At 44.3% G+C, this 56,623-nt stretch overlaps 1 protein-coding gene and 1 long non-coding RNA gene across 6 annotated transcripts; both read left to right on the plus strand.

The window, feature by feature from the left end:
* Positions 1 to 21,750: 21,750 nt before the first annotated feature.
* On the plus strand, positions 21,751 to 30,514 carry LOC118377567 (zinc finger and BTB domain-containing protein 18-like). Of its 2 annotated transcripts, none has more exons than XM_035764505.2 (2): positions 21,751 to 22,354; positions 27,886 to 30,514. In XM_035764505.2, the coding sequence occupies exon 2, from the start codon at positions 27,900 to 27,902 to the stop codon at positions 29,511 to 29,513; it is 1,614 nt and encodes a 537-aa protein (XP_035620398.1). In that variant the 5' UTR covers positions 21,751 to 22,354; positions 27,886 to 27,899; the 3' UTR covers positions 29,514 to 30,514. The 2 variants fall into 2 exon arrangements, with proteins under 2 accessions (XP_035620398.1, XP_035620397.1); XM_035764504.2 differs by lacking the exon at positions 21,751 to 22,354 and adding an exon at positions 25,036 to 25,217.
* A 15-nt stretch (positions 30,515 to 30,529) lies between these two features.
* LOC127909446 (uncharacterized) lies at positions 30,530 to 32,959 on the plus strand. Of its 4 annotated transcripts, none has more exons than XR_008071132.1 (2): positions 30,530 to 31,272; positions 31,314 to 32,959. It is a non-coding gene; the product is annotated as an uncharacterized LOC127909446 (long non-coding RNA). The 4 variants fall into 4 exon arrangements; XR_008071136.1 differs by having other exon boundaries at positions 31,355 to 32,959; XR_008071135.1 differs by having other exon boundaries at positions 30,530 to 31,231.
* The last annotated feature ends 23,664 nt before the right edge of the window (positions 32,960 to 56,623 follow it).

A 56,623-nucleotide genomic window follows, 5' to 3' on the forward strand; every position in this document is an offset into this window, starting at 1 on the left:
GTTATGGTATGGGCAGGCATAAACTACGGACAACGAACACAATTGCATTTTATCGAAGGCAATTTGAATGCACAGAGATACTATGACAAGATCCAGTTCTTCCATGACCTGCATACTCACCAGACATGTCACCCATTCAGCATGTTTGGGATGCTCTGTGTACGACAGTGTGTTCCAGTTCCCGCCAATATCCAGCGACTCCACAAAGCCATTGAAGAGGAATGGGATAACATTCCACAGACCACAATCAACAGCCTGATCAACTCTATGTGAAGGAGATGTGTCGCCAGATACTGACTGGTTTTCTGATCCACGCACCTACTTTTTTTAGGCATCTGTAACCAACAGATGCATATCTGTATTCCCAGTCATGTGAAATCCATAGATTTGGCCTAATGAATTTCTTTCAATTGACTGATTTCCTTAAATGAACTGTAAGACTGTAAAATCTTTGAAAAAATTGCATGTTGCGTTGAACTGAGTGTGTATGAACTGTGTATGAACTATATAATATATATGGGTAAAGCAGGGATTTGGTTCTGTCCATTTCTGCCAATTCAAGTACACAAGAACTACTAAACGGAGAGGACATCATGTGTGCTTACTGACTGTATCAAATCTAGTTTCCTCAATATTACAAAAGCTGTGCCACAGGGGTCGATTTTGGGTCTTGTTCTCTTCACTATTTACAGTTGGAGTCGGAAGTTTACATACACTTAGGTTGGAGTCATTAATACTAGTTTTTCAACCACTCCACAAATTTCTTGTTAATTAACAAACTATAGTTTTGGCAAGTTGGTTAGGACATCTACTGCGTGCATGACATGACACAAGTCATTTTTCCAACAATTGTTTACAGACAGATTATTTCACTTATAATTCACTGTATCATAATTCACTGTATCACAATTCCAGTGGGTCAGGAGTTTACATACAATATGTTGACTGTTCCTTTAAACAACTTGGAAAATTCCAGAAAATTATGCCATGGCTTTAGAAGCTTCTGATAGGCTAACTGACATCATTGGAGTCAATTGGAGGTGTATCTGTGGATGTATTTCAAGGCCTACCTTCAAACCCAGTGACTCTTTGCTTGACATAATGGAAAAATCAAAAGAAATCAGCCAAGACCTCAGAAAAAAATTGTAGACCTCCACAAGTCTGGTTCATCCTTGGGAGCAATTTTCAAATGCCTGAAGGTGCCACGTTCACCTGTACAAACAATAGTACGCAAGTATAAACACCATGGGAACACGCAGCCGTCATACCGCTCAGGCAGAAGATGCGTTCGGTCTGCTAGAGATGATCGTACTTTGGTGCGAAAAGTTCAAATCAATCCCAGAACAACGGCAAAGGATCTTGTGAAGATGCTGGAGGATACAGGTACAAAAGTATTTATATCCACAGTAAGACGAGTCCTATATCGGCATAACCTGAAAGGCCGCTCGGCAAGGAAGAAGCCCCTGCTCCAAAACCGCCATAAAAAAGCCAGACTACGGTTTGCAACTGCACATGGGGACAAAGATCGTACTTTTTGGAGAAATATCCTCTGGTCTGTGGGGGTGCTTTACTGCAGAAGGGACTGGTGCACTTCACAAAATAGATGGCATCATGAGGGAGGAAATGCATGCAGATATATTGAAGCAACATCTCAAAACATCAGTCAGGAAGTTAAAGCTTGGTCGCAAATGGACAATGACCCCAAGCATATTTCCAAAGTTGTGGCACATTGTTCACATTCTTAAAATAAATTGGTGATCCTAACCAACCTAAGACAGGGATTTTTACTAGGATTAAATGTCAGGAATTGTGAAAAACTGAGTTGAAATGTATTTGGCTAAGGTCTATGTGAACTTCCGACATCAACTATAAATAATATTGGTCTATCTGTTAAAACCTGCAACATTCATCTCTAAGTGGGTGATACGGCTATTTACCCCTGTTCCCCCTTCAGTACAGGAGCCCATTCATGACCAGCATGGTTTTGACTCAATTCAAAAATCACTTGCTGATCTCAGTGCTAAATGCTAATAAAGCCACGTTTATGTTGTTCTCTAGGTCTTATAATATTGACTCTGACAACCTACATATTTGCACATTGAAGGGAGACCAAATTGAGCACGTTCTCCATTATAAGTACTTATTTGGATTGACAATAAGCTGTCTTTTAAAACACACATTGACAAAGTGACAAAAAAGTTGAGAATCCTGCCTCACTTCTGGAAAGTAGAAGAAAGATTGTTCAAGCAACGCTTCTCCCAGTACTTGATTATGGTGGTATAGTCTACATCCATGCGGCTGCCTCTGCTTTAAAACCTTTCAATTCATCCTTCGGCACTGTGTTTTATCACTGGGGACAATATTCATACACATGCCCCCCCAGCTCATGGAATAGCCTTCAGGCCACCTTGACTTGAAACGTTATTGTCTTCATTAGAACATTTAGAGTTTAAGGGAGGTGATATATGAGAGTTGTATCTGTTTTGATACATCTTGTTGTATTTACTGTTTTGACATGATTTATTGTATGTTCATGTTCACAGGGCTCCCTTACAAATGAGACCCTGGTTCTCAATGGTGATCCACCCAATATGAATACATTTTTTATAAAAATACATTTTAAAGTATTGTACATTGTTTCCGCATGCAGTAGTAGTGGTGGTTAGATGTCTATCGTTGTGCGTGTGCAGCAGTGCTTTATGACAACTGTTGTAGCTGCCCAGAGTTTATTGGCACAGGAAAGACCAAGCAGACCTCCTTGGACATTAAATCCCCCTTGAACTCCAGACCTGTGTAATCGGACTGTGAGATCACTGACGTTTAAAGGCATTAATTAGGACTAATGATTGTCAAAGAGACTTAATCAGAAATCTCAGGTCCAGCTAGAGGACAAGAGAGAAGAAAAGAGATGGAGGAAGGTAACTCCAGGTTTGTGTGTGTGTGTGTGTGTGTGTGTGTGTGTGTGTGTGTGTGTGTGTGTGTGTGTGTGTGTGTGTGTGTGTGTGTGTGTGTGTGTGTGTGTGTGTGTGTGTGTGTGTGTGTGTGTGTGTGTGTGAGCCCAATCTGGCCTTCACAGGTTGAGTCTGATTTGAGCTGCATCCCCCTGCTCTCCCCAAGGCCAGCACAATCTGGACTTCACAGGTTGGGTCTGACTGGAGCTGCAGCCCCCTGCTCTCCCCAAGGCCAGCCCAATTTGGCCTTCACGGGTTGGGTCTGACTGGAGCTGCAGCACCCTGCTCTCTCCAAGACCAGCCCAATCTGGACATCACAGGTTGGGTCTGACTGGAGCTGCAGCCCCCTGCTCTCCCCAAGGCCAGCCCAATCTGGCCTTCACGGGTTGGGTCTGACTGGAGCTGCAGCACCCTGCTCTCTCCAAGACCAGCCCAATCTGGACATCACAGGTTGGGTCTGACTGGAGCTGCAGCCCCCTGCTCTCCCCAAGGCCAGCCCAATCTGGCCTTCACGGGTTGGGTCTGACTGGAGCTGCAGCACCCTGCTCTCTCCAAGACCAGCCCAATCTGGACATCACAGGTTGGGTCTGACTGGAGCTGCAGCCCCCTGCTCTCCCCAAGGCCAGCCCAATCTGGCCTTCACGGGTTGGGTCTGACTGGAGCTGCAGCCCCCTGCTCTCCCCAAGGGCAGCCCAATCTGGCCTTCACGGGTTGGGTCTGACTGGGACTGCAGCCCCCTCTCATCCGTTCTACCCTCAGTTTAATTCCACAATGGAAAGGTTCAAACAGCCTCTCTTCTGGCTGATCATGAATATGAGATGAGAGCAAAATATTAGTTATATCATTTAGGTTTGAGATTAAAGGCATATATAGCATATTTCTGTGTCTGTTAATACTACCTTTATATGTTTACCCAGATAACTGGGTCCTATTTGGTTGTTATGGCATGTGAGCTGAGCTGAAGGACAGCTCCTGTCGGTAAGCTAGGTATTACCAAATACTCCCTATTTCTCACATAGCACTCTGACACATCAAATCAAACACTACTATGACGACTGTATATTCTGCAGATTGGCACAATATGATTATGGGGAGCCACCCATCAGTGAAAGATAGATGTGGAGAGCTGTGTATCCCTAAACTACAACCAATCTTAATATACTGTATCATCAATGTTATCTAATGTCCATCTAATATAATAATAATATAATATATGCCATTTAGCAGACGCTTTTATCCAAAGCGACTTACAGTCATGTGTGCATACATTCTACGTATGGGTGGTCCCGGGGATCGAACCCACTACCCTGGCGTTACAAGCGCCATGCTCTACCAACTGAGCTACAGAAGGACCACCTACGGAGTCAGTGCCAGACACAGTGACTTCTGGACAAGTCAGTGGTTGGATCTCTCTGCCTCTGGCCAATGCAGCTACTACCTAAAGCAGTCATTTAGAGTGTCATCCTAACAGTGGTGCCCCAAACACCCTGAGGCAGCAGGCTGCTGTGTTCTCTCCCATGACTCCTATTTCCACCACTTCCAGCTGCATGCTGTTATTTGATGGCACCCAGCGGCACCTCATCTCACATTGGTCCTCTAGTCAATGGTGCAGTGTCTGGGAGCCAAGCCATGTGTCAAGTTCCTACTTGGGTGATGGCAGGACCCAAGCCAAGTGTCAAGTTGCTACTTGGGTGATGGCAGGCACAGGAAGAGAATGAAGACACATCAACTTTATTGCATCGCTCTGTTACTTTAATGTGAATCCTTTATTGCACCGCTCTGTTACTTTAATGTGAATCCTTTATTGCATCGCTCTGTTACTTTAATGTGAATCCTTTATTGCATCGCTCTGTTACTTTAATGTGAATCCTTTATTGCACCGCTCTGTTACTTTAATGTGAATCCTTTATTGCATCGCTCTGTTACTTTAATGTGAATCCTTTATTGCACCTCTCTGTTACTTTAAAGTGAATCCTTTATTGCATCGCTCTGTTACTTTAATGTGAATCCTTTATTGCATCGCTCTGTTACTTTAATGTGAATCCTTTATTGCACCACTCTGTTACTTTAATGTGAATCCTTTATTGCATCGCTCTGTTACTTTAAGGTGAATCCTTTATTGCATCGCTCTGTTACTTTAAGGTGAATCCTTTATTGCATCGCTCTGTTACTTTAAGGTGAATCCTTCAGTTATCATTCTCACCGAGGGAGCTTGATGCAGAGCTAAACACTCCCTAATGCTATGATAATGAGAAGAGTAAAAAATCAGACCAGTATTGTGTGTGAGGTTTTTGCACCGCATCTCTGAAAGTTGGTATGTCCACATCATTGCTTTTTGTAATGGCACAACTGGCTCTGACCATACCATCTTTCATGACCATTTTTTACAGGGCACGTGTCCGTCACCCCTGGTTTGGTATCTAGTATTTTATTAGGATCCCCATTAGCTGTTAAAAAAGCAGCAGCTACTCTTCGTGGGGTCCAACACAAAACATGACATAATGCAGAACATCAATAGACAAGAACAGCTCAAGGACAGAACTACATACAATTTTAAAAAGTCACAAGTAGCCTGCATATCAGTGCATACACACAAACTATCTAGGTCAAATAGGGGAGAGGTGTTGTGCTGTGAAGTGTTGCTTCATCTGGTTTTTGAAACCAAGTTTGCTGTTTATTAGAGCAATATGAGATCGAGGAAGTTCCATGCAATAATGGCTCTATATAATACTGTACGCTTTCTTGAATTTGTTCTGGATTTGGGGACTGTGGAAAGACACCTGGTGGCATGTCTGGTGGGGTAAGTGTGTGTGTCAGAGCTGTGTGTAAGTTGACTATGCAAATAATTTGGTATTTCTTATAAAAATAAGAAGTGATGCAGTCAGTCTCTCCTCAACTCTTAGCCAAGAGAGTCTGGCATACATAGTATTAATATCAGCACTCTGATTACAATGAAAAGCAAAACGTGCCACTCTGTTCTGGGCCAGCTGCAATTTAACTAGGTCTTTCCTTGCAGCCCTGGACCACACGACTGGATAATAATCAAGATTAGACTAAACTAGAGCCTGCAGAACATGATTTTTGGAGTGTGGTGTCAAATAAACAGAGTACCTCTTTATTATGGACAGACCTCTCTCCATCTTTACAACCATTGAATCTATATGTTTTGACCGTGACAGTTTACAATCTAAGGTAACGCCAAGTAATTTGGTCTCCTCAACTTGTTCAACAGCCACACCATTCATTACCAGATTCAGCTGAGGTCTAGCACTTAAGGAATGATTTGTACCAAATACAATGCTCTTAAGAGACGTTCAGTTTATTACTGGCCACCCATTCCAAAACAGACTTGCTAAATGTCATCAACGTAAGGGCACTTCGTCATTGGAGTCATCAACTCCAATGACATTGTGAAATATTTTGTTGATTTCACATTGAATTTAAGTTAGGTAACAACTAAATGCAAATCAAAACTAGACGTTGAAATGATGTCTGTGCCCAGTGAGGCATCTGTCTCATAAGTCAACAAGGCTGGATGAGACTTCCTCTACACTAACACACACAGCTGGAACGCCCCCAGTCCTTCACATTCTTCTATATTATCCTCTGTTGCATTTTAGGAACATTGTTGACTTTGTGGTTCCTGTGGGGCCATCATGACTTGTCACTGGGGAATAGTGTCTGTGGTACACTCATCTCGACATCCAGACTGTGTTTGGTTTTCAACAGCTAGATAACATCTGTTCCTCCTACCACCATCACTCCCCTCTGGGGTGGTTCTGTCGCTGTCTTGATGTCTTCATTGTTTGTCTTTGGTCCCCCTCAAGGCATTTTTACAGTGGCCCACGGTGTCCTCGGGGGAGCTAGGGCAATCTTCCTAAAATCTTAATGCAAACTTGGAAACAAGTGTCTGTTTTCGTAAGAATGAGGTGCGAGGGAGTACAGCTGCCAGACAACAATGTATCTGTGTTATAACCTCTCTTGAGTCAAATAAAACATTTTCAAATGTTGATTTACCAAAGAACAATATTGAAAATAGTGACACTACCTCTTACACTGTGATTGTACTATAGAGAGACAGAGAAAAGAGGTATCCATTGGTTGATATAGATGGATGATATGACCATGCTGCAAAGCCACTGAATACTGTTGTAGCAACGTGATCGCAATGTCTCTTGGCAATTTTCCCACAAATATGCTTGTGACATGGAACAGTAGATTACATGTTTTGACACATTATTAATGTTTTGAAAAAATACTTTATTCTCATTTTACTGTCATCGTTTTATAACTTAAACAAATGAAGCAAATGACCTGCTGTCACGCCTTAACCTTATATATCTCTGTTTTTTCTTTATATTTTGGTTAGGTCAGGGTGTGACTAGAGTTGATATTCTAGTTTTCTTCATCTAGGGTTAGTTTTGTTCATCTAGGGTTAGTTTTGTTCTTCTAGGGTTTTTGTATTTCTATGTCGGCCTGATATGGTTCCCAATCAGAGACAGCTGTTTATCGTTGTCTCTGATTGGGGATCATATTTAGGTTGCCCTTTTTCCTACTTTCTGGTGTGGGATCTTGTCTACAGTTAGGTGCTTGTGTGCACACTAGTAGCGTCACGGTTCAGTTGGTTGGTGTTTTGGTGAGTTTCAGTTCATTAAAAATATGTGGAACTCTATTCACGCTGCGCCTTGGTCTCATCATTATGACGATCATCATTATCATTAGATCACTGACCCACTCCATGGCACATTTTGGAATCATCCACCCATGACCACCTTGCCAAATGTTGGAGAGTAAAAAACATCCCAGAGTTTGTTGACGTCGGTGTCATTTGACAGTGGATAATGGTTGCCATGCAGTAGATGGTAGTCCCATGCAGGATGTCCAGACCGGGAGGTTCTCACCATCTGTGAGGAGGCTCTAAGCCATGTGCCGCCCTGCAGATGAAGCCCATGCTGATAAACCCTGGCAGATGCCGCTTTGGTGGGCATCACAGCAAAACCTACCCCAATCCAACCAATACCTAAATGATGCAGATGATGAAGCTAATTTTCTGACTCTGTTTTTGCCATAACCTGTTTTTCCATAAATTGGCCATGTCTAATGAGGATTACTGTAAGACCAGGCAAGATGTTAATTATATAAGCCTCAATTGCTTAGAATCCCTTTATCCTTACAAACCCACTCCAACACATCTGAAGTTGAAATCTAAGGCTCCTCACAGTGAGCCAGGCCTCATAAAAGCCCCATCTGCCTCCCACCTCTTCCTAATAGCCTTCAACCACCAACATCAACTGAAGTCTCCCCGTTGATAGATGGTTTGTTGTGGAGAAAGCTAAAATCATTTGCAATTTACCAGTCCCAAATAATGAGCAGAGAAATACATGAATTTAGCCTGGGGCTTACAGCTCAAACATCTGGCACAGTTGGCAGGCTAGCCATGGCCAGCATTGTTGGAAGGCTTTCTATTGAAGGTCCAGATGCAGAGAGAATTGGTACAAATTATACAGATGGAAGTGCTGGAACTGATGATCCAGTGGGCAGAGCAGGCACTGTTGGCAAAGGTAGCTTGTCACCAACAGCTGGCGCAGGTTAGGCATTCCTGGGAATTCATTCCACAAGGCAAATGTTCACACTGGCTGAGGTTGTGGCTATGGCACACATTTGCTCACACACTTGATCACACACTTGATCACACACTTTCTCACACACTTGCTCACACACACACACACACACACACACACACACACACACACACACACACACACACACACACACACACACACACACACACACACACACACACACACACACACACACACACATCCCCGAGCTGACAATGTACAAATCTGTCGTTCTTCCCCTGAACAGGCAGTTAACCCACTGTTCCTAGGCCGTCATTGAAAATAAGAATTTGTTCTTAACTGACTTGCCTAGTTAAATAAAGAAAAAATAAAATAGGTAGGCCTATAATCAGTTAGAGTGCAGGAGGAGACCTCACAAGCACATCACTGCTGCCCTATACATAGACTTGAAATCACTGGCCACGTTAATAATTGAAACACTAGTCACTTTAATAATATTTGTTTTACTCATCTCATATGTACACTACCGGTCAAAAGTTTTAGAACACCTACCCATTCAAGGGTTTTTCTTTATTTTTACTATTTTTTACGTTGCAGAATAATAGTGAAGACATCAAAACTATGAAATAACAAATATGGAATCATGTAGTAACCAAAAAAGTGTTAAACAGATTCTTCAAATAGCCCCCCTTTGCCTTGATGACAGCTGTACACACCCTTGGTATTCTCTCAACCAGCTTCATGAGGAATTAACAGGTGTGCCTTCTTAAAAATGAATTTGTGGAATTGCTTCCCTTCTTAATGCGTTTGAGTCAATCAAATGTGGTGTGACAAGATAGGGATGGTATACAGAAGATAGCCCAATTTAATAAAAGACCAAGTCCATATTATGGCAAGAACAGCTCAAATAAGCAAAGAGAAACAACACTCCATCAATACATTAAGACATGAAGGTCAGTCCATGCGGAAATTTTCAAGAACTTTAAAAGTTTCTTCAAGTGCCGTTGCAAAAACCATCAAGAGTTATGATGAAACTGGCTCTCGTGAGGACCGCCACAAGAAAGGAAGACCCAGAGTTACCACTGCTGCAGAGGACACGTTCATTAGAGTTACCAGCCTCACAAATTACAGCCCAAATAAATGCTTCACAGATTTCAAGTAATAGACAGATCTCAACATCAACTGCTCAGAGGAGACTGCATGAATCAGGCCTTCATGGTCGAGTTGCTGCAAAGAAACCACTACAAAACACCAGCAATGGACATAAGACCGGTGGAAATCTGTCCTTGGGTCTGGAGTCCAAATTGGAGATTTTTGGTTCCATCTGCTACGGTTGAAAGGATGATCTCCACATGTGTATTTCCTACCGTAAAGCATTGAGGAGGTGTTATGATGTGGGGGTGCTTTGAGGGTGACCCTGTCTGTGATTTATTTAGAATTCAATGCACACTTAACAAGCATGGCTACCACAGCATTCTGCAGCGATACACCATCCCATCTGGTTTGGGCATTATGGGACTATAATTTGTTTTTCAACTGGACAATGACCCAAAACACACCTCCAGGCTGTGTATGAGCTATTTTACCAAGAAGGAGAGTGATGGAGTGCTGCATCAGATGACCTGAACTCCACAATCCCCCAGCCTCAATTAAATTGAGATGGTTTGGGATGAGTCGGACCGCAGAGTGAAGGAAAAGCAGCCAACAAGTCCTCAGCATATGTGGGAACTCCTTCAAGACTGTTGGCAAAGCATTCCAGGTGAAGCTGGTTCAGAGAAAGCAAAGAGTGTGCAAAACTGTCATCAAGGCGGCTTGTGGTGGCTACTTTGAAGAATCTCAAATAAAAAATATATTTTGTTTTTGTTTAACACTTTTTTGGTTACTACATGATTACATATGTGTTATTTCATAGTTTTGATGTCTTCACTATTATTCAACAACATAGAAAATAGTCAACATAAATAAAAACCCTTGAATGAGAGGGTGTTCTAAAGCTTTTGACCAGTAGTGTATATACTGTATTCTGTCCAATTCTACTGTGTGTTAGTCTATGCCGCTCTGACATTTGCTCATCCAAATATTTATATATTCTTAATTCCATTCCTTTACTGTAGATTGTGTGTTGTTAGACATTACTTGTTAAATATTGCCGCACTGTTGGAGCTAGAAACACAAGCATTTCACTACACCTGCAATAACCTCTGCTAAACACATGTATGTGACATATACCCTGACCCTCAACACTGGGGCACCACTAGGGTGCGTGCTCAGCTCCCCCCTGTACTCCCTGTTCACCCACGACTGCGTGGCCATGCACGCCTCCAACTCAACCATCAAGTTTGCAGACGACACAGTAATAGGCTTGATTACCAACAACGCCGAGACAGCCTACAGGGAGGAGGTGAGGGCACTCGAAGTGTGGTGTCAGAAAAACAACCTCTCACTAAACTTCAACAAAACAAAGGAGATGATCGTGGACTTCAGGAAACAGCAGAGGAAGCAACCCCCCCCACCCCCATCCACATCCACATCGAAGGGATAGCAGAGGAGAAGGTGGAAAGTTTTAAGTTCCTCGACGTACACATCACAGACAAACTGAAAAAGGTGCAACAGCGCCTCTTCAACCTCAGGCGGCTGAGGAAATGTGGCTTGTCATCCAATACCCTGATAAACTTTTACAGATGCACAATCGAGAGCATCCTTTCAGGCTGTATCACAGCCTGGTATGGCAACTGCACCGCCCTCAACCGCAAGGCTCTCCAGAGGGTGGTGCCGTCTGCACAACGCATCACCGGGGCAAACTACCGGCCCTCCATGACACCTACAGCACCCGATGTCATAGGAAGGCCAAAAAGATCATCAAGGACAACAACCACCCGATTCACTGCCTGTTCACACCACTACCATCCAGAAGGCGAGGTCAGTACAGGTGCATCAAAGCTGGGACTGTGAGACTGAAAAACAGCATCTATCTCAAGTTCATCAGACTGCTAAACAGAAATCATTAACTCAGAGAAGCTGCTGCCTACATTGAGACCCAATCACTGGCCACTCTAATAAATGGATCACTAGTCACTTTAAACAATGCCACTTTAAATAATGCCACTATAATAATGTTTTCATATCTTACATTACTCATATCACATGTATATACTGTATTTTATATCATCTACTGCACCTTGCTTATGCTGCTCGGTCATATACTTATATGTACATATTCTCATTCACCCCTTTAGATTTGTGTGTATTAGGTAGTTGTTGGGGAATTGTTAGATTACTTATTAGATATTGCTGCACTGTCGGAACTACAAGCACAAGCATTTCTCTACACTCGCATTAACATCTGCTAACCATGTGTATGTGACCAATAATAATGATGAGTGAGTGAGTGAGTGAGTGAGTGAGTGAGTGAGTGAGTGAGTGAGTGAGTGAGTGAGTGAGTGAGCGAGCGAGCGAGCGATTGACCAACTGACTGAACTAAAAGAAGATGGCCCAGAGGTCTGTGGTGGCTAGGCAGCTCAGACAGACAGAGCTGTGCAGTACTGGTCCCTGCCCACTGATGGACATCAGGAAGCCTAATTGGTTAATGGCTCCTATAAGCCAAGAGGTAGTCAGCCAGCATCCTCCTGCAATGTGAGAGCTGCCGCCTGCTTTGTCAATGGACATTTTCAGGCCATGTGGCAATGAGGATAGAGGACACCGATCTCGAACATCTGTTGGTCAACTTCCTCAGAGTAATGCAGTGTCTGAAGTTATAGGTCAAATATTCTCTCCTCCAATACCGCTTTAAAGATATAGAGAGCTGCAAATTCACAGGGTACTTTTGTGATATTAAGTAAGGACTGTGAAATGTTGAACCTTTAAACAAACCTTTCCTGCTGCCTTACTTCTATCATGACGAGAATTTGCAAACACCTGGTTGTTTTGCACTGTCATATAAACGGAGCACTGATGCCACTTTAATGTTTCTAAAGGGCCCACAGGGCCTACATTTGGCATGGGACACTGAACCCTGTCCAAATGTCGGAATTAGACAACAGCTGTGTGAGGAAATTAGCTCGGAGGCTAACATTTGTAATACCTTCATACTTAGGAGGAAGTGAAACCAAAAACACACATCACAAATACATGATTAGAAGGGGTTTATCAACAAGACCGATGTAATGTTACAGTAAATCAAACTGCAAAGCCGCCTTCCATTACAGAGTTAAACATTGCTGTAAAGCTCACCAGCACCAGACTGTCGTCATGAGAAATGCTTAATTGACAAACATAAATCCAAAACCAATTTTTATGATATATAAGATGATCCACGCCATCTGTTGATAAACAAGTTAAGCACACAGTTGTCTCCTGATGCCTGCACACCAGAGAGCCCCCCCCCAGGCCCCCACCTCCCTAAACAGATGCTGCACCTCGAGAGGCTCTCTCTGGGCTCTGGGAGACAGCAGCTGTTCCCCTGGCCCAATAAGATGGGTGCATTTGAAATTGATAGATCATTATTTATTTACACTGCAATATTGTCTTTGGTGGAGCTAATCAATTCTCCAAGCCATTCTTCCTACGCTCTCCTAGCTCAGCATTATTGGTTACCTCAACATTCCTTTCAGGTTATTTTAGGGTTAGGATTAGCAGTTCCCTGTCTATTTCTATACACTTCCCATCGTAATTAAACCATCCTTGTATTTTTACAATAAGCAGTCCCTCAACATCCATCCATTGTACAAAACTTCATAGGCATTGTATTAACCCTCGTGTCATAGGTGACACGAGTCAACTTTTCTCTCTACTTGGGGGGTTTTCATGACCTGGTTTCATTCCAGACACGCTACCCCTCAACTGTGAAGGAAGGGCTCTGTGTTGGTGCAAAAAAGGAAGGGCTCCATGTTGGTGCAATAAGGAAGGGCTCCATGTTGGTGCAATAAGGAATGGCTCCATATTGGTGCAATAAGGAAGGGCTCCATATTGGGGCAATAAGGAAGGGCTCCATATTGGTGCAATAAGGAAGGGCTCTGTGTTGGTGCAATAAGGAAGGGCTCCATGTTGGTGCAATAAGGAAGGGCTCCATATTGGTGCAATAAGGAAGGGCTCCATGTTGGTGCAATAAGGAAGGGCTCCATATTGGTGCAATAAGGAAAGGCTCCATATTGGTGCAATAAGGAAGGGCTACATGTTGGTGCAATAAGGAAGGGCTCCATATTTGTGCAATAAGGAAAGGCTACATGTTGGTGCAATAAGGAAAGGCTCCATGTTGGTGCAATAAGGAAGGGCTCCATATTGGTGCAATAAGGAAAGGCTCCATGTTGGTGCAATAAGGAAAGGCTCCATGTTGGTGCAATAAGGAAAGGCTCCATGTTGGTGCAATAAGGAAAGGCTCCATGTTGGTGCAATAAGGAAAGGCTCCATGTTGGTGCAATAAGGAAAGACTCCATGTTGGTGCAATAAGGAAGGGCTACATATTGGGGCAATAAGGAAAGGCTCCATGTTGGTGCAATAAGGAAAGGCTCCATGTTGGTGCAATAAGGAAAGGCTCCATGTTGGTGCAATAAGGAAAGGCTCCATGTTGGTGCAATAAGGAAGGGCTACATATTGGTGCAATAAGGAAAGGCTCCATGTTGGTGCAATAAGGAAAGGCTCCGTGTTGGTGCAATAAGGAAAGGCTCCATATTGGTGCAATAAGGAAGGGCTCCATATTGGTGCAATAAGGAAGGGCTCCATGTTGGGGCAATAAGGAAGGGCTCCATATTGGTGCAATAAGGAAGGGCTCCATGTTGGTGCAATAAGGAAGGGCTCCATATTGGTGCAATAAGGAAGGGCTCCATGTTGGGGCAATAAGGAAGGGCTCCATGTTGGTGCAATAAGGAAGGGCTCCATATTGGGGCAATAAGGAAGGGCTCCATATTGGTGCAATAAGGAAGGGCTCTGTGTTGGTGCAATAAGGAAGGGCTCCATGTTGGTGCAATAAGGAAGGGCTCCATATTGGTGCAATAAGGAAGGGCTCCATGTTGGTGCAATAAGGAAGGGCTCCATATTGGTGCAATAAGGAAAGGCTCCATATTGGTGCAATAAGGAAGGGCTACATGTTGGTGCAATAAGGAAGGGCTCCATATTTGTGCAATAAGGAAAGGCTACATGTTGGTGCAATAAGGAAAGGCTCCATGTTGGTGCAATAAGGAAGGGCTCCATATTGGTGCAATAAGGAAAGGCTCCATGTTGGTGCAATAAGGAAAGGCTCCATGTTGGTGCAATAAGGAAAGGCTCCATGTTGGTGCAATAAGGAAAGGCTCCATGTTGGTGCAATAAGGAAAGGCTCCATGTTGGTGCAATAAGGAAAGACTCCATGTTGGTGCAATAAGGAAGGGCTACATATTGGTGCAATAAGGAAAGGCTCCATGTTGGTGCAATAAGGAAAGGCTCCATGTTGGTGCAATAAGGAAAGGCTCCATGTTGGTGCAATAAGGAAAGGCTCCATGTTGGTGCAATAAGGAAGGGCTACATATTGGTGCAATAAGGAAAGGCTCCATGTTGGTGCAATAAGGAAAGGCTCCATGTTGGTGCAATAAGGAAAGGCTCCATATTGGTGCAATAAGGAAGGGCTCCATATTGGTGCAATAAGGAAGGGCTCCATGTTGGGGCAATAAGGAAGGGCTCCATATTGGTGCAATAAGGAAGGGCTCCATGTTGGTGCAATAAGGAAGGGCTCCATATTGGTGCAATAAGGAAGGGCTCCATGTTGGGGCAATAAGGAAGGGCTCCATATTGGTGCAATAAGGAAGGGCTCCATGTTGGTGCAATAAGGAAGGGCTCCATATTGGTGCAATAAGGAAGGGCTCCATGTTGGGGCAATATTTGGAAATATTTAGGACTAACATCATTCCAAAACTAACTGCTGCTCTTTGTTAAGCGTTACAGTCATTTCAGTCGCTGTAGTAGCTGATGTGCACAGCGTTGAGTCATCCGCATACATAGACACATTGGCCTTACGCAAAGCCAGTGGCATGTCGTTGGTCCTGTGTGTGACCCCCACAGGACCAAACTGAAGAAGCACATGCCCCTGTGTCCCCCACAGGACCAATCTGAAGAGGCACATGCCCCTGTGTCACCCACAGGACCAATCTGAAGAGGCACATGCCCCTGTGTCCCCCACAGGACCAATCTGAAGAGGCACATGCCCCCTGTGTCCCCCACAGGACCAATCTGAAGAGGCACATGCCCCTGTGTCCCCCACAGGACCAATCTGAAGAGGCACATGCCCCCTGTGTCCCCCACAGGACCAATCTGAAGAGGCACATGCCCCCTGTGTCCCCCACAGGACCAATCTGAAGAGGCACATACCCCCTGTGTCCCCCACAGGACCAATCTGAAGAGGCACATGCCCCCTGTGTCCCCCACAGGACCAATCTGAAGAGGCACATGCCCCTGTGTCCCCCACAGGACCAAACTGAAGAGGCACATGCCCCCTGTGCCCCCCACAGGACCAAACTGAAGAGGCACATGCCCCTGTGCCCCTCACAGGACCAATCTGAAGAGGCACATGCCCCCCACAGGACCAATCTGAAGAGGCACATGCCCCCCACAGGACCAAACTGAAGAGGCACATCCCCCTGTGCCTCCCACAGGACCAATCTGAAGAGGCACATGCCCCCTGTGCCCCCCACAGAACCAAACTGAAGAGGCACATGCCCCTGTCCCCCCCACAGGACCAATCTGAAGAGGCACATGCCCCCTGTGTCCCCCACAGGACCAATCTGAAGAGGCATATGCCCCTGTGTCCCCCACAGGACCAATCTGAAGAGGCACATGCCCCCTGTGCCCCCCACAGGACCAATCTGAAGAGGCACATGCCCCCTGTGCCCCCCACAGGACCAATCTGAAGAGGCACATGCCCCCTGTCCCCCACAGGACCAATCTGAAGAGGCACATGCCCCCTGTGTCCCCCACAGGACCAATCTGAAGAGGCACATGCCCCCTGTGTCCCCCACAGGACCAATCTGAACAGGCACATGCCCCTGTGTCCCCCACAGGACCAATCTGAAGAGGCACATGCCCCCTGTGTCCCCCACAGGACCAATCTGAAGAGGCACATGCCCCTGTGTCCCCCACAGGACCAAACTGAAGAGGCACATGCCCCCTGTGCCCCCCACAGGACCAAACTGAAGAGGCACATGCCCCTGTGCCCCCCACAGGACCAATCAGAAGAGGCACATGCCCCCCACAGGACCAAACTGAAGAGGCACATCCCCCTGTGCCCCCCACAGGACCAATTTGAAGAGGCACATGCCCCCCACAGGACCAAACTGAAGAGGCACATCCCCCTGTGCCCCCCACAGGACCAATCAGAAGAGGCACATGCCCCCCACAGGACCAAACTGAAGAGGCACATCCCCCTGTGCCCCCCACAGAACCAAACTGAAGAGGCACATGCCCCTGTCCCCCCCACAGGACCAATCTGAAGAGGCACATGCCCCCTGTGTCCCCCACAGGACCAATCTGAAGAGGCACATGCCCCTGTGTCCCCCACAGGACCAATCTGAAGAGGCACATGCCCCCTGTGCCCCCCACAGGACCAATCTGAAGAGGCACATGCCCCTGTGCCCCCACAGGACCAATCTGAAGAGGCACATGCCCCCTGTGCCCCCCACAGAACCAAACTGAAGAGGCACATGCCCCTGTCCCCCCCACAGGACCAATCTGAAGAGGCACATGCCCCCTGTGTCCCCCACAGGACCAATCTGAACAGGCACATGCCCCTGTGTCCCCCACAGGACCAATCTGAAGAGGCACATGCCCCCTGTGCCCCCCACAGGACCAATCTGAAGTGGCACATGCCCCTGTGCCCCCCACAGGACAAATCTGAAGAGGCGCATGCCCCCTGTGCCCCCCACAGGACCAATCTGAAGAGGCACATGCCCCCTGTGTCCCCCACAGGACCAATCTGAAGAGGCACATGCCCCCTGTGCCCCCCACAGGACCAATCAGAAGAGGCACATGCCCCCTGTGCCCCCCACAGGACCAATCTGAAGAGGCACATGCCCCCTGTGTCCCCCACAGGACCAATCTGAAGAGGCACATGCCCCCTGTGGCCCCACAGGACCAATCTGAAGAGGCACATGCCCCCTGTGCCCCCCACAGGACAAATCTGAAGAGGCACATGCCCCCTGTGCCCCCCACAGGACCAGTTAGAAGAGGCACATGCCCCCTGTGCCCCCCACAGGACCAATCTGAAGAGGCACATGCCCCCTGTGCCCCCCACGGGACCAATCTGAAGAGGCACATGCCCCCTGTGCCCCCTATGGGCATGGTGCCTCTGCTGCCCGCATGTATTATCCTGTTTTCCATCGTTGAGCTGTAACCTTAATTTATGGCCCTGCACTTCCTAGTAGCCGCTTCCTTATTGCCCCAACATGGAGCCCTTCCTTATTGCACTTTAAATCCATTTGACCAAATTTCTATCAGCATGTTAAATGTACAACCAGAGGGAAAACAACTTTGGACCACCTTTACTCCACACACAGAGATGCATACAAAGCTCTCCCTCACCCTCCATTTGGCAAATTGACCATATTTCTATCCTCCTGATTCCTGCTTACAAGAACAATTAAAGCAGGAAGCACCAGTGACTAGATCAATAAAAAGATGAAGCAGATGCTAAGCTACAGGACTGTTTTGCTAGCACTGACTGGAATATGTCCCGGGATTCCTCAGATGGCATTGAGGAGTACACCACATCTGTCATTGGCTTCATCAATAAGTGCATTGATGACGTTGTCCCCAGAGTGACCGTACATACATATGTTGAGGATCAGCGTGGGGGATGTGTTGTTACCTACCCTTACCACCTGGGGGTGGACCTTCAGGAAGTCCAGGATCCAGTTGAAGAGGGAGGTGTTTAGTCCCAGGATCCTTAGCTTAGTGATGAGCTTTGTGGACACTATGGTGTTGAACGCTGAGCTGTAGTCAGTGAACAGCATTCTCACAAAGGTGTTCCTTTTGTCCAGGTGGGAAAGGGCAGTGTGGAGTGCGATTGAGATGGACTCATCTGTGGATCTGTCGCAGCGGTATGCGAATTGGAGTGGATCTAGGGATGATGGTGTTGATGTGTGCCATGAACAGCCTTTCAAAGCACTTCATGGCTACTGGTAGTCATTTAGGCAGGTTACCTCCGCTTTCTTGGGCACAGGGACTATGTTGGTCTTCATGTAGGTATCACAGACTCGGTCATGGAATGGTTGAAAATGTCGGTGAAGACACTTGCTAGTTGGTCCGCGCATGCTCTGAGTACACGTCCTGGTAATCTGTCTGGCCCCGCGGCCTTGTGAATGTTGACCTGTTTAAAGGTCTTGCTCACATTGGTTACGGAGAGCATGATCACACAGTCGTCCGAAATGACTGCTTTAAAACAACCATTGTAATGTGTTAGTACCTCCTGTGTGTGTAACTCTTGTGAGGCTGCCTTATTCCCCTCTGACCGAGGGCGAAGTCGTTGAGTCACAGACCAGCAAAAATGGTGAGTTGTCTGTTACAGAACTCATAGGGCACAAAGGTTTTCATGTCATTGTGTGTCGTTATTGAGGACATGGAGGGAGATTTTGTGTACTCTGTTGAAAAGGCCTTCTTACAGACATTGCTTAAAAATGTATTTTACTTTGTTGCTTTTTTTTGCTTAGAATGTCAAATAGAGCTATAAGACAATCCAAACATAACTTCTATATAACAGACATTCTCTGTTGGCATCTGTGTCATGTAAAGAAACCAAACAAGTGTAAAAGAAAAAATGTACAAGATATGTACAAGACCTTATAGAGAACACTGACATGTAATTTACATTTACAAACAAATCAATAATATTTTTAGCATAATTTAATAATTTCTCATCATAAAAAAATGTATGTTGAATATGTGACTACTACAGTGGGCATTGATCACTATTAAAGATTTTCTGCCTGTACTGTGACAGTCAGAGAGATGTGGAGCCCAAACATGGAATCCACAGTGACCCCAAGAGGAAGGAATGCAGAAGGAGAGGCTGGTGTATAGTATATCACTGTAGAGACAGGCCAGTCTCTCTCTCTCTCAAAATGCAGAGAAATTCATTTGCTGCTGTATGTAAATATCCAACCTTATATTGACACATATACAAGGATAATAAATTATTTATTTCCAATAATATAATTGCAAAGAAATGCAATGCTTTTGTGGAATGATTAATTGTCACATACATCATGTTGCTCAAAATTTAACTGGTGCATTTTCATCCTTTATATTGTTAGGATGAAAATGACTTTTCTCAATGTCCTTCACTGCTAAATGAAAAGGCATCTCTAAATGGGCAACATTTAGAAATCATATTTGACATTGGTTTTGAACAGAGAACTGCAGAAAGTACCATTTCAAAGATCTCTGTTTTGGGCACAAGTCTGTTCCAGCCCAGCATCTGTTGACTCAAAAATAATTTTGGGATCAAAAGGAGTTTTAAAGTAAAAATGTTTATGTAAATCACTGGGGCTTCTGAGTGATGGAGGAGCACAACACATTGGCGTCAGGTTTCAAACAGTGCTGGTGATTGCGTTTGGATTTTACTGTACCTCTGACAATAATACACATTTCAGAAGTGAAAAAGTGAAACCTAAGTATCAATAAGATCATTCATGTCAAGCCATCCATAATTGAAGCATTTATCAAAATAAATAGTAGGTTTTTTAAAACATTGTTCAAATATGGAATAACTTTTTCTAAATATGTAATGGGCATTTTCTCAATACCTGCTTGTTTTCAAAAATCTTCAGAAGACTTTATTCAGAAGCAGTTATTCAAATTGGGTACATAGACATATCATCACATAATTTGATGTGATAATTACTCAGAGCTTTCCTATAATCAGAGAGAGCAACTACTGGATTGTAATCTGTTACAAACAATGCTGCTAACATTCACTCATTTGTCACATAATGAGGCCATTATGTGCATTTAAAGATGTAATATATTTTTTTATTAAATACTGTGAATCATTACTCTGTTTTGAACTCTATTAGTAACACCAATTAGTTTACTGGGACAAATTTAGGAATGTAAATGTCCAGACTGAATTTCCACTACAACCTCAACACACAAGCAACCTGTTATTTGGTATGTATGTACATATGGAGCATCTGTAAGACATAACATCATACCACTTCGAAAATGCATGAAATACCTCTCAATAGGCCCATGTTAACTTTGGGGCCCCTATATCTTTGTTCATGTGATTGTAGTCACAAACGGATTCTCTTGTTCTCCAGATTTACGGTCCTGCATGTGTGATCACTGCCCTGGCACTCGGTGCAACTTTTTACGTTGCTTACAAAACTGGATGCTCTAATGAAATGTCTCGAAATTGACTGAAGTTTGAACCTCCATATTATAATACAGTATATAATGTTTGATAACGTGTTTGTCACCTATAAGGTTCTCACCAAGTCTTAGAATATCTTGCCTATAAGATATAACCTAAACTCACATCAAAGGAGACATGCAACTTCAGCATAATGTTGCTCGTCTTTAAATGAAGTTATAGTGTTGTACAATATAACATATATTACAAATATAAATACAAAGTAGCCTATTCGTTTTTAATTACATTAGGCTAATTATTGACGTGAGAGTGGACGTATTCGACATCAAATCAAGACATGGTTATTGTATGTCCCTGAGACACACTGTAATAATCAGAGACTTAGGCCATTAATTGTATCGCTAGTGAATGAACCTACTGATAGTTTATCATAGTTTAGCCGACTAAACTCAACTCCGTGATTTACTATGGAGTCGACTGCATCTAGCGTGGGCGGAAGGGTAATCCGACTTCACATAAAATTAAGTTTAGATAAAAAATTTTAAGCTACTGATTTCAGGTAGATTTTCTTTGTTTGCTGACATCAGTCGTTTTTTAATGAAAAAGTACATTTTATGTGATGTCGGAGCTCCAGTCCGCACACGCTAGTCACCGCACAACTCCAACGTAAATCATAAAGTTGAGTTTAGTCGGCTAAGCATTGTCTAATGACAGGACTATAGACATAGGACTACTATGATAGGCTAAGCTATTCATCATGACATTATGCATAAACTATTTAATATTCTTGCAAAATCTATAGGCTATCCCATGGCAATAGGAAAATTACTAAAGCCAGAAAAAAATTGCCTAGAAAGAAAATCACTTTATTCAAACCAATGAATGAACAATTGATTGTGCTACCTTGATGCATTCTGCTCGCTTCCAACGGAGTTATTTTACGCGTGAATTGCCTTATATTCGCAGACCTTTTCGTTGCAGTCCTCATTTTGTACCCGGTGACAAAAGTTTTATTTCAACAATATGAAGGTAGTGCACCTGTTCTTCTTCTCTATTGGTCGAAGCATGACTACAGTACCCACGAAACCCTGCGCTCAGCCTCTCGCTCACTCTGTGCTCTGCGCCAGTCTGTTCAGGGAACCAGTTCGCTTGGCCTTTTTTCTGCCTTCTCACTGTTGCCTGGTGTCAACCTACACCCAGTAGACATATCCCTCCCTCTTCAACGACTGCTTCCAATTTGCCTTCACTTTTCTTATCACAAGGACTATTGGCTTTTTGCGCTGCCAGTCAGGCGCCTCTACCGTAGCTGGAGTTTAGTAGCAACAGCTCGGAAACATCTGGCTGCCGCAGCCCTTCTCTGTCCGCTCGCTCGGTCCGTCTTTCCTGCCACTGCAGGTTGTTATGGACATTTGTTGAAAGTCAATCTAGTTATTTTTCAGCCTCAATAGGATTTTACGAAGGACGCAGGAAGACATTGGAGCTTGTTGTCTGTAAGTGCCTTTAATACCACAGTCCGAAAGGGTGATGAAAGGAGGTTAAAGAATGAAAGAGGAAAAAGTAATAATCCTTTCTAGCGACTGTTGTGTTCACATAATAGTTGCTATGTTAGCTCCTTCGCAGTGCCTGTCGGCATTGCATCGGGGCCTGCTACAGAACTGCTATAGCCTACTACTGATCGAACGTGTACTTTTTTTGTTAACCACCGTGGCTAGCTAGCTTGATTGCGTTAGTGTGTGCGCGCGAGAGATATTGTATTTGTAGTCTTGCGAATGTTCTGTTGTGTTGCTCGCGACAGTCTTCCATTCTGGAACCAGCAGCGCAGAGAAATGTTGGTAGCCAGACCCTGGAGGAGTAGCCTACAGAGGTTGACAGATACATTGATCAGTTGCTTGTATCGGTAGTAGTGTGTCATGTCCGGACTCAAGAAGTTTATGGAAGTAATGGCTAATTTATGACAGTTGTTTCCTGGCTTTTGATCTTTTTGTAGACGAGGCTAATCCAAAGAAAGGCGATGGCAATGATACAATATATATATTTGGATTAAGTGTTATGTGTTGCAAATTGTAATATTAATGTTGTAACATTGTTACCAATTACCCAAACACACTCTAGGGCTATTTATTGATACATGATATCATTTTTTTGTGTGTGAAAGGACTAGACTGTTCTGTGAAAGCCTCGGATCCTGAATCGGTAATAAAGGCTAATTATTTAGGTGCAACTCCAATTTTCCCATTTGCCTGCAGCGTCACTGATTTGAAGGTAATGTAAAGATATATATGAATAACATAAGATATCTGGCCATAGGTTTGTTCTATCAGCCTACATATGGCCTATATATTCGTGTGCTTCTCCTCTTTCTAAAGTATAGGCTACACTCATTAGCATAAATTGCAATTAATTCCTAAAGGTTTTGATCTTGTACATTTTCATAACAAAACTTGAGAATTATATTACATCACTGAAGCTGGAGTCTTCTATCTCCCTCACTAACCTGAAGCATCAGCTGTCAGAGCAGCTTACCGATCGCTGCAGCTGTACACAGCCCATCTGTAAATAGTCCACTCACCTACCTCATCCCCATATTGTTTTTTTTGCTCCTTTGCACCCCGGTATCTTTACTTGCACATTCATCTTCTGCACATCTATCACTCCAGTATTTATTTGCTAAATTGGAATTATTTTGCCACTATGGCCTATTTATTGCCTTACCTCCCTAATCTTACTACATTTGCACACACTGTATATAGATGTTTCTATTGTGTTATTGGCTGTACGTTTGTGTATGTTTGTGTAACTCTGTGTTGTTTGTGTCGCACTGCTTTGCTTTATCTTGGCCAGGTCGGAGTTGTAAATGAGAACTTGTTCTCAACTAGCCTACCTGGTTAAATAAAGGTGAAATAAAAAATAAAATACATTTAAGAAATGCCCCTTATGTCAACAGGAACATGTTGAATGTCTTGAATGTAAAGTTCACATCTATATAGGCTACACAAAAAAAATGTTAATATATGATCAAATCAAAGTTTATTTGTCACGTGCGCCAAATACAGCAGGTGTAGTAGACCTTACAGTGAAATGCTTACTTACTAACCAATAGTGCAAAAAAGGTGTTAGGTGAACAATAGGTAAGTAAAGAAATAAAACAACAGTAAAAAGACAGGCTATATACAGTAGGGAGGCTATAAAAGTAGCGAGGCTACATACAGACACCGGTTAGTCAGGCTGATTGAGGTAGTATGTACATGTAGATACGGTTAAAGTGACTATGCATATATGATGAACAGAGAGTAGCAGTAGCATAGAAGAGGGGTTGGCGGGTGGTGGGACACAATGCAGATAGCCTGGTTAGCCAATGTGTGGGAGCAGTCTATTGTTATTGTTTATTATTGTTATTGTTTCATATGAATAATAATGTGCTGCATATAGATGCGTGGCTGTGATCCATTCACATGGCAGATAAATGAATTCCTTGTGGAATAAAAATACCCACTGAAATATTCACACGAAAGAGTAGAATACTTTCACAAAAGAAAGCAGAAGCTGTAGTCAGTTTTAGGCAGCCCATTAAGGAATAGTGTAGTTTTTGTTTAATTTAGAATATCACCCATGAGGTCAATACGATTGTTCCCATTGTTATTTTCTACCTTTTTCTGTCAGTTGTCCAAAGGGTTAGGGAAATGAATTACGGTAATGGCAAGGGCAGTGAACCATACAAAAGTTGAAAACAATATCAGCTGCGTGGATCTGTCAGTTGAAAATGGGCTGTGCTGGCCTTTGTTTATGGTTACTGGAAGGAGAGCAGGCGGCAAAAAAAACACACAAAAACTTAAGGGTATTTAAATTCATTGCGCAGGAAACTAGGTTAGAAAAAAAGTGTTGGTTTTCACACAGACCTAAGTTATCCTTTAGAGTGAAGAGGTAGGGGGACGTTGTCTAGTTTTCCACCCAAGCACCTCAATACATGTACCCCCTTTTTTTAGAGAGAGGAGAGAAAAAAGAAACAAAGTTGTATAAAGGAGAGGCTGGTGGCAGAGTGTAGAGGAGTAGCATATGGCTGTAAAAGGAGCACAGCTGGAGGTAGCATTTCCATCTGAACATGATGTCAGAGCAGCTGACAGGCTGCCATCCCCCAGTCTTTTATTCTAATGCACAGACTGGGAGTTAGTGTGTGTGCGGATCTGTGTGCAGGAGGAGGTATCTCATTCCCCTCCAACATCTCCTCCGCTTTGCATCTGTCTTCCACAGTTTGCATTTTTTTTTCTCCTACCCCCTCATTGATTCTGCAAAAAAGCTGCAGCCGGCCCAGCTTTTCTACTACAGTGGACTTAATCAAGTTGATGCATACTGCAGGTACTGTGGGAAGGGGTCCGGGGCCCTGGGAGGGTTTTATTTTGTATGAGTAGCTCTGGCTTTTCCAGGGCTTTTCCCAGGGTCAGGCTACTTTTAGTCAGAGCTCTATGGAATAGGAAGTGAAGGATTTAGTCTACATGTTGTGTATGTGTACAGTAGTTGTTTACTGTAGCTAAGCAGGGGACTGGTGTAGTCAGGAAGAGCTTTCCTAGTTTTTCTCTGGTTTGTAGTGAGCAAGTTGGGCTTGGAGTTGAATGTTTGTTGAAATTATTGTCATTTGTTTCAACCAAAATACATTTCCTAATTTGTGTTTAACTAATGATTAAATGCAATTTAATGTGTATTTAATGTCTGGTAAACACAGTATTAAATTGACCAAATCTGATCCAACAGATAACTGCTACTATCAAAATTGTAAATCTTTATACTCAAAGTTATTCTAGTTAAAACATCCACAAACAATGTAAAAAAAATAAAATACAAATCTATAGGGTAATTTTTACTAAGAATAATTCAACCTTTTAAATCTAACTTTTGGGGCGGCAGGTAGCCTAGTGGTTAGAGCGTTGGGCCAGTTACCGAAAGGTTGCTGGATCGGATCCCAGAGCTGTTGTTCTGCCTCTGAATAAGGCAGTTAACTCACTGTTCCCCGGTAGGCTGTCATTGTAAATGAGAATTTGTTCTTAACTGACTTTCCTACTTAAATAAAGGTTCAATAAAAAAATACAAAATAACTGTCTTTGAAATGACTTGAAAGCCTCTTTCCCTGGCTTGTGTTCATTTTTTCTGTTGGTGGTGACTAATTTAAAAGTTGCAGATTTGAGCTGCCTGAATTGGCTAGACAGCTGTAATCGCACTCCTCCTAGTCTTAATCTCTTTATCTGGGCAGCAGCTGCCATATGGCCACAGTCAGCTGGATCAGATGTTTGTAAGCCTCCTTCTCTGTCCCTCTCTGTCCTGACAGACCCCTAATTTGATCGCTGCTACCTTGTAAGTTGTCCTACTATCTTTATTTTTAGCCATCTTAAGGATTAGGATGGCTGTAGACTACAGGGCACTTAAAGTGATTGTACTGTAAATCTTCAGTGCGTTCTCTTTCGGGAGGATGTGCGGTTTCTAGAAAGATTTGAGGAGGGGGAGCGTGGGGTGGTGGGAGTTGCCTGGGTATTGGACATCCTTGTCCCTGTAAGCCTCCCATTAAGGAAAATCTGAACTCTGCTCCAGTGAGGGGGATCGCACACTTGTTCACTCACATTCAAAAGGGTTTATTTAACTGCTTAATGTTCAGGCTCATGTATTATTTCAGGCAAAAAAAAGATACTTGGTTTACAGGTGTGATCTTTTTTTTCTCATTCAAAAGTATGAATCTCTATTATTCAAGTTTATTTAATGAAATGCTTTTCTGGAATAGGACTCTCTTTTTAGCAAATATAAATAGCAGTGGGAGTTGACAATAAAAGGCCTTTTGTAATTACCAACAAGGCAACCTGTTTTTCAAACCCTTCAATTCCGCGTGTACAGTCGTTATTCTCAGTATACTTACAGTAGGCCTCTGGAATCGGTAGCTTGTGTATGTGAGGATTGCATGTGTACCTGAAATCCTGTTACCTAAAGAGTCTGGCTAGGCCAATGTGGGTTATTAAAAATAACCTCACTAGGAGCTGGGAGAGTAAAGCGTGGAAGCAGTTCAGTTAGCAGGCGGGCGGGGAGACATCTGTGTGACCAGGAGGAGGTTAGCTGCTGAAGCCTCTCTGTGATCATGTGGAGCAGCCATTGGTCGCAGTCTAGAGCAACACCTCTCCCAAATATTGTCCGGAAACATTTAGGTTTATGGAGCAATTAGACTCTACCTGTTTTTTATTTGGTGTCTGTTGGTCTGTTGGTGGTAAAACATGTTGTTCCCTTTTGGGTGAGTGAGAGAGAGGGTGAGTGAGAGAGAGGGTGAGTGAGTGAGTGAGTGAGTGAGTGAGTGAGTGAGTGAGTGAGTGAGTGAGTGGGTGAGGTGGTGAGTGGTGAGTGGTGAGTGAGTGAGTGAGTGAGTGAGTGGGTGAGTGAGTGAGATGAGTGAGAGAATGAGAGAGAGAGAGAGAGAGAGAGAGAGAGAGAGAGAGAGAGAGAGAGAGAGAGAGAGAGAGAGAGAGAGAGAGAGAGAGAGAGAGAGAGAGAGAGAGAGAGAGAGAGAGAGAGAGAGAGAGTGAGAGAGAGAGAGAGAGAGAGAGAGAGAGAGAGAGAGAGAGAGAGAGAGAGTGAGTGAGTGAGTGAGTGAGTGAGTGAGTGAGTGAGTGAGTGAGTGAGTGAGTGAGTAAGAGAGTGGGTGAGTGAGTGAGTGAGAGAGAGGGTGAGTGAGTGAGTGAGTGAATGAGTGAGTGAGAGGGTGAGTGGGTGAGTGGGTGAGTGAGTGAGAGAGTGGGTGGGTGAGTAAGTGAGAGAGTGGGTGAGTGAGTGCATGAGGTGAGAGAGTGGGTGAGTGGATCCAGACAGATTGTCTACAAGCTAAAACAAAAATAATGTACCTCTAACATCTTCTAAAATAATGTACCTCTAAAATCTTCTAAAATAATGTTCCTCTAACATCTTCTAAAATAATGTGCTTCTAACATCTTCTAAAATAATGTGCCTCTAACATCTTCTAAAATAATGTGCCTCTAACATCTGCTGTCTGTTCTAGGTTATGAAGACATCATGGAGTTCCCAGACCACAGCAGACATTTGCTACAGTGTCTGAGTGAGCAGAGGCATCAGGGTTTCCTTTGTGATTCCACTGTGCTGGTCGGCGATGCCCAGTTCCGGGCCCATCGAGCAGTGCTGGCTTCATGCAGCATGTACTTCCATCTCTTTTACAAGGACCAGCTGGACAAAAGGGACATTGTTCATCTGAACAGCGACATTGTTACAGCCCCAGCGTTTGCTCTCCTGCTGGAGTTCATGTACGAGGGGAAGCTCCAGTTCAAAGCCCTGCCCGTGGAGGATGTGCTGGCTGCTGCCAGCTTCCTCCACATGTACCACATTGTCAAGGTCTGCAAGAAGAAGCTGAAGCACAAAGCCACTGCGGAGGCAGACAGCACCAAGAAGGAGGAGGACGCTTCCAGCTGCTCTGACAAACTAGAGAGCTTCTCCGAGGGCAGCATGGGCCAACCAGCCACAGCTGACCTATTGCCCAGTGACGATGAGGACCTGGAGTCCAAGCAGGACCCCAGTAGCCTGTGGATAAGGCTACCCACTGACCGGGCAGGCACCCCGGCCACTGCCACCAGCCCAGGGGAAGATGACGCCCATGGCAGTCCCCCCAAGCTGCAATCCCCAACTGGCAGCCCCAGCAGCTCTATAGGCTCCCTGTCCCGGAGGTCTGTGGGCTCCCGTAGAGTGTCGTCGGATGCAGACTGTGTCCTGGACCTGTCTGTGAAGTCCAGCCTGACTGGGCCCAGCGAGGCCTTGTCCAATAACCCTTACTTCTGTGGTGTGGTGATGCCAGATAGCCTGCAGGGCACCCTGGTCCAGGTGAAGCAGGAGAAGAACACGGGCTCAGACCATGAGGACCTGGTGAGTGGTGACTACGAGATGGACCACAGCGGGCCCAAAGCCACCCCTCCCAGAACCAACGGAGGTCTGAACCACCACTTGGTCAGCAGCCATGCTCACAGACGCCTGGAGGCCCACCTGTCAGCACTGCGTGATGCCACCCTGGCCAGTGAACTGGAGCGTGACGACAAGGTCAGCAATAATGACATGCTGGGCGGAGAGAGTGAAAGGGCCCAGGTTGAGACGGCCAGCATCGACAGCACCCTGCTGCCCTACGTGTCCAATATGCTGAACGCCCCTCACACTCAGATCTTCATGTGCCCGCTGTGCAACAAGGTGTTTCCCAGTCCGCACATCCTCCAGATCCACCTCAGCACACACTTTCGCGAGCAGGAAGGCGTGCGCGCCAAGCCCGCCAGCGACATCAACGTGCCCACCTGCTCCATCTGCGGCAAGACGTTCTCCTGCATGTACACCCTGAAGCGCCACGAGCGGACTCACTCTGGAGAGAAGCCATACACATGCACCACGTGCGGTAAGAGCTTCCAGTACTCTCACAACCTGAGCCGGCACGCTGTGGTGCACACCCGAGAGAAGCCGCACGCCTGCAAGTGGTGCGAGCGGCGCTTCACCCAGTCTGGGGACCTGTACCGCCACATCCGCAAGTTCCACTGCGAACTGGTCAACTCGCTCTCTGTCAAGAGTGAAGGCCTCAACCTACCCACCCTCCACAGGGACTGGACCATAGAGGATAGTTCTCAAGAACTGTGGAAGTGAAGCCTGCTGAAATAATCAGGACTCCTTTGTTTTTAAGCTAAATGAGTGAGGTGTCAGTGAAGGTTGGGCAGAGAGGTAAGGGAGTTGGAGCACGGGTTGTGGGTAGGAGAGGGGTCTGATTTAGTCATGTTTCTTGTACGTACATTACAACATCTGGTTAAATGGCACTTTAATAGAACATGAAGATGTTACTACTGTTTTCAGTTCCAGTCCTTTGTTCTGTTCTAATCTTTTATTTGTTCAGATTTAGTTCAATATAAAAAAACATGGGCGCTGGAATCAACAGCCAGTTGTCATCTTCTTGTGTATAGATACACTCCTTAATCTAAGGCACACCTTCAACAACAACCATATGAAGTGTTCAGGTAACACACTGACGTTGAAGATTATTAGAATACACTAAACGGGTACTGCTCATCAATTTATACCAGTACACATATGTGTGTGTGTATTAATATGTGTGTATATAGTGCACTATATTTTTATTATCAAATTTCATTGGTGTGTGTGTGCGTTTGCGTGTGTGTGTGTGTGTGTGTGTGTTTAAGGAAACTGGGAAGAGGTCTGCTCTAACAAGCTTCTGCTCCTTAAGCTCTTGACTGATGAAAGACATATGGCACTCGTGCAATGTACAGCTTCCTTTTTCACATGAATTCAAGTATTTTCTAAAATTCTTTATGAATGATTATTATACAATTTCTTAAATCTATCTGCTGCCTTTAAACATCCCTTTATTTTCATTTGGCTGTATCCTATAGGTTTCTGTAGTCATTATGGATTTATTTTTGGAAAATGGGATCTGATATTGCATGAAGTCCAACCTGTATATTTAAAATGTGAATTACTGTATAACTGTACACTGTAATTGAGCAAATATAGAACAGACTATGTGAATATCCACGGGTGCAGTCGGTTAAGAAACACGGAATATTCCAGTTATGGAAAATGCATGAATATGATTTATCTTACATTTTCTTGTTGTTTTTTTTTTTTTTTTTTTTTTTGGGGGGGGGGGGGGGTGTATTCTAAATTAACTTATTTCATTCTTAAGTAGTTTATTTATTTTCTTTGCTCCTTTTGAGAGTCTGTCGGGACTCCTTTGAAATGTTCTTCTGGGCTGTGAAGATATTGTGTCAATGCACTGGTCTTGGGTTTGAGTTTGTGTAACGGAATGTGAGGTGAAGTTTGTCTTCAGACTGACAGAGGTGGCAGTGTGGGCTGAATGCCAGTAGTGACCTAACTAATCTACTGAAGATCTCCTCTACTGTGTTTGCCTCCCGCCCACACAGCACTTCATCACAGTCTACTCTGCTGCATGGTGATCAAGGAGTTAAGGTTCCCAACTACAGTTAACATTCTGCTTTGGTATTTTCTGCTTTCTCATCGACATTAAGTAAGCGTTGTGGGTAATTTATTTATATTTTTATTTGACACTTGTTTCTAACTGTGCGGCCAATGAGAAGGTTTCGCACTGATCTATGAGAGAGATGCTCACCTGCTCATACCTGAGTACTCCTGCAGGTTATTTGTTTCAATAGTAAAGCCGGAGTACTCCTGAAGGTTATTTGTTTCAATAGTAAAGCCTGAGTACTCCTGCAGGTTATTTGTTTCAACAGCAAAGCCTGAGTACTCCTGAAGGTTATTTGTTTCAACAGTAAAGCCTGAGTACTCCTGAAGGTTCTTTCTGTTTCAACAGTAAAGCCGGAGTACTCCTGAAGGTTCTTTCTGTTTCAACAGTAAAGCCGGAGTACTCCTGAAGGTTCTTTCTGTTGCAACATTAAAGCCTGAGTACTCCTGAAGGTTCTTTCTGTTTCAACAGTAAAGCCTGAGTACTCCTGAAGGTTCTTTCTGTTTCAACAGTAAAGCCTGAGTACTCCTGAAGGTTCTTTCTGTTTCAACAGTAAAGCCTGAGTACTCCTGAAGGTTCTTTCTGTTTCAACAGTAAAGCCTGAGTACTCCTGAAGGTTCTTTCTGTTTCAACAGTAAAGCCTGAGTACTCCTGAAGGTTCTTTCTGTTTCAACAGTAAAGCCTGAGTACTCCTGAAGGTTCTTTCTGTTTCAACAGTAAAGCCTGAGTACTCCTGAAGGTTATTTGTTTCAACAGTAAAGCCTGAGTACTCCTGAAGGTTCTTTCTGTTTCAACAGTAAAGCCGGAGTACTCCTGAAGGTTCTTTCTGTTTTAAATGGTAAAAGCTGAAGAATCAGAGAGCAGCACTACACGATCCTAATTTGAATGTCTGCGTGTATCTGTTTGAGTGCTCCTATGTACGTACTGTATGTATGTACATGTGCGTGTTTTGTACTGAAAGCGTAATCCTTACTTTTGAAGGGGGAGAATTGGCATGCTTGATTGCACCATTAAAGCTTATTTAACTGAGATGTATTGCTGAAAATATGCCTTTATGAAAATAACAGTTATAAATGATAGATTCATGAAATCATGGATACTATTACATTCAAGAGGAGATGTATTTAATCATGAAATGATTGAGTTAACCTTAATATTATAATATCTCATTTTCATTTGAACTGTTCTTTATCTCAATATTTTATTTAGGATTTTTCACATTTTTAGGAATGTGAACATTCTGAGAAGAAAATCTGCACTCAAAAAATGTTTGTGCACAAAAATCATGGAATCAATCAATCGAACAAAAGCAAAAGTTGAACTCTACACAAACTCAGTTGTTATTAGTATGGTTATGAATGTCTGCACATTGGCATGTCTGGCATGTCCACACTGGTCCGGGGGTTTGGTTTGCTCTTCAGTGGACGTGGTGGTGGCAGCATCAGCTGGTGACATGGGTGCTCCTTGCCAACTGCACACACTCATGGCATTTTGCAGTGGTAATTGATCTCTTTGCATCCATGGAAAATATATCATATGTGAGTTAGCTCTCTGTTTGAAGACTTATTTACAATTATTGCTGACTTCTTATTGTACTTGACCGCCTTAAACTACTGTAAACAGCTTGGTTTATTTTCACGTTTTCACTGGAACACTGAAAGTCTGTGTAACTGGACTGTTTATTGACATTTTTGAAATGGAAAGGAAGCTGTGAAATGATCCAATAAGCATCTCCGTTTACATCAATTCAATTTTGGTTACTTGAAAACAGGAAAGTACAAATGGGGGAAAAAACATTCAAATGTAGACGACAATGAAGAGAGGGGAGGGGGGAAATTGAAAGAAATTGGTTGAAAAGGACAATCACTGTCTGAAAAATAAGCAGATTTTGATTCAAATATATTTGCTTCCCTGTCAGATTTGGTTTATTTTTCTGGATTTAAGCATTTAGCTTTGACAATCATAGTATGTTTTGTTTTTTTCTCTCAAGGGGAGTAAATTCTAAGGCTGTTTAGTTTTGTACTTTTTTGGTGTGCTGTTGTTGAAATTTTTAAATTGTGTGCAAACTGCAATAAATTCTAAGAACCTTAAAACTCAACTCCAATGTAAATGTCTGTGTTTAATTTGTCATAAAGAGTGAATAACATGGGTCCCATTCAGTCGGCACAAAACTACTGCACATTTAGAGGATTAGTTAAACGCTTATTATACTTATTAATACAGCTTAGAGCCACAGTCATATTTTAACAGAAGGAAGATGTCATCTGCTGAAATTATTGTAATATACATTTTTTTCTTAATTTAATTTCATAAGTGTTTAAACCAACTGGACTTCTCAGAGGCCTGTATGTATTAGATACAAGCTCAATCAAATGTTACAATTACCAATGTTGGAGAAGCTACTCTGAAAATATAGTTTACCAAGCTACCTTTTACTTCACACTGGAGGAAGTTAAGCTGCACTAAAGCTACCCTTAAAAATATATAGTTTACCTAACTAAAGTTACTTTGAAAAAGTAGTTCACTACATCCAAATGACTTTGTGAAAAAGTATCATATGTAAATATCATATTACAAATTGCAAGAACAGATATTAACATAATGTTTAATTTAGCCTATTATTCACACAAACAATGTTTCAAGTGAGAATTAGGAAGGTCTGATGCCAAAAAATAAAGTAAATTCTTGCCTACTTCACCCATATTTTATTTTTGCAAATAGTAGTGTGTAGTTCCAGTAGTTAGCTACACCACTACATGGTAAAACAGTAGTGTGTAGTTCCAGTAGTTAGCTACACCACTACATGGTAAAACAGTAGTGTGTAGTTCCAGTAGTTAGCTACACCACTACATGGTAAAACAGTAGTGTGTAGTTCCAGTAGTTGGCTACACCACTACATGGTAAAACAGTAGTGTGTAGTTCCAGTAGTTGGCTACACCACTACATGGTAAAACAGTAGTGTGTAGTTCCAGTAGTTGGCTACACCACTACATGGTAAAACAGTAGTGTGTAGTTCCAGTAGTTGGCTACACCGCTACATGGTGAAACAGTAGTGTGTAGTTCCAGTAGTTGGCTACACCACTAAATGGTGAAACAGTAGTGTGTAGTTCCAGTAGTTGGCTACACCGCTACATGGCTAAAAGTAATTAACTACTGAAAACATAACCTTGACTTGAATTTAGTTAAACTATCACCAAGCTACTGTCACCAAGCTACTGCAAAATGTAGTTTAGTTACTTGTTGTTCACTGCTCCCCAACACTGACAATTACACACAACCCTAAGTGTGTATCATTTAATGCGATATATTAGCTATACTTACACATCTGAGTAATTCAACATATTCTAGCATTGCTCTTCAGAACTAACTATAGTGACTGTGATCCTGTACTTAGTGTATAATCATAATAGATATGAAAACACTATATCTATCAGCAATGAAGGTAAGGGAAGCCTTGGCATTATTCATTTTTATATGCCATGTTGTGTGTGTCTGTGTGTGTGGGGGGGCTGTGGATCTAGATTAAGCACCTGTCGTTGCATGGCCAGTGTGTGTGTGTGTCAGGAGAGGCTCTAGATTGGGCCCCTGTAGTTGCATGGCCAGTGTGTGTGTGTGGGGAGAGCCTGTGGATCTAGATTGGGCCCCTGTAGTTGCATGGCCAGTGTGTGTGTGTCAGGAGAGGCTCTAGATTGGGCCACTGTAGTTGCATGGCCAGTATGTGTGAAGGGGGGGGGCTATGGATCTAAATTGGGCCCTGGTTGTTGCAGGGCCAGTGTGTGTGTGTGTGTGTGTGTGTGTGTGTGTGTGTGTGTGTGTGTGTGTGTGTGTGTGTGTGTGTGTGTGTGTGTGTGTGTGTGTGTGTGTGTGTGTGTGTGTGTTAATACATCTGGCTGGCTCAGGCGTGGGCTGGAACTGAGAAAATGTGAAGCAGCTTGTCGAGAACCACCCTCCCCCCTCCACAATACACACACACACACACACTCACTCACACATCCTCCTGCCAAAGCTCCTCAAGTACAGTTTTCCAAGAAACAAATCAGCTTTATCTAATGTCTAGCTGTTCTGCAAACCTGGCCTTGCAGATGCATTAAGGACTGACCACAGTGAGAGGTATTCATTAGGGCATTACTACAGATATGCTGTAAGCCACCCCCCTTCACCAGCAACACTTAACACCCCCATCTCCCAATCACTGGAAGATTTGCTTCTCTTTTCACAGGCATGATATTGTTTATGAAACATGTAAGTGTTTGTCACTTGTAGATGTATTCATGTTGCCTATTCAGAAGCATCATAATAACTACATCCAGGCATCATAATATTATTTCTAAATACACCTTTATTACACCTTTATTTTTACATCAGTTTGAACTATGTCCATGCAATATTATCACATGTGCACCTTTTTCATTATTTCATTTATTGAATTCCACTCCTTAGACAGGAGCAATGACATCAAGTTGACACTATGGATTTTCTTTAAGTCCCAAAAATAGTCATTAGAAAGACAAAAATATCACCACTATTAATGACCCTAAGTAACTATGTATTGTTTGAAAGTGTCATGAAAAATAATGAACCTTTACCTACTTCATTATTGCTAGCTACACTAGGCTCCTGAACATCTGCTTGAAGAATACAATTTGCTCTCAGATGGAGCTGGGTGTATTTAGGTCATTAATTTGTATCTGTCCTTTGTTTACGTAAGGAACGGGGACAAAATGGCAGCTGCAGAAACATTTCTCTGTGCCGAAGGGTAGTGGGCTCAACATGTTGGAATCGGCGACCAGCTTGTAGCTACAACACAGAAGTTTGTGTGAGCCAGTTCTCTACCAAGCTGTGAGCGCCTGGGCAGGGGAGAGACAATCACATGCTTTCACAAGGCCAGCTATGGCAGTGAAGTTACAAACATTCATACTGAATAGGTCTGCACTAAGTGTCCTGCTTCATATGAAAAATGTATCCTAACACCCCCACAAACAAAAGGCTGATTTGCTTGAGATGACTGTTGCTGTTGAAGAATTAGAAGTCTTGCAGTACATTCTCAAGAAGCTATAGGAGATACTGTTGCATCAGATACACAAGTTAAGTATACCTTTGCAGAACAATTTTAATTGAGGTAAAATATCTAGAGAGCAAATATTCTACATAGGAGGTAATAAAAATGTCTAACCAATAACCACACAACTCTAAACTTGCTGATTTTTCAATGCCAAACATGAAATGTTTGCAGTTGTGCCGTGGAATTAAAATGGATTGAATGAAGCATTAAGTCTGAAGAAAAAAGGGAGAAGTGTACAAGGGCAGAACTTTTAAAAGGTTACGATAACAGACAGGAGGGAGGAATTTGCCTTTCTTTTGATTGTCTGCGTATTTAAAAAGCATCCCATCGTCAAGCACTCAGCATACAAAGACAGAAGGCTAGCAACAAGCACCTTGTCTCCACCCAGACAAAGCAGTTGTCTCGAACTAGAGTGTCTCTGTTAGAGGGGCCCAGACCATACCCCTCACACACACACACACACCATACCCCTCGCACACAAACACCATACCCCTCGCACACAAACACCATACCCCTCGCACACACACACCCTCCCCCAGGAACTTTTTTGGGGGCTTGTATGGTATGAGATCACACTCCCGACAGCTCTTTTGTGTGAGTCTTTCGAGGAGTGGGAAAAAATAATGTAGCTCCACAAATAAGAAAGACTGGGCTGTATGGATGGTAAGAGGAAAGACTGGGCTGTATGGATGGTAAGAGGAAAGACTGGGCTGTATGGATGGTAAGAGGAAAGACTGGGCTGTATGGATGGTAAGAGGAAAGACTGGGCTGTATGGATGGTAAGAGGAAAGACTGGGCTGTATGGATGGTAAGAGGAAAGACTGGGCTGTATGGATGGTAAGAGGAAAGAAAGAGTGGGCTGTATGGATGGTAAGAGGAAAGTGAGGGCTGTATGGATGGTAAGAAGAAAGAGTGGGCCGTATGGATGGTAAGAAGAAAGAGTGGGCTGTATGGATGGTAAGAGGAAAGACTGGGCTGTATGAATGGTAAGAGGAAAGAAAGAGTGGGCTGTATGGATGGTAAGAGGAAAGACTGGGCTGTATGAATGGTAAGAGGGAAGAAAGAGTGGGCTGTATGGATGGTAAGAGGAAAGACTGGGCTGTATGAATGGTAAGAAGAAAGAGTGGGCTGTATGGATGGTAAGAGGAAAGAGTGGGCTGTATGGATGGTAAGAAGAAAGAGTGGGCTGTATGGATGGTAAGAGGAAAGAGTGGGCTGTATGGATGGTAAGAGGAAAGAGTGGGCTGTATGGATGGTAAGAAGAAAGAGTGGTCTGTATGGATGGTAAGAGGAAAGAGTGGGCTGTATGGATGGTAAGAAGAAAGAGTGGTCTGTATGGATGGTAAGAGGAAAGAGTGGTCTGTATGGATGGTAAGAGGAAAGAGTGGGCTGTATGGATGGTAAGAGGAAAGAGTGGTCTGTATGGATGGTAAGAGGAAAGAGTGGGCTGTATGGATGGTAAGAGGAAAGAGTGGGCTGTATGGATGGTAAGAGGAAAGAGTGGGCTGTATGGATGGTAAGAAGAAAGAGTGGGCTGTATGGATGTACGTTCATCTCTAGAACACGAGTCCTTCCTGAGCAGTATGACGGCTGCGTGTTCCCATGGTGTTTATACTTGCATACTATTGTTTGTACAGGTGAACGTGGTACCTTCAGACATTTGGAAATTGCTCCCAAGGATGAACCAGACTTGTGGAGGTCTTTTCTTTTGATCTTCCAATGATGTTAGGCAAAGAGGCACGGAGTTTGAAGGAGACCTTGAAATACATCCACAGGTACACCTCCAATTGACTCAAATTATGTAAATTAGCTTATCAGAAGCTTCTAAAGCCATGACATCATTTTCTGGAATTTTCCAAGCTGTTTAAAGACGCAATGAACTTAACGTATGTAAACTTCTAACCCACTGGAATTGTGATACAGTGAATTATTAGTGAAATAATCTGTCTGTAAACTGTTGGTGTAAAAATGACTTGTGTCATGCACAAAGTAGATGTGCTTACCGACTTGCCAAAACTATATTTTGTTAATTAACAAGGAATTTTTGGGGTGGTGAAAAACTAGTTTTAAGACACCAACTTAAGTGTATGTAAACTTCTGACTTCAACTGTAGTAGTACAAGCTAAGTACCACACAGTAAACAGTACGTAATACAGTATTTAGACTCCGTAGTAAACAGTAAGTAATACAGTATTTAGACTCAGGCCATACGTACGTCAATGTGGAGTAGGCAGACTATCTCTACCTAACCAATCAGAGCTGTTGTGTTGTGGACGCCCTTGGTGTTGAGGCACTGATTACTTCCAGATCGGTTCTGTGTGTGTGTGTGTGTGTGTGTGTGTGTGTGTGTGTGTGTGTGTGTGTGTGTGTGTGTGTGTGTGTGTGTGTGTGTGTGTGTGTGTGTGTGTGTGTGTGTGTGTGTGTGTGTGTGTGTGTGTGTGTGAAGAGAGGTTTGGACAGGCTGCCATGAGAAAGCCCCCCTGCACGCGTCAGTCTGTTCCAGATCGCTCCGGCACCTGCCTGCTGCAGAGGTGAGTCAGGAGGCAACACACACACACACATGGAGAACAAGGCAGCACCCCCACACAGAGCCACATGTGGGCGAGCCAAGACAGAGGGCGCCTCCAGGGAGCAGGCAGACAGCTGTGGGAGTTGAGGAATCCAACTTTCCTCCCCGTTGCATATTATTCACCATACCTTTACAGATCACATAGGACTGGGACGATAATATTTTGTCCATGGCAAAAATGAAATCACGTAGCAGATCAAACCCTTTAGTCCTTTAAAAACCTGCTGTAATATATTGTGTGCTACAGCTTGATAAATAAATACATGTGACTCTGGATGACAACATAATGTATGTTTCCAACATTAGGACTGCTTTCCGAAAGGAGTTAAATCCGCTTTGTGTTATGCTTCCTTGCCACACTACCAAGGAGTATTGCGATACTGGTATCATCCCGGCCCTAAAATCACTAGCAATGTGACAGCTACAGTAGACAGGTGCATCTAAATTCCTTCATTATAGCCAAACAGTTCTATTTTTGTTTCATCAGACCAGAAGACATTTCTCCAAAAAGTACGATCTTTGTCCCCATGTGCAGGTGCAAACTGTAGTCTGGCTTTTTTATGGTGGTTTAGGAGCAGTGGCTTCTTCCTTGCTGAGCAGCCTTTCAGGTTATGTCGATATAAGACTCGTTTTACTGTGGAAATAGATACTTTTGTACCTGTTTCCTCCAGCATCTTCACAAGGTCCTTTGCTGTTGCTCTGGGATTGATTTGCAGTTTTCGCACCAAAGTACGTTCATCTCTAGGAGACAGAATGCGTCTCCTTCGTGAGCGGTATGATGGCTGCATGGCCCCATGGTGTTTATACTTGAGTACTATTGTTTGTACAGATGAATGTGGTATCTTCAGGTGTTTGGAAAGTGCTCCCAAGGATGAACCAGACTTGTGGGGGTCTACAATTTTTTTCTGAGGTCTTTGCTGATTCCTTTTTTTCCCCATGATGTCAAGCAAAGAGGCACTGAGTTTGAAGGTAGGCCTTCAAATACATCCACAGGTACACCTCCAAATACATCCACAGGTACACCTCCAATTGACTCAAATTATGTCAATTAGCCTATCAGCAGCTTCTAAAGCCATTACGTCATTTTCGGGAATTTTTCAAGCTGTTTAAAGGCACAGTAAACTTAGTCTATGTACACTTCTAACCGACTGGAATTGTGATACAGTCAATTATAAGTGAAATAATCTGTCTGTAAACAATTGTTGAAAAAATTACTTGTGTCATACACAAAGTAGATGTCCTAACCAACTTGCCAAAACTATAGTTTGTTAACAAGAAATGTGTGGAGTGGTTGAAAAACAAGTTTTAATGACTCCAACCTAAGTGTATGTAAACTTCCGACTTCAACTGTAGGTGTTCCTTTTGTCCAGGTGGGAAAGGGCAGTGTTGAGTGCAATAGAGATTGCATCATCTGTGGATCTGTTGAGGCGGTATGCAAATTGGAGTGGGTCTAAGGTTTTTGGAATAATGGTGTTGATCTGAGCCATGACCAGCCTTTCAAAGCACTTCATGGCTACAGACGTGAGTGCTATGGGTCAGTAGTCATTTAGGCAGGTTACCTTAGTGTTCTTGGGCATCTGGTGGTCTGCTTGAAACATGTTGGTATTACATATTCAGGGACAGGTTGAAAATGTCAGTGAAGACACTTGCCAGTTGGTCAGGGCATGCTCGGAGTACACCTCCTGGTAATCCGTCTGGCCCTGTGGCCTTGTGAATGTTGACCTGTTTAAAGGTCTTATTCACATCGGCTTCGGAGAGCGTGACCACACAGTCGTCTGGAACACCGCCTGGTATGGCAACTGCACCACCCGCAACCGCAGGGCTCTCCAACGCATCATTACTGCATTACTCAGACCTACATACTGTATTCTATTCTAATGTATTTTGTCAATGCCACTCCGGCATTGCTCATGCTAATAGTTATCTATTTCTTAATTCCATTATTTTGCTTTTAGATTTGTGTGTATTGTTAGATACTGCTGCACTGTTGGAGCTAGGAACACAATTTCTCTACACACACAATAACGTCTGCAAAATATGTGTGACCAATAAAATTGGATTTGATTTGATATTCAGACTGTAGCACTGTGATACACCGAACAGAGATACTTGGTGTGGTATATTCAGACTGTAGCATGCTTGTGTGCGAGAAGTAAGCCCATAATTCCTGTAGCCTATATATCCTTGCATAGTGTTTGAGCGTGTGTGGATGCTGCCTGCGTGGTTCAAGCCTGGTTTAGCGCAGGAACAGGAGTGCCACTGTGTTCTCTCACCCTGAGATGCCAACCTCTCCACTCCCTCCTAGCTCTGGAGTAGCAAGCCCCATCTGTCACCTCCCTCTCTCTCAACCAACCTGCAGCAGTGCTGGGGTGGCCCCCGGCCCTCTCCCAGGATTAATTCTTGCATCCTGATCTGGGTTAGAGAGGGAGAGACATGGGCCCAGCCTGTGGGACCTGGCACATGCAACACATTCTGCTGTCTTATTTAAGGCAACATAATACTATCAGTCGGATATCAAAGAGAGCTGTTGAAACGTGACATGGGGAGATTTGTCCAATATCGGGTTGCATTGGCATTGTGCAACACAGGTACTGTATATCAAATCAAATTGTATTTGTCACATGCACCAAATGCTTACTTACAAGCCCTTAACAAACAAAGCAGTTCAAGAAAGAGTTAAGGAAATATTTACTAAATAAATAATTTAATAAAAACTAACAATAAAAAACAATAACAAGGCTATATACAAAGGGTACCGGTACCAAGTCAATGCGTGGGGGTACAGGTTAGTTGAGGTAATTTGTACATGTAGTTTGGGGTAAAGTGACTATGCATAAATAATAAACAGTACAGGTGGCCATATGATTAATTGTTCAGCAGGCTTATGGCTTGGGAGTAGAAGCTGTTAAGGAGCCTTTTGGACCTACACTTGGTCCACTGGTACCTCTTCCCGTGTGGTAGCAGAGAGAACAGTCTATGACAATTTTTTGGGCCTTCCTCTGACACCGCCTAGTGTATACACTACCGTTCAAAAGTTGAGTCACTCTTTTAAAAAAAAGAAAAGTGCATTTTTTGTCCATTAAAATAGCATCAAATTGATCAGAAATACAGTGTAAACATTGTTAATGTTGTAAATGAGCAGTGAGAGGCCCCGGTGCACAAGAGGACAAGTACATTAGACTGAGCTAGAGGACAAGTACATTAGAGTGTCTAGTTTGAGAAACACACACCGCACAAGTCCTGAACTGGCAGCTTCATTAAATAGTACCCGCAAAATACCAGTCTCAACGTCAACAGTGAAGAGGCACCCCCGGGATGTTGGCCTCCCACTCTTTCTATTCTGGTTAGGGCCAGTTTGCGCTGTTCTCTGAAGGGAGTAGTACACAGCATTGTACGAGCTCTTCAGTTTCTTGGCAATTTCTCGAATGGAATAGCCTTCATATATCAGAACAAGAATAGACTGACGCGTTTCAGAAGAAAGTTCTTTGTTTCTGGCCATTTTGACCCTGTAATCGAACCCACAAATGCTGATGAACCAGATACTCAACTAGTCTAAAAAAGGGCAGTTTTATTCCTTCTTTAATCAGGACGACTGTTTTCAGCTGTGCTAACATAATTGCAAAATGGTTTTCTAATGATCAATTAGTCTTTTAAAATTATAAACTTGGATTACTGTAGCTAACACAACGTGCCATTGGAACACAGGAGTGATGGTTGCTGATAATGGTCCTCTATACACCTATGTAGATATTCCATCCAAAAATCTGTCGTTTCCAGCTACAATAGTCATTTACAATATGAACAATGTCTACACTATATTTCTGAATAATTTGATGTTATTTTAATGGACAAAAAATGTGCTTTTCTTTCAAAAACAAGGACATTTCTAAGGGACCCCAAACTTTTGAACAACAGTGTATGTCCTGGATGGCAGGAAGCTTGGCCCCAGTGATGTACTGGGCCGTACGCGGTACCCTCTGTAGCACCTTGCGGTCAGAGGCTGAGCAGTTGCCATACCAGGCAGTGATGCAACCGGTCAGGATGTTCTCGATGGTGCAGCTGTATAACTTTTTGAGGACCTGGGGAACCATGGCAAATCTTTTCAGTCTCCTGAGGTGGAAAAGGTGTTGTCGTGCTCTCTTCACAACTGTCTTGGTGTGTTTGGACCATGATAGTTTGTTGGTGATGTGGACACCAAGGAACTTGAAACTCTTGACTCCACTACAACCCCATCAATGCATGTTGTCCATTAGGTCTTATACGTGCTTTGTACATAGCATTCCATTGGAAGTGGAAGATATATATAGATATCGCTGCAATAGTGTAAAATAAGAAATCAGAGCTGAACCTTCACCTCCTATAGGTAATGTTGACCTATTCAGACTCCTCTAGTTTAACTTACTATGCACTAGTGTCCACCGCTTGGGACAATTAGCATGTCTAACTAGACGCTTCTGGCAACAGATGTTCAAAGAGCCCTCTCAGGGAAACCATGCCATGGTAATGCCCCTTGGATCATCACTTACTAAACAAACAACTCCAACTCAGAACAGAAAATTTGGAACCAAATCCCATGCCTCAGTCTTAGTCTCTCTGTTACACCTGCACAACTGTGATGTGGAAGCTGTTCCGGTTCCGGTTGGAGCGAGCGGTCGCATTCGCACTTCGCTCTGCAGGTTGTATAACTTTTTCATTACATTTCATTATAGTACAACGGTTGATTTGTCTAATCTTAGCAATTCTTCTTAGCTAGCTACATAGCCGTCCTTGTATCAGAGATAATTGCATAATTATCGTATTTCGTCGCCCTAACGTAGCCTTCACTGCTATTCGCCCAGGAGCTAGCTAACGCTAGCTAACGCACACAGATTAGCATCACTGTAGTGCTATTCACTCAACTGTACGACTTGATTAGTTTACTGTTAGCTAGCTACATAATCTTAGCAATTCTTCTTAGCCAGCTACATAGCCGTCCTTGTATCAGAGATAATTGCATAATTATCGTATTTCGTATTTCGTCGCCCTAACGTAGCCTTCACTGCTATTCGCCCAGGAGCTAGCAACGCTAGCTAACGCACACAGATTAGCATCACTGTAGTGCTATTCACTCAACTGTACGACTTGATTAGTTCAGTGTTAGCTAGCTACATAGCTGTCTTTGTTTCCAAGATAATTGTGTAGTTTAGTGTGTGTAGCCTTGGAGTGATTATCTTAATTCACTGAGGTTCGCTAGCCAGCTATTTGTCGTCCTTAACGTAGGAGACTCTGCTAGCTAGCCAACAGCTAACAGCTACAGCTAGCCAACGTCACCACACGTCTACTGATTCGAATTCAATCACCGGTCAGGGAGTATCACATTTTCATTTCATTACAGTACAACGGTTTGATTTGTTTGATCGTAGCTAGCTACATAGCTAGCTACATAGCCGTCTTTGTTTCAAAGATAATTGTGTAGTCTAGACCGATTTCCTAGGTTAGCTAGCCAGCTATTGTCGTTCTTTTAACTCAACGTAACGTAAACATCACTGCTAGCTAGCCAGCTAGCCCCCGAATAGCAGCACTGTAGAAATTATTACACTCAACGGAACGACTTGATTAGTGTAGTGCCAACAACGCAGCTACTGCCAGCTAGCCTACTTTAGCAGTACTGTATCATTTTAATCATTTTAGTCAATAAGATTCTTGCTATGTAAGCTTAACTTTCTGAACATTCGAGACGTGTAGTCCACTTGTCATTCCAATTTCCTTGCATTAGCGTAGCCTTTTTCTGTAGCCTGTCAACTATATGTCTGTCTATCCCTGTTCTCTCCTCTCTGCACAGACCATACAAACGCTCCACACCGCGTGGCCGCGACCACCCTAATCTGGTGGTCCCAGCGCGTACGACCCACGTGGAGTTCCAGGTCTCCGGTAGCCTCTGGAACTGCCGATCTGCGGCCAACAAGGCAGAGTTCATCTCAGCCTATGCCTCCCTCCAGTCCCTTGACTTCTTGGCACTGACGGAAACATGGATCACCACAGATAGCACTGCTACTCCTACTGCTCTCTCCTCGTCCGCCCACGTGTTCTCGCACACCCCGAGAGCTTCTGGTCAGCGGGGTGGTGGCACCGGGATCCTCATCTCTCCCAAGTGGTCTTTCTCTCTTTCTCCCCTTACCCATCTGTCTATTGCCTCCTTTGAATTCCATGCTGTCACAGTTACCAGCCCTTTCAAGCTTAACATCCTTATCATTTATCGCCCTCCAGGTTCCCTCGGAGAGTTCATCAATGAGCTTGATGCCTTGATAAGCTCCTTTCCTGAGGACGGCTCACCTCTCACAGTTCTGGGCGACTTTAACCTCCCCACGTCTACCTTTGACTCATTCCTCTCTGCCTCCTTCTTTCCACTCCTCTCCTCTTTTGACCTCACCCTCTCACCTTCCCCCTACTCACAAGGCAGGCAATACGCTTGACCTCATCTTTACTAGATGCTGTTCTTCCACTAACCTCATTGCAACTCCCTCCAAGTCTCCGACCACTACCTTGTATCCTTTTCCCTCTCGCTCTCATCCAACACTTCCCACACTGCCCCTACTCGGATGGTATCGCGCCGTCCCAACCTTCGCTCTCTCTCCCCCGCTACTCTCTCCTCTTCCATCCTATCATCTCTTCCCTCTGCTCAAACTTTCTCCAACCTATCTCCTGATTCTGCCTCCTCAACCCTCCTCTCCTCCCTTACTGCATCCTTTGACTCTCTATGTCCCCTATCCTCCAGGCCGGCTCGGTCCTCCCCTCCCGCTCCGTGGCTTGACGACTCATTGCGAGCTCACAGAACAGGGCTCCGGGCAGCCGAGCGGAAATGGAGGAAAACTCGCCTCCCTGCGGACCTGGCATCCTTTCACTCCCTCCTCTCTACATTTTCCTCCTCTGTCTCTGCTGCTAAAGCCACTTTCTACCATTCTAAATTCCAAGCATCTGCCTCTAACCCTAGGAAGCTCTTTGCCACCTTCTCCTCCCTCCTGAATCTTCCCCCTCCCTCCTCCCTCTCTGCAGATGACTTCGTCAACCATTTTGAAAAGAAGGTCGATGACATCCGATCCTCGTTTGCTAAGTCAAACGACACCGCTGGTTCTGCTCACACTGCCCTACCCTATGCTCTGACCTCTTTCTCCCCTCTCTCTCCAGATGAAATCTCGCGTCTTGTGACGGCCGGCCGCCCAACAACCTGCCCGCTTGACCCTATCCCCTCCTCTCTTCTCCAGACCATTTCCGGAGACCTTCTCCCTTACCTCACCTCGCTCATCAACTCATCCCTGACCGCTGGCTACGTCCCTCCCGTCTTCAAGAGAGCGAGAGTTGCACCCCTTCTGAAAAAACCTACACTCGATCCCTCCGATGTCAACAACTACAGACCAGTATCCCTTCTCTCTTTTCTCTCCAAAACTCTTGAGCGTGCCGTCCTTGGCCAGCTCTACCGCTATCTCTCTCAGAATGACCTTCTTGATCCAAATCAGTCAGGTTTCAAGACTAGTCATTCAACTGAGACTGCTCTTCTCTGTATCACGGAGGCGCTCCGCACTGCTAAAGCTAACTCTCTCTCCTCTGCTCTCATCCTTCTAGACCTATCGGCTGCCTTCAATACTGTGAACCATCAGATCCTCCTCTCCACCCTCTCCGAGTTGGGCATCTCCGGCGCGGCCCACGCTTGGATTGCGTCCTACCTGACAGGTCGCTCCTACCAGGTGGCGTGGCGAGAATCTGTCTCCTCACCACGCGCTCTCACCACTGGTGTCCCCCAGGGCTCTGTTCTAGGCCCTCTCTTATTCTCGCTATACACCAAGTCACTTGGCTCTGTCATAACCTCACATGGTCTCTCCTATCATTGCTATGCAGACGACACACAATTAATCTTCTCCTTTCCCCCTTCTGATGACCAGGTGGCGAATCGCATCTCTGCATGTCTGGCAGACATATCAGTGTGGATGACGGATCACCACCTCAAGCTGAACCTCAGCAAGACGGAGCTCCTCTTCCTCCCGGGGAAGGACTGCCCGTTCCATGATCTCGCCATCACGGTTGACAACTCCATTGTGTCCTCCTCCCAGAGCGCTAAGAACCTTGGCGTGATCCTGGACAACACCCTGACGTTCTCAACTAACATCAAATCAAATCAAATCAAATCAAATTTATTTATATAGCCCTTCGTACATCAGCTGATATCTCAAAGTGCTGTACAGAAACCCAGCCTAAAACCCCAAACAGCAAACAATGCAGGTGTAAAAGCACGGTGGCTAGGAAAAACTCCCTAGAAAGGCCAAAACCTAGGAAGAAACCTAGAGAGGAACCGGGCTATGTGGGGTGGCCAGTCCTCTTCTGGCTGTGCCGGGTAGAGATTATAACAGAACATGACCAAGATGTTCAAATGTTCATAAATGACCAGCATGGTCGAATAATAATAAGGCAGAACAGTTGAACTGGAGCAGCAGCACAGTCAGGTGGACTGGGGACAGCAAGGAGCCTTCATGTCAGGTAGTCCTGGGGCACGGTCCTAGGGCTCAGGTCAGTTGAAACTGGAGCAGGAGCATGGCCAGGTGGACTGGGGACAGCAAGGAGTCCTCATGTCAGGTAGTCCTGGGACATGGTCCTAGGGCTCAGGTCCTCCGAGAGAAGAAAGAAAGAGAGAAGGAGAGAATTAGAGAACGCACACTTAGATTCACACAGGACACCGAATAGGACAGGAGAAGTACTCCAGATATAACAAACTGACCCTAGCCCCCCGACACATAAACTACTGCAGCATAAATACTGGAGGCTGAGACAGGAGGGGTCAGGAGACACTGTGGCCCCATCCGAGGACACCCCGGACAGGGCCAAACAGGAAGGATATAACCCCACCCACTTTGCCAAAGCACATCCCCCACACCACTAGAGGGATATCTTCAACCACCAACTTACCATCCTGAGACAAGGCCGAGTATAGCCCACAAAGATCTCCGCCACGGTACAACCCAAGGGGGGCAACCCAGACAGGCCGACCACAACAGTGAATCAACCCACCCAGGTGACGCACCCCCCCAGGGACGGCACGAGAGAGCCCCAGCAAGCCAGTGACTCAGCCCCGTAACAGGGTTAGAGGCAGAGAATCCCAGTGGAAAGAGGGGAACCGGCCAGGCAGAGACAGCAAGGGCGGTTCGTTGCTCCAGAGCCTTTCCGTTCACCTTCCCACTCCTGGGCCAGACTACACTCAATCATATGACCCACTGAAGAGATGAGTCTTCAGTAAAGACTTAAAGGTTGAGACCGAGTTTGCGTCTCTGACATGGGTAGGCAGACCGTTCCATAAAAATGGAGCTCTATAGGAGAAAGCCCTGCCTCCAGCTGTTTGCTTAGAAATTCTAGGGACAATTAGGAGGCCTGCGTCTTGTGACCGTAGCGTACGTGTAGGTATGTACGGCAGGACCAAATCAGAGAGGTAGGTAGGAGCAAGCCCATGTAATGCTTTGTAGGTTAGCAGTAAAACCTTGAAATCAGCCCTTGCTTTGACAGGAAGCCAGTGTAGAGAGGCTAGCACTGGAGTAATATGATCAAATTTTTTGGTTCTAGTCAGGATTCTAGCAGCCGTATTTAGCACTAACTGAAGTTTATTTAGTGCTTTATCCGGGTAGCCGGAAAATAGAGCATTGCAGTAGTCTAACCTAGAAGTGACAAAAGCATGGATTAATTTTTCTGCATCATTTTTGGACAGAAAGTTTCTGATTTTTGCAATGTTACGTAGATGGAAAAAAAGCTGTCCTCGAAATGGTCTTGATATGTTCTTCAAAAGAGAGATCAGGGTCCAGAGTAACGCCGAGGTCCTTCACAGTTTTATTTGAGACGACTGTACAACCATTAAGATTAATTGTCAGATTCAACAGAAGATCTCTTTGTTTCTTGGGACCTAGAACAAGCATCTCTGTTTTGTCCGAGTTTAATAGTAGAAAGTTTGCAGCCATCCACTTCCTTATGTCTGAAACACATGCTTCTAGCGAGGGCAATTTTGGGGCTTCACCATGTTTCATTGAAATGTACAGCTGTGTGTCATCCGCATAGCAGTGAAAGTTTACATTATGTTTTCGAATAACCTCCCCAAGAGGTAAAATATATAGTGAAAACAATAGTGGTCCTAAAACAGAACCTTGAGGAACACCGAAATGTACAGTTGATTTGTCAGAGGACAAACCATTCACAGAGACAAACTGATATCTTTCCGACAGATAAGATCTAAACCAGGCCAGAACTTGTCCGTGTAGACCAATTTGGGTTTCCAATCTCTCCAAAAGAATGTGGTGATCGATGGTATCAAAAGCAGCACTAAGGTCTAGGAGCACGAGGACAGATGCAGAGCCTCGGTCCGATGCCATTAAAATGTCATTTACCACCTTCACAAGTGCCGTCTCAGTGCTATGATGGGGTCTAAAACCAGACTGAAGCATTTCGTATACATTGTTTGTCTTCAGGAAGGCAGTGAGTTGCTGCGCAACAGCCTTCTCTAAAATCTTTGAGAGGAATGGAAGATTCGATATAGGCCGATAGTTTTTTATATTTTCTGGGTCAAGGTTTGGCTTTTTCAAGAGAGGCTTTATTACTGCCACTTTTAGTGAGTTTGGTACACATCCAGTGGATAGAGAGCCGTTTATTATGTTCAACATAGGAGGGCCAAGCACAGGAAGCAGCTCTTTCAGTAGTTTAGTTGGAATAGGGTCCAGTATACAGCTTGAAGGTTTAGAGGCCATGATTATTTTCATCATTGTGTCAAGAGATATAGTACTAAAACACTTGAGCGTCTCTCTTGATCCTAGGTCCTGGCAGAGTTGTGCAGACTCAGGACAACTGAGGTTTGGAGGAATACGCAGGTTTAAAGAGGAGTCCGTAATTTGCTTTCTAATAATCATAATCTTTTCCTCAAAGAAGTTCATGAATTTATCACTGCTAAAGTGAAAGTCATCCTCTCTTGGGGAATGCTGCTTTTTAGTTAGCTTTGCCACAGTATCAAAAAGGAATTTCGGATTGTTCTTATTTTCCTCAATTAAGTTAGAAAAATAGGACGATCGAGCAGCAGTAAGGGCTCTTCGGTACTGCACGGTACCGTCCTTCCAAGCTAGTCGGAAGACTTCCAGTTTGGTGTGGCGCCATTTCCGTTCCAATTTTCTGGAAGCTTGCTTCAGAGCTCGGGTATTTTCTGTGTACCAGGGAGCTAGTTTCTTATGAGACATTTTTTTAGTTTTTAGGGGTGCAACTGCATCTAGGGTATTGCGCAAGGTTAAATTGAGATCCTCAGTTAGGTGGTTAACGGATTTTTGTCCTCTGGCGTCCTTGGGTAGGCAGAGGGAGTCTGGAAGGGCATCAAGGAATCTTTGTGTTGTCTGTGAATTTATAGCACGACTTTTGATGTTCCTTGGTTGGGGTCTGAGCAGATTATTTGTTGCAATTGCAAACGTAATAAAATGGTGGTCCGATAGTCCAGGATTATGAGGAAAAACATTAAGATCCACAACATTTATTCCATGGGACAAAACTAGGTCCAGCGTATGACTGTGACAGTGAGTGGGTCCAGAGACATGTTGGACAAAACCCACTGAGTCGATGATGGCTCCAAAAGCCTTTTGGAGTGGGTCTGTGGACTTTTCCATGTGAATATTAAAGTCACCAAAGATTAGAATATTATCTGCAATGACTACAAGGTCTGATAGGAATTCAGGGAACTCAGTGAGAAACGCTGTATATGGCCCAGGAGGCCTGTAAACAGTAGCTATAAAAAGTGATTGAGTAGGCTGCATAGATTTCATGACTAGAAGCTCAAAAGACGAAAACGTCATTTTTTTTTTTTTTTTTTATTGAAATTTGCTATCATAAATGTTAGCAACACCTCCGCCTTTGCGGGATGCACGGGGATATGGTCACTAGTGTAGCCAGGAGGTGAGGCCTCATTTAACACAGTAAATTCATCAGGCTTAAGCCATGTTTCAGTCAGGCCAATCACATCAAGATTATGATCAGTGATTAGTTCATTGACTATAATTGCCTTTGAAGTAAGGGATCTAACATTAAGTAGCCCTATTTTGAGATGTGAGGTATCATGATCTCTTTCAGTAATGACAGGAATGGAGGTGGTCTTTATCCTAGTGAGATTGCTAAGGCGAACACCGCCATGTTTAGTTTTGCCCAACCTAGGTCGAGGCACAGACACGGTCTCAATGGTGATAGCTGAGCTGACTACACTGACTATGCTAGTGGCAGACTCCACTATGCTGGCAGGCTGGCTAATAGCCTGCTGCCTGGCCTGCACCCTATTTCATTGTGGAGCTAGAGGAGTTAGAGCCCTGTCTATGTTGGCAGATAAGATGAGAGCACCCCTCCAGCTAGGATGGAGTCCGTCACTCCTCAGCAGGTCAGGCTTGGTCCTGTTTGTGGGTGAGTCCCAGAAAGAGGGCCAATTATCTACAAATTCTATCTTTTGGGAGGGGCAGAAAACAGTTTTCAACCAGCGATTGAGTTGTGAGACTCTGCTGTAGAGCTCATCACTCCCCCTAACTGGGAGGGGGCCAGAGACAATTACTCGATGCCGACACATCTTTCTAGCTGATATGCACGCAGAAGCTATGTTGCGCTTGGTGATCTCTGACTGTTTCATCCTAACATCGTTGGTGCCGACGTGGATAACAATATCTCTATACTCTCTACACTCGCCAGTTTTAGCTTTAGCCAGCACCATCTTCAGATTAGCCTTAACGTCGGTAGCCCTGCCCCGGGTAAACAGTGTATGATCGCTGGATGATTCGCTTTAAGTCTAATACTGCGGGTAATGGAGTCGCCAATGACTAGAGTTTTCAATTTGTCAGAGCTAATGGTGGGAAGCTTCGGCGTCTCAGACCCCGTAACGGGAGGAGTAGAGACCAGAGAAGACTCGGCCTCTGACACCGACCCGCTGCTTAATGGGGAAAACCGGTTGAAAGTTTCTGTCTGCTGAATGAGCGACACCGGTTGAGCTTTCCTACAGCATTTCCTTCCAGAAACCGTGAGAAAGTTGTCCGGCTGCGGGGACTGTGCCAGGGGATTTATACTACTATCTGCACTTACTGGTGGCACAGACGCTGTTTCATCCTTTCCTACACTGAAATTACCCTTGCCTAACGATTGCGTCTGAAGCTGGGCTTGCAGTACAGCTATCCTCGCCGTAAGGCGAGCACAGCGGCTGCAATTAGAAGGCATCATGTTAATGTTACTACTTAGCTTCGGCTGTTGGAGGTCCTGACGAATCGTGTCCAGATAAAGCGTCCGGAGTGAAAAAGTTGAGGAAAAAATAAATATATGAACGGTAATTAAAAAGTGAAACCCGTAAAGTTGTCAGGTAGCAAAATAGGTTGGCAACAAAACGCACAGCAATTCGAAAACAAGCCTGCAAGTCGGTGTCCCGTTCCTGTAGGTTCATGCTCTACAACATCCGCAGAGTACGACCCTGCCTCACACAGGAAGCGGCGCAGGTCCTAATCCAGGCACTTGTCATCTCCCGTCTTGATTACTGCAACTCGCTGTTGGCTGGGCTCCCTGCCTGTGCCATTAAACCCCTACAACTCATCCAGAACGCCGCAGCCCGTCTGGTGTTCAACCTTCCCAAGTTCTCTCACGTCACCCCGCTCCTCCGCTCTCTCCACTGGCTTCCAGTTGAAGCTCGCATCCGCTACAAGACCATGGTGCTCGCCACGGAGCTGTGAGGGGAACGGCACCTCAGTACCTCCAGGCTCTGATCAGGCCCTACACCCAAACAAGGGCACTGCGTTCATCCACCTCTGGCCTGCTCGCCTCCCTACCACTGAGGAAGTACAGTTCCCGCTCAGCCCAGTCAAAACTGTTCGCTGCTCTGGCCCCCCAATGGTGGAACAAACTCCCTCACGACGCCAGGACAGCGGAGTCAATCACCACCTTCCGGAGACACCTGAAACCCCACCTCTTCAAGGAATACCTAGGATAGGGTAAGTAAGGGTAAGTAATCCTTCTCACCCCCCCCCAACAAGATTTAGATGCAAGTGGCTGTTCCACTGGTTGTCATAAGGTGTATGCACCAATTTGTAAGTCGCTCTGGATAAGAGCGTCTGCTAAATGACTTAAATGTAAATGTAAATGAAGCTCCAGAGGAGTGTTTTTTCCTACAGAAGGTCAACTCTGAGCAGGCTGGACAGCATCTATCATGATGTGAGGAGGAACGGGGCACTGTAGCCGACTGTGTGAGTTAACGACGGCCCCCTTTCCCTGAACACATCTGCACATTGCATTATCATTAGAGCTCCCACATCTCTCAGGATCACTGACAAAGTGAACAATACCAACATTCAGCTGCAACCATATGGGGGAAGAGAAAAGAAACAAGTGTACTAGCATCTGTTTGGCAGTATTCAGAAGCTACGTTTCAAGATGAATTTCACTGTGTTAACTAAGTTTTTCTCCCCTCGAACCCCCTCTCTTTCTCTCTGACACTAAAATGTATTGCTAGGTGCACTCCATTCTGCTGTATCTTGCAATTACCAGCAGTCCCTTAATGTGGCATCTTAATGGGGCTGTGGGTTTTCTGCCGTCCCAGATGGTAAAACAAGGTGCTTTCCGCAACTCCCTCAGAGACTTTGAATCCAGCTGGATTAAGTTTTTCCTCGAGATCAGCACTGGAATTCTACCTCTTGGCTGTGATTAGCTGTAAACCCAGCCTTTAGTCTCTTTGTAACTTTTGGCTGTGATTAGCTGTAAACCCAGCCTTTAGTCTCTGTATACCTCTTGGCTGTGATTAGCTGTAAACCCAGCCTTTAGTCTCTGTATACCTCTTGGCTGTGATTAGCTGTAAACCCAGCCTTTAGTCTCTTTCTACCTCTTGGCTGTGATTAGCTGTAAACCTAGCCTTTAGTCTCTGTATACCTCTTGGCTGTGATTAGCTGTAAACCCAGCCTTTAGTCTCTGTATACCTCTTGGCTGTGATTAGCTGTAAGGCCAGCCTTTAGTCTCTTTGTACCTTTTGGCTGTGATTAGCTGTAAGCCCAGGCTTTAGTCTCTTTCTACCTCTTGGCTTTGATTAGCTGTAAGCCCAGCCTTTTGTCTCTTTCTACGTCTTGGCTTTGATTAGCTGTAAGCCCAGGCTTTAGTCTCTTTCTACCTCTTGGCTTTGATTAGCTGTAAGCCCAGCCTTTTGTCTCTTTCTACGTCTTGGCTGTGATTAGCTGTAAACCCAGCCTTTAGTCTCTTTCTACCTTTTGGCTGTGATTAGCTGTAAACCCAGCCTTTAGTCTCTTTCTACCTTTTGGCTGTGATTAGCTGTAAGCCCAGCCTTTAGTCTCTTTCTACGTCTTGGCTTTGATTAGCTGTAAGCCCAGGCTTTAGTCTCTTTCTACCTCTTGGCTTTGATTAGCTGTAAGCCCAGCCTTTTGTCTCTTTCTACGTCTTGGCTGTGATTAGCTGTAAACCCAGCCTTTAGTCTCTTTCTACCTTTTGGCTGTGATTAGCTGTAAACCCAGCCTTTAGTCTCTTTCTACCTTTTGGCTGTGATTAGCTGTAAGCCCAGCCTTTAGTCTCTTTCTACGTCTTGGCTTTGATTAGCTGTTCTTTTGTTCTGGATCTGTAATGTTGTTTGTTTGTTGTACAGTTTGTTTTATTTACCATAAGGAATAAAGTCCTCGTAAACGGTACCACATTCTGTCTGTTGTCATCCTTATTCGCACCTACAGTCCATACCTTTTTCACTTCACGGAGAGTTTAGTTGTAGTAGGGTGTCGCGTTCCCTCTTCATAGAGGCGTGCGTAACAAGAACCTAGCTGAGACTCTGCTGAGAACCTACTGTAACTGAGAACCTGATGTAGCTGAGAACCTGCTGTAGCTGAGACCCTGCTGAGGCCCCAGCTGAGACCCTAGCAGAGACCCTGCTGAGGCCCTAGCTGAGACCCTGCTGAGACCCTAGCTGAGACCCTGCTGAGACCCCAGCTGAGACCCCTGCTGAGAACCTTTGAGACCCTAGCAGAGACCCTGCTGAGGCCCTAGCTGAGACCCCAGCTGAGACCCTGCCTGGACCCTAGCTGAGACCCCAGCTGAGACCCCAGCTGAGACCCTGTTTAGATCCTACTGTAGCTGAGAACCTGCTGAGAACCCTACTTCCCCCTTCATACGTCCAACCAACTAACTCTTTCAACCCAGTCTGAGCAACAACCACTAATACTACTACCCCCTCGTAAATTCCCCCTTCCACCACACCTCACCCTACCCAGGCCAACCCCTCCTCTGACCGACCCCATCTGCTGCCTCCCTACCCCCATCAGTGAGATTCAGGGATCAGGCAGGCATTGGCCTAGGCCCCCCCTTGGTGAACAGCTGCTGGGCTTCTCAGGCCAATGGAAGGTACAGAGGAAGGGGAGGGCAGAGGCAGCAACACAGTAGACAGCATCACATCTGCTCTAATGAGGCTGTTATGGGTCACCTGGCAGGTCTGGTATGGCTCAGGCTGCAGGGCTACCAGCTTGCCCATTCGCCGCCCCAGCAATGACTCATTTATGACCTAGCTTCCCAATCCGTGTGCTAACCAGAGCACCCGGCCAGAGAGAGAGACCCCTATGTGTGCATTCAAAGCAGGGGAGTTGGGTAAGTTACTATCTAAATGTAATCTATTAGTTACTAGTTACCTGTCCAAAATTGTAATCAGTAACGTAATTTTGGATTCCCCAAACTCAGTAACGTAATCTTATTTCTTTCCCCTTAAAATCCATTAGAAGAAGACAAAAAGGATCCATCAAACGCATTTGGTGTGTCATCAGACTCTTAAAACCTGTTATGGCTGCGATCCCCATACAGGGATCAACATCAGGGGAAATTTCAGAGTGACAACTAAAAATACAACTTTGTAACATGAAACATTCTTGAAAATGCAAGTGTCTTACACCCTTCAAAAGTTTAGAATCTTGGTAATCAAACTATGTTTTCCAATTTAAAATAGCTATTACAGAGAACAAATACCATGCATTTTTTTTGAGAAGAGCAATCAACAACAGAAACATTTTCCGCCATGACCGTTTTTACACATTCACATCTGAAGTAAAATTATGACTTACATTCTGATATCTTGCTCTTATTTCTCTTCCGGAGGGTCCCAGTGATCAAATGAAGTGCCGTTTTCTTTGATAAAATCCATTTTTATAGCCTAAATCGAAACATTTTGTAAACCGTTTGTGCCGTGAATTCCATCTCTATCAATTTTTTACGGAGCATTCGATGTGATTACACACCGTAAATAATCGTTTATCTAGTCATGGTTGGTTTCAGTGCATTCCTCTGGATGTTTGCAACACAGTCAAACTTCATTGTTTTTTTTGCGGGGAGTATTGACCGGAGTGAACTGATTTGAAGACAACGAGCAATGACCCTAGCTGAGTACCTTACGCACCAATAATTTTAGCGAAGCTTCATTGATTGACTATATTTCTGCCCAATGACCACTAATCTTCTTGAAATCTAGCTGGGTAGATAGCCAATGAGCTGAGGTAAACGCCAGTATGTAATGGTTTTGGGTTGGACCACAATTCCTTGTTTGTAATCGCACGAGCAGGGAACTCCATTCTCGCCTTGACGATTGAAAGTGAAAAAGTGAAAGTGAGAGATTTTTTGTTTGAGGAGAGGAATCTTGGAGTGATATGATTCAAACGAACTGAGGAGCTGTTTCTCCAAGGACAGGATGTACTTCTGGACGGGTAAGTGCTAATGCCGTTTTATGAAATATAAAAATATATATATATATATATTATATATTAAAAAAAAAAAGTTTTGCAATGAAATGTGTGGTTTGCGTGTGTGTGTGTGTATGTATATATATATATATATATATATATAACACTGGCCGGAGTTGAATGGAACAGCACTTCACCTTAGGGACTGTTCCCTCTGCTCTATACAATAGATATCTGTTTATTTTATGTGATGATAAAAGGCTCATACAATACAAATATTTTTTTATGTTTTATTTCACAGTGATAGTGACTCCGACTGGGAGCCCCCGGTGCCAAGCTGCCCGCTCTACCTCTGCCCCCAGTGGTGTTCATATGCCACGGTTCATTACTGCAGGCATAACTGTGCCTCAGGGCCAAAAGGGCACA

This window comes from Oncorhynchus keta, chromosome 2 (genome assembly GCF_023373465.1).
Source record: "Oncorhynchus keta strain PuntledgeMale-10-30-2019 chromosome 2, Oket_V2, whole genome shotgun sequence".
Lineage (NCBI taxonomy): Eukaryota > Metazoa > Chordata > Actinopteri > Salmoniformes > Salmonidae > Oncorhynchus > Oncorhynchus keta.